The sequence below is a fragment of the Schistocerca piceifrons genome, chromosome 2, assembly GCF_021461385.2.
Source record: "Schistocerca piceifrons isolate TAMUIC-IGC-003096 chromosome 2, iqSchPice1.1, whole genome shotgun sequence".
Lineage (NCBI taxonomy): Eukaryota > Metazoa > Arthropoda > Insecta > Orthoptera > Acrididae > Schistocerca > Schistocerca piceifrons.
This window is the reverse complement of record NC_060139.1, coordinates 649,806,311-649,878,399: the sequence shown is the minus strand read 5'-3', so window position 1 is coordinate 649,878,399 and position 72,089 is coordinate 649,806,311. Positions and strand designations below refer to the sequence as shown.

The window sequence follows — 72,089 nt, the reverse complement described above, 5'->3', positions numbered from 1 at the left end:
ACAAAGGATAAATTGAGCTATTCTGAACTGAAAGATCTTGCCTTGCGTAAAGCCTACTGTAGCTGCTTTGACCTGATAGCGAGACTTGTACACTTGTAGAAGAATGTAGGCCATGTCTACAAATCAAAATACGAGAAAATGATCATCTAATAACCATTAATTAATAGATCTACACATGGCATATCAACTAGCTAGGAAGGTATACAGGTTCCTTTATGATGCAACAACGTTAACAGCCAGCTTACAAACAAAAAATATGTTTTGTTGATGTGTTGGTCCATTGTGTAACAAGGAATCTGTTTCACTTGCAATTTGCTATATTCATGTACACAAAATACTTACATAAATTGCAGGAACCATTAAAGTAGTAGACAGAAACCCACAAGTAAATGGGAATTGATGACTACTAAGATATTTGTGGAAGCTCACTACGTATGTAGAAGAGATTTGCAGATAGTGAACTGTGTCGTTTTTTCATTAATATTGCCTTTATTTTTTATGTTATACGGATTTTCAAGCTGAGGCACTTGTATTGACAAAACTTAACTAAATTGCTACTAAGGGCTGATATGTTGTGGCCTGGCGCCTGTAATAAGAAACCGTCTAAACCAGGGTTTTCCTGACTGATAAAATCAGTGTCGTTGATAAATGCATAAGAAACAACATTTAATTCACACAAGTTTTGTCTAGTTAACTGCCTATGCCGATGCAGTTTGTAAATTGGAGCAGTTGCAAGTTACAGCCAATATATGTTCAGCTATCAAATCCGATACAGAGGTTCTCGCAATGAATTTTCGTAGTTCTTGAATATAAAAGAATGATAATAAACAAAAAGGCAAAGTATTACTGAATATCGGCTATTTCGCAGTTGTCAGATATGCTGAGTAACCGGATTCACCTCTGTCACTGCACGATTTAACAGCAGATTGAATAAACAATCGTAAAACGCAAACGAGACAGCACTGTCGTAACGACTGGGGCTTTGGCAGCTTTAAATGTAATGGATGGGAAGTTTTAGGGGAGTTTACGAAGCGGTAGAGAAAATGTGTCCAATATATAATTATTCGGAAAAACACGGGAAACAAATATTGTCATACAGGCATTTTTCCCAAAAAAAAAAAAAAAGTACGTGCAAACCTCCGCCTCCCCCTAAACCATAACTGTTTATATTTTCTTTTTTAACAGCATACAACTAACTTGCGCGCCTAAACTACATAAACACTTAAACATATAGTTATAGTCATATACCCATTAGTTACTGTGTAAACTAATCTCTTTGCTCGCCCTTGCCAGATGGTCGAGATTGTCGAGATGGTAAATGCAGGTCTGCCAACATTCAGGTGAAAGTTAAATGTTGGTACGCCTGTACGAGTGTCAATTACCATAGCAACGGTCCTTCAGTTGTTAAAGGTACACGATGCGGTGCGTGGAGTGCGTACCTCTCATCAGTGCGGAGCGTGTGTTTTGTGTATTTGGGTGTGAATAAGGAAAGACTTAACACTTACGATGATAATAAGAAATGGGCTTTGTCCGAAATAGTGTTTCATTAAGCCTACTGATATTGGTTGCATGCTTCGTGACACTGACGCTGGAAAATAGGACAGGTGAGTTAAGTTCGCTTTATGCAGTAGTATATGTCGAAGAACTCCCTTATATTTTATTTGAAACTATTGAATGAACTGCTGGATTTCACTATTAATGTAAGCCTTTCCTAAATAAAAGACAAGGCGAAGGGCTTTTTCCCTGAAAAACAGGAATCAAATTAAAAGTCACATTGATCCGCGTAAACAACTTGAAAAATTGAAAACACAAATTTTCTCTGGAGTTCATGCGTTTTGTGAGATACCTCCAATCAGCTCAAAGTTTTTCCCTTCTCGGTTGCTGTTTCTCTGTTGAACTTAAAATACAATGGTGCTTCGGTAATTTCATAATATATATGCAAACTACAGTAAAAGGTTGATGATATTTAAGTTCGCCGCCAAATGTGTTTAAGGCCTAAAATTATTTCAGTTGAGTGGCGAAATATTTTCTTGCTAATCAGTGTGTAATCACCAGTTGCCTTTGAGGTACGTTGTCTGTCATACTCTTTGCTGGATGAACAAGGAAAGATCTTAGTACGTTGAAACCTGCATTAAATAAACTGGAAAAAGACCGAGCGAAGTTTCATCGTACGATACATAGCATAATAATATTACTCCTTCCATTATTTTTGGGGATATTAACAGACAGCTAACTGTTGCTGTTTGTGTACTTCGCGACGTATACAATGCACTTAGCGATGAACGTACTTATGAAACTGCGAGCAGCGTATATAATATACGCTGTTTGGTAACAGTCGAAAAAGAACCAGCAAATGAAACAAGAGGAAGCACTGATAAAGAAAAGAAGCTAAATAGGTCAGCCTCAGAAAATGTGGGAACTACAGTTGTCTTATTTTTCATATTGTTTATGCAGGTGACGACTTCACTAAGGTCGCATGGTGTTGTTATCAATCTGATACTTCCACTATTTTTTTTTTTTTTAAGTAACAAATCCTTTAGTAGTAAAGGCACCGGATTCGAATTCGGAAACTTCTAAATAAATGGCGATTACGGCATAATAGGTGTAAAACAAAGTGTAGGGCTACAGATGAAGAGATGCTGAATGAAACGCGTACGGCTGTCACCCATTCGATGACTACCGTAGTAGAACATTGTGTCAAGCGATCCTTCGCAGAACTCGCAGAAATTCTGGTCGTATGTAAAGGCTGTTGTGGCACCAAAGTTAGTGTCCAGTTCCTATCGAATGAGACAACTAGCGTGGAGTTCGAAAACATCATCATGTGAAATCCAACTCGCGCTTTTCTTACATGACGTACTGAAAGCCTTGGATCAAGGCAATCAGGTAGATGAAATGTGTCTTGATTTCCGAAAAGCATTTGACTCAGTACCACAACTAGGCTTACTGTCAAAAGTTCGATCATATGGGGTATCAAATAAAATTTGTGACAGGATTGAGGACTTTCTCTGGTGTGTGTGTGTGGGGGGGGGGGGGGGGGGGGGCAGGCATATTTTCTTGAATGGAGAGTCATCGTCAGATGTATAACTTACTTGGGTAACACACCCAAAATAAGTTATACTAAAGTGTATTGGGACCCTTGATGTTCATGTTGTGTATTAATGACCTTGCGGAGAATATTAATAGTAAAATCAGCCTTTTTGCAGATGATGCAGTTATCTGTAACGAAATACTATCTGAGAGAAACTGCATAAATATTCAATCAGATCTTGATAAGATTTCAGCGTGTTGCAGAGATTGATAATTTGCTCTAAATGTTCAGAAATGTAAAATTTCGCACTTTACAAAACGAAAAAAACATAGTATCTTATGACAGTATGAATGAGCCACTGTTGGAATTGGCCAACTCGTTCAAATACGTGGGTGTAACTGTAGGGATATGAAATGGAATGATCACATAGGTTCAGTCGTGGGTAAAGCAGGTGGTATAGATCTGTTTATTGGTAAAATACTGTGAAAGTGCTATCAGTCTATAAAAAGATTGCTTAGAAATCACTCGTGCTATTGGTTCTAGAATATTGCTCAAGTGTGTGAGATCCGTATCAGATAGGACCAATGCGGAATATTGGACGTATACAGAGAAGGGCAGCACGAATGGTCACTGGTTTGTTTAATCAGTGGGAGAGTATCATAGAGATATTGAAGGAACTGAACTGGCAGACTCTTGAAGACAGACGTTAACTATCTCGAGAAAGCCCATTAACAAAGTTTCAAGAACCAGCTTTAAATGATTATTCTAGGGCAGGGGTTCCCAACAGAATTTTCTCGAGGACCCCGTCATCGAGCATGATTGGTACCTTGTCATATCACAGTATCAAGTACCTAAAAGAACCAAATGAAGAGTCTTTATATACCTTTTCTATTTTTGGTACTTAGAAAAAACATTGACATATTCATTATTGAAAAAAATATTGATCTTAAAAATTTTTCAATTTAGCCATCATTGTTATTAACTATTTGCTTCTATCTAATTCTAGTTGTGCGCTAGAGTGTGCTAGTGTCAGTTGACTCTAGGTAGACGCTAGACGCAGAAGTGCCAGCCGGGGTGGCCGAGCGATTTTAGGCGCTATAGTCTGGAACCGCCGACCGCTACGGTCGCAGGTTCGAATCCTGCCTCGGGCATGGATGTGTGTGATGTCTTTAGGTTAGTTAGGTTTAAGTAGTTCTAAGTTCTGGGGGGCTAATGACCTCAGATGTTAAGTCCCATAGTGCTAAGAGCAATTTTTTGACGCAGAAGTTGGCTTTCGCTAAAGCTCTGCTCATGCAGGAAGCGGCCAAAACAAAAAAATCTGTTATCATACGAAATATATTTAATATATTTTTCATTCTTATAGCAACTTGCGGACGCCTCTGGCATAGCTCGCGGACCCCTGGGGGTCCGCGTATCACCTGTTGGGAACCACTGCTCTAGGGATATACTACAACTCCCTAAGTATCGCTCACATAGGGATAGTGAGGATAAGCTTACAATAATCAGTGCACGCACAGAGGCCCATTCTTCCCACGCTCCATAGGTGAGAGGAACAGGAAGAAATCCTAATAAGTGGTACAGTGGGACGTACCCTCCGCCATGCACCCCACGGTGGTATGCAGAGTATAGATGTAGATGTAGAACGATTTAGGTTTCCCACGGTTTCCCACCATCGCTGAAGTTAAATGCTGGGACGATTCGTTGAAAGACACGGACGATTTCTTTAACTGTCCTTACCCAGTAGGGGTTCGGGCTCCACCGCTAGTAACACCTTACATCTTACTTCATTGCTAAAATCGAATCCAGACTACCTGACCAGTCCATTCATTTTCTGCAAAAATGAAATCATATCTGCTTCACTCTGACTCTTCATTATAGTGTGTACGATTGTACTAAACGTCGAGCACTTGCAGGCAAATGCAGCAAGGATGTGCGAATGTGGGATCATGTCACGGGTTGTTAATGCGGGATTAAATTCCTGTAGTCTCATAAATACTTGGTATTGACAAGGCACGTAGAAAGTAAATGGATCGATCATTGAAGGTCACTCGTGAATGAAACTGGTGATATCATTTCATTTGAACGAGACTACGGAGTTAAATGTGTCCACAAAACGAGTGTTTATGCAAAACAGACTTCTTAAATAGCACACTATTATAGAGGAATGCGCGAAGCGGGATGTAAAATTGCAATTCAGAAACTCAGAGAAATGCCCCGAATGAATAAAAACTTCGAGAATATGTTGAACGATATGCCAGCAGTAAATGATTGAGATCGTCGAGAGATGGCGTACCATGACCATGACTGATGGGAAGGCCAGAAAATTCAGTTTCACGGCAATGAAGAGCTGTCAAACGAAGCTGATAAGGTCAAGGCAGTGCTGTATTCGTTATCGAAATATCAGCAATTGAGTGAGTATTAATGGGCAGTACTAAGGGTCTTCTAGAAATAGGTTTGCCCTAGTGTGACATTTCAGCTCGTACAGGGTACACTGCATAAACCACGAGACCTGTGTGGAACCAGGATATACACAGTGATGAACGGTCGCGATGGGAGGATATATTTTGGTACCGTATTATCTACATATACATGACTACTCAGCAATTCATTTAGGTGTCCCTCAGAGAGTTTATCTAAACACTTTCAGGCTTCAGACTATTTCTATACCGTTCCACTCTCGAATAGCAAGCAGGAACAACGAACTCTTCAGTTTCCCCGTGCGAGCTCTGATTTCTCTTATTGTATTACGACGATCATTTCAAGTTGTGTAGGTAGGAGTCAACAAAATATTTTCGCATTCGAAGGAGAAAGTTGGTGACTGACATTTCGCGAAACGATCTCGCCACAACGAAAATGGCTTTGTTTTAAAGATTGCGACCCCAACTCGAGTATATATCGGCGACACTCTCTTCACTATTTCGCGATAGTAAAAAACGAGCTGCCCTTCTTTGGATTTTTTCGATGTCCTCCGTCAATCCTATCTGGTAAGGAACCCTTACCGTGCAGCAGTACTCTCGAAGCGGGCGGACTACAGAAGACTAGAAGACTACAGTTTCTTTAGATTGGTTCATCTTCTGTGTGTTCCACCAATAAAACACAGTCCACAGCTCACCTTCCCCTCGACATTTATGTATGTAGAGTCTATGATTCCTCGTCTTTGATACTGCTTTTGTCATGCTTTTCAGTTCTTCATTGAAGTTGACAGTTTAGTATGAAGTTAGCATAGGAAGTTTTTTCAAAATGTTAAGTGTCGTTAGAGTAAAACTTGTGCTATCCGCGGGCTGCACTTCTTGTCATCTCGATGTAAACGATATTATGAACATAAGACGCATATTAATAAGATTTATTACTGCTAATTAAAAATGCTGCTACATTTCTTCGGCTCCTTGTTAGGGGCACGATGTGTCGTTTAGAAAATGCTAATGAATCTTCTGTCTCAACTTTCGTGAAAAAACTACATTTCTCTTCATTAATATTTAATTAATATTCATACTGGTATCTAAAACTCCGCAGTAGGCCATATTATCTTTGTAATATGCAAATACAGGGTGACAATTATTGAACTATATGAAATAAAATCGTCATAACTTCTGAACGGCTTGCGTTAGGACGTTCAAACTAAACGGTTGGCCGCGGGGCATGATGGGAATTAGTATGCGCATGTACATTAGCGACGAAGCTCTCTTTCATTTGAATGTGTGCGCCAATAAGCAAAATTGGCCGATTTAGGGGACTGAGAATCCACAATTTCTTGATGGCACGGTGACTACCGAATGGTACGTGAAGATTTTAGATGTCATCCCCGTTCTCCAAAGTGACGCTGATTTCTAGATGTGGTTCATGCAAGACGAAGTTCGATCTCACTAAAGCAGAAGAGAATTTGATGTCCTGGAGGAACACTTTAGGGTCCGCATTCTGGCTCTGGGGTACCCAGAGACCACTGGCAGGGGCCTCGATTGGCCGCCATATCTCCGGATCTGAACACATGCGACTTCTTTTTGTGCGGCTGTATTAAAGACAAGGCGTACAGCAATAACCCCACAATCATTGCTGAGCTGAAAGCAGCTGTTCAGGAGGTCACCGACAGCACCTATGTTTCGACACTTCAGCGGGTCATGCAGAATTTCGTTACTCGTCTGCGACACACAATCGCCAGTGCTGGCAGGCACCTCGAACATGTCATACCCAAAATCCGAATATCTGTAGTGACGTTTACTTGTTGAATAAAGTGTGTGCACGCCGTAGTTTGTAACTGATTTACGTTTTCTCCCGTGTAGTTCAATAATTATCACACTGTACATCTAATGGATATAACCATTCTCAGATACGAAATGCTAACGGAACAATATCAGAAATGAAAAACAGCGTTACCGTACTGAGTGTCTTTTCTTTTTCTGTCTGTAATTATCCTTACATAGCAGCAAAGAAATGTTCCAATCGATGTGGAACAACCACATTAGGTTCTTCAAGACCTGAGCTTGGTATGTTTGCAATTCTGGTACGAACGGAAATCAAACCACCACGATACACACACATATGCCAAATATTGTAATACTGATTTTTAAGTCTTTTGTTTAGTTCATCGCTGTAGTTCTCCCAGCATTCACCTTCATCGTTTAAGGAATCCATGGGAAACCAAATCCTAATGACCGAATCGGAAGTTCAGCTCCGCCCGGCCAACTGAGAGTCCAGTACCTTAAACACTGCATCATCTCGCAAGATGAAACCTGTAGAAAGCCCCAAATGTTTTATGGTTCTGGCTTAATGAGGCCATCTCGCGGAACGAGGCATAACAGTAAAACCGGCACTGCATACCGAAACATTAAAAAGGGTGTCAAAAGCAGTCCAGAACTAATGTCTGTGTCATGTTGAGTTCTGATGTGGTTTTACTGCTGATACTCGTGAAGAAGTGGACAAATCTGGTATTTCGGAAGAGCTGAAGAAGGAAGATGCAAGAAAGACACGACAGAAAGTACACTGAAGCGCCAAAGAAACTGATACAGGAATGTGTATTCAAGTGCAGAGATATGTAAACAGGCAGAATACGGTGCTGCAGTCGGAAACGCCTATATAAGACAAGTGTCTGGCGCTGTTGTTAGATCGGTTACTGCTGCTGCAATGGCAGATTATCAAGATTTAAGTGAGTTTGAACGTAGTGTTATAGTCGCCGCACGAGCGATGGGGCGCAGAATCTCCGAGGTAGAGATGAAGTGGAAATTTTCCCTGACGACCATTTCACGAGTGTACCGTGATTATCAGGAATCCGGTAAAACATAAAATCTCCGACATCACTGCGGCCGAAAAAGATCCTGCAAGAACGGGACCAACGACGACTGAAGACAATCGTTCAACGTGACAGAAGTGGAACCCTCAAATTGCTGCAGATATTTATTGTTGCGCCATCAACAAGTGTTAGCGTGGGAACCATTCAACGAAACATCATCGATATGGGCTTTCGGAGACGAAGGTCCACTCGTGTACTCTTGATGACTGCACGACACAAAGCCTTACGCCTCGCCTCGCCTGGTCCCATCAACACCATGACTAGAAATATGCTGCCTGATCAGACGAGTCTCGTTCGTTTCAAATCGTATCGAGCGAATGGACGTGTACGGGTATGGAGACAACCTCATGAATCCATGGACCCTACGTGTCAGCAGGGGACTGTTCAAGCTGGTGGAGGCTCTGTAATGGTGTGGGGCGTGTGCAGTTGGAGTGATATGCGATTCCTGATGGTCTAGATATGACCTTGACAGGTGACACGTACGTGAGCATCCTGTCTGATCACCTCCATTCATGTCCAATGTGTATTCCGAAACTTTGGAAATTTGTGGTAGGACCAAACTGCTGATGTCATCAGTCCCTATACTTACACACAAATTATTCTAACTTAAACTAACTTACGCTAAGGACAACACACACACACCCATGCCCGAGGGAGCGCTCGACCGGGGGGGGGGGGGGGGGGGGGGGGAGCCGGGGAGCCGCGAACCGTGACGTGACAAGACACCAAAGACCGCGCGAATAGCCCGCGCGCTGTGTATTCCGACGGACTTGGGCAATTCCAGCAGGGCGACAGTGCGACACCCACACGTCCAGAATTGCTACAGAGTGGCTCCAGGAACACTCTTCTGAGTTTAAACACTTTCGCTGGCTACCAAACTCCCCAGACATGAACATTATTGAGAATATCTGGGATGCCTTGCAACATGCTGCTCAGAAGAGATCTTCACCCCCCATACTCTTACGGATTTATGGACAGCTGTGCAGGATTCATGGTATCAATTCCCTCTAGCACTACTTCAGACTTTAGTCGAGTCCATGCCACGTTGTGCTGCGGCACTTCTGCGTGCTCGCGGGGGCCATACACGATATTAGGCAGGTGTACCAGTTTTTTCGGCTCTTCAGTGTATTTCACAAGGCGAAACGGCTTCCACTAAAAGAAACAGCTGCTAAAATTCAAAAATATAAGCCTGCAGGCATGAAAAACATTAATAAGAGCTGTATGTGGAGCACAGATCTACACCACCTGGTCAAAAATATCAGGATACAATGACGCAAGAGACGACATGCCAATATAAAAGGAGGCAGGGAGTATTGTACTGTCAGCATAGGAGCAGTAACGGCGAATGGGACTGACAGGAGAGTTCTGTGGCTTCGAACATGGACTAGTCATCTGATGTCATCCGAGTAACAAATTCATTAGGATCATTTCAACCATTCTACAGCTGTCCCAAGTTGACTGTTGGTGATGTGAACGTGCAGTGGAAACCCGAAGGAACAACCACAACTAAACCAAGACCGTGCAGACTTACTGTACTGACGGACAGAGACCTTTGATCTTTAAGGCGAGTGGTTGTAGAAAATCGCATGAAATCTGTGGGAGGAATCACTCAGGAGTTCCAGAGTGCTACCAGCAGCCCTGCTGGCACGCTGACTTCATGCAGGGTGTTATAAAGAATGGGGTACGGTGGTCGAGCAGCTGCTCGTAAGCGACACATTACTAAACGACGCTGAGGTCGTGTAAAGAGGGACGCCACTGGACCGTGAATGGCTGGAGACGAGTGACTTGGAGTGACGAATCACGCCATTACCGAGTGGCAAACCGATGGAAGAGTTTCAGTTTGGCGAATGCCTGGAGAACGTTACCTGCCATCATGTGTAGTGCCAACAGTAAACTATGGAGGAGGTGCTGTTAGGATATGGGGATGTTTATTTCGTGTTCCCCTTATTGCGCTTAAGAAAACTCTTAATGTGGGAGAATTTGGAAACATTTTACATCATTGTGTTTTGCGCACACTAGAGTAACAGTCCGAACGATTATTGGTAGTATCATCATGATAATTTACCCTGTCCTAAAGCAGCATTATGAGGCAATGGTTTGTGGACAATAACATCCACGAAATTAACTGGCCTGCCCAGATCCGCGGCCTGAACCCAGTAAGACGTAGACTTCGTTCCAGACCCTAGCGTCCACTCTTACTACCTTTTCTTCTGGCTCTTGAGGAAGAATGAGCTGCCATTCCTCCACAGACATTCGGCCACCTCTTTGAAAGCGTCGCCAGCAGCGTTGAAGCCATCATAAAGGCGAATGGCGGACACATCCCTTATCAGTGCCCAAGCAAACGTGTCCGGATACTTTTGGTCAGGTAGCGTATGTGAGCACGAAACATGGACAGTGCGGAAAACAGTAATGAAACGATTAAAAAGCTTTGAAATGCGACCGTTAAAAGATCGTAAGGTCTGATCAAGTAAGAAGACATCCTTGATCTTACAGTGAGGAAAAAAAAAAACCTGAATTAAGGATACATTGAGGCGAAGAGAGAGAATGGTCGGGCACACAATACGACATGGGTCGTTGCAACAAGTCGTAGCTGAAGATGTGAAGGGAAAGAGTTGCAGCGACAGGTCTAGAAATGAGTATATGAGGTAGATCGTTGACACAGTAGTTATGCTGGTGTGAACACGATAGCTGACAAGCGACGCCGGACGGGGTGGCCGAGCGGCTCTAGGCGCTACAGTCTGGAACCGCGCGACCGCTACGGTCGCAGGTTCGAATCCTGCCTCGGGCATGGATGTGTGTGATGTCCTTAGGTTAGTTCGGTTTAAGTAGTTCTAAGTTCTAGGGGACTGATGACCTCAGAAGTTAAGTCCCATAGTGCTCAGAGCCATTTGATCCATTTTTTGTTTTTTTTTTTGTTTTTTTGTTTTGACAAGCGACATGAATGGAAAACTCTTATTAGACCAGCCGTAGACTTACGACTGTAGCAGTACTATTCGTCCATACACTTGTGCGAAAATTGAGAACTCTTGACGTATTTCAAACATGAATTGTTGAGGTGCCACTTTTAAGCGTTTGTGTGGCTCCCAGTGATTCCCGACTCTTCTCCAATGTGGAAAAACTGTTATAGTTAGCGTTTCGCAAACGGCGAACAGTAGTTGTTACTCAGACACAGTCATGTGACGCATACCTGTGCACTGATTAGTAGTTTCATATAACAGCTGTGCTGCAGGGTCCAGAAATATAAGTCTGCAATATGTTTAGCCGTTTCAGAGATGTTCTCACTTTTATTATTGACGAATCTGGCATTCATTTGCGGATGTACTTTTTCGACAAGGACTTGTATTTCATACCAGTCTGATGTCTTTTGACATATAAATAAGTTTTTGTACTTTAAAATGGCCTAAGATTGAAATTTGGATCGTATAGCAATAAAATAAAAAGTATCACAGTCAAATGGCGGCAGCATCATTCAAAAAATTTATCATGACTGTGGCTCCAGCCAAAATAAAAATTATGAACGTTAAAACATTCCACGGTGCGTTTCAAACGGCAGCATTCACACAGGCTGTAAACAGGGAGTTGTGAGGGAGAAGGGGGAGAAGAGATGAGACTGAATGAACATCAACGTCTTTGTTTCTCAGGACGAAAGTTTTGACCCTGATGACGAGAACGTGGTCCGTCTAGTTACATCTGTTCTAGCCGCGCTCACTCGTGTTACAGTAGTGGACTTCATGCTTTGGCGCCATCTCAGTCTGTATTTTCTTGTTTGCTTTGTTTTCGTGTCACGTTACAAATGTTCCATGACGACTGAGATACTCTTTCCCATGGGGTGTTCTTCCACAAAAGAGACCAGATACATAAAAGGGAAAAATGCTGTGGAATTTAAAATACCTGGACTGGTAACAAGTAATGGAAATTGACGAAACAGTATTGGTTCAAATGGCTCTGAGCACTATGGGACTTAGCTTCTAAGGTCATCAGTCCCCTAGAACGGAGAACTACTTAAACCTAACTAACCTAAGGACATCACACACATCCACGCCCAAGGCAGGATTCGAACCTGCGACCGTAGCGATCGCGCGGTTCCGGTCTGTAGCGCCTAGAACCGCTCGGCCACTGCGGCCGGCGAAACAGTATTTATCAAATAACATTTTCAACGGTGAAAAAGTCAGCTCTGTTAACGAGGAAAATACAGTTGTTTTGACTTAATTAGTACTAAAGAAAAAAATAAAAACACAAAGGAATACGCTTCCTGTGGGTCTGTTGCATTGTAAATATTGTTTGCGTCGCGTGACCTGAGTCAGGGGGTGGACTTGTTTGCAGCAAGACAACTATCCGCAAGGGCGGTGTGGTGATGTCTGGAACAGCGCGGACTGTCATCAGGGCGGCCGTTGTTGTGGCTGTTCTTGATGCGGCAAAAGTGAAAAGCCCGCCGACAATACTGCGACCACACTGCTGTGGCACCATTTCGTTGTTTCAGAGGAGCCCCATTCCTGAGTACACCTTCGCGATCGGCGTGTCCATGTGTGGGGACTCGGGGAACGAACACTGCCAGACTGCTTTCGTCAGTTTCTCATGGGATCAGCAATTGGCGTGATGGCGTCACGTGGCATTGGGTACGCAACACGATGACCTGTGGTTCGCATGGCCGGCTTTTATCACAGCAGGTATTGCATTCTTGGTACTTTAAGGCCGGTGGCTGTGTCTTATATTTGAGTTGTCCGTGATGTTACGTTTCAACAACGCAACACAAGACCCCAAAAAGTTAAAAAAAGGGCAGATCAGTTTGTGTTGGCGTGAAATAAGAGAGGGAGTTTCACACACGAATTGGGGTGTCAGTCATTAAAACAAAGGCGTTTTAAGCTGTAGCAGGACCTTCTCATCAGATTGCAATCACCAACTTCCTCCTCAGAATGTGAAAATATTTTGCTGTCGCCCACCTACATAGGGAGAAATGATCATCATAATAAAATAAGAGAAATCAGAGCTCTTTTCACCGCGCGCTTTTCGAGAGTGGAACGGTAGAGAAGTAGCTTAAAGGTCTTTCGATGATCCCTCTGCCAGGCACTTTATTGTCAATTGTATAGCAATTATGTAGATCGCATTTCTATGTATAGATTTTAAAAAAATAAATGTCATTGTTTTCCAATTGTTTCACTTCCAGCAATGTCACATCAAAAGTTTATTGAGAAAATCCGCTTAGAAGGCTTGATTTGGCCATTAATAAAATTTATCATTTCTAGTTCCGTAAATCTGGTGGTACTTTTCGACTTTTTGCGCGATGGGTGATTTATGATGACTTCACTTTCATCATTTGGTATTGGGCAAAGCGAAGTGTTGTCGTGTTGGTTTTCTGCCTCGTGTCAACATACCACTGGTTGTCAATGATGGCGCTTTTCATTCCGTTACGTTCACAGAAGATCGGTGTCCCACAGGGTTCTTTGGTAAGTGTCACACTTTTCCTCATACCTATCAATGGGCTTCTAACCTCTGTTGGCCTCTGGTTACCCTAGCGTTGTGTATCGACGATTTTTGCATCTGTTTCAGTTCCCACTCGGCAGCATCTGCTGAACGCCAGCTCCAAGGCGCCATCCGACGGGCACCTACGTGGGCCCTCTCCCATGGCTTCCAGTTTTCTTCTTCCAAAACGCCGGTTGTGCGTTTTTGCTGTCGACGCAAAGTACACATTGATCCAGAACTTTATTTAGGCGACCATTTCCTAGATGTTTGTAGCACAGTCCCGTTTCTTGGACCTTACTTTTGATAAAAAGTTGACGTGGCTGCCCCATATTTGCTACCAGATGATTACCTGCGCGTGAAAGCTTAATGCTCTCCGCCTCCTGGTCCACACATCTTGAGGTGCAGACCCTGCTACTCTTCTCCATCTTTAGAGTGCTCTGATTTTGTCCAGGCTAGATTATGGTTGTCAGCTTTATGGCTCAGCGGCTCGTTCCACTGTGGAAGTACTTGACCCTGTTCATCATTGTGGACTGCGTCTGGCTATCGGTGCCGTTCGCACAGTGTTTTAACATTTACCGACTCGATGAGTAGGTTGCAGGCTAGAGACCGATGATGCTCTCGTCATCCCTTGGTCTCTGGTATCCATGACCTCTTTGCCCTTGGCCGTGCCGCCTTTTCCGTTGCCGTCCTATGGGTCCCAGGCCACATGGGCATCTCAGGGAATGAATTGGCTGACCGTTCGGCTAGAGAGACAGATAGTTACCCCTGTTCTCTTTCATGATCCCAGGTGTAGATATGCGTTTACACATCAAATCTCTCTTTGCCAAAAAGTGGAATGACGTCTGGTGCGCTACTGGTCTCAGTAATAAACTCTGCCCAATCAAGGAGATTACTGCAGTTCGGCGCTCTTCCTTGTGCTCCTCCCGGAAGGTGTCCACTGTCTTATGCCGTCTACGCATCGGTCATACTAGGCTCACCCATTGTTTTCTCTTGCATAACGAGCCACCCCCACAATTGTGGATGTGGAGCCAGATTGACGGTATCCCATATGTTGGTGGAATGTCCACTACTTTTGGCCCTTGGTACTAACAAGGGAACCTCCCTATCGCACCCACCTCAGATTTAGTTATAAGCTGACACAGTGGGTAGGCCTTGAAAAACTGAACACAGATCAATCGAGAAAACAGGAAGAAGTTGTGTGGAACTCTGAAAAAATAAGCAAAATATACAAACTGAGTAGTTCATGGGAAGATATGCAACATCAAGGAGACTGGTAACGCAGGAGCGCCGTGGTCTCGTGGTAACGTAAGCAGCAGCGGAGTGAAAGGTCCTTGGTTCAAATCTTCCATCGAGTGAAAAGTGTTGTGACTTAGCACGACAGCCAAGTCACAATGAGAGGAAGCCGAAAGGCACGCGTTAAGCTCACGCAGATTGGCGTGAGGTCTGGAACAGTTAAAAGGAAATGAGAACTTCGAAAATGGACGCAGTTGCTGTAATACTTAACTTTAATCCACAATCGTAGAACATCTCTCGTTACGGTACATGCTTCATAATATTAATTATCAATTGAATACGGCGCCTTGCTAGGTCGTAGCAAATGTAGCTGAAGGCTATGCTAACTATCGTCTCGGCAAATGAGAGCGTATTTGTCAGTGAACCATTGCTATGAACGTCGGCTGTACAACTGGGGCGAGTGCCAGTACGTCTCTCTAGACCTGCCGCGTGGTGGCGCTCGGTCTGCTATCACTGACAGTGGCGACACGCGGGTCCGACGTATACTAACGGACCGCGGCCGATTTAAAGGCTACCACCTAGCAAGTGTGGTGTCTGGCGGTGACACCACAAAAAGTTTAATTTTTTATTTTCAGTTTATGTGACAAACTCTTATGTTTTCATCACTTTTTTGGGAGTGATTATCACATCCACAAGAAAACCTAAATCGGGCAAGGTAGAAGAATCTTTTTACCCATTCGCCAAGTGTACAAGTTAGGTGGGTCGACAATATATTCCTGTCATATGACGCACATGCTGTTACCAGTGTCGTATAGAATATATCAGATGTGTTTTCCTGTGGAGGAATCGGTTGACTTATGACCTTGCGATCAAATGTTTTCGGTTCCCATTGGAGAGGCACGTCCTTTCGTCTACAAATCGCACGGTTTTGCTATGCGGTCGCAAAACACAGACACTAAACTTATTACAGTGAACAGAGACGTCAATGAATGAACGGACAGATAATAACTATGCAAAAATAAAGAAAGTAAAATTATCACTCGAGAGAAAACTTGAACCAAGGACCTCTCGTTCTGCAGCTGCTCACGCTACCACGGGACCACGGCGCTCCTATGTTCACATAGACCGTGAAGTTGCCTATGTGGCCCATGGACTACTTAGTTTGTATATTTTGCTTATTTTTTCACAGTTCCACACAACTTCTTCCTGTTTTCTCAGTTGATCTGTGTTCAGTTTATCAAGGCCTATCCACTGTGCCATCTTATAACTAAATCTGAGGGGGGTGCGATGGGGAGGTTCCCTTGTAAGTATAGTCTTCACGACTCCTTGTCTTTAATATTAGCAGACGATTCATGTATGATTAACTGCGTCCCGTTACCCCTGGAGCAGGAGCAGGGTGTTTGTGGTTGGGGCCTCTCTTCGTGTTTTCTGGGTCTGGGACTCATGACCACTCCCCTGTGCAAAGATCATTCTTTTATCCCTCAGTTTTTCCAGTGTTTAGATTTGACCTACCCTTTTATGCCATCTACGGTGTGTGTCTTAACTTCCTCACTTTATAGTTTAACCTCTCTGGAAGGATCCGCCCACTTTTAGCGGACTCTCCGACTTACGCTAGTAACTTTTGAATCGCGGGACTGATGACCTCGCCGTTTGGTCCCATAACCCCCTCAATCAATCAATACGTGGCGTCCAGTGTGAAGTTTACTTTATACGATAAGGATCTATAGAAATTCGTCCATCGCTGCGCTAAGTGCTTTAACGCCGCACTGAAATAATACTAAGAAGTAGACACAGGTTAAATCTTTAAGAGGATAGTCCAGTAAAAAATAAAACTTTTTGCTTAATTAATCAGTTGGTCTCAAATTTTTACATACAATTTCTGTATATTGCTAAATATAACTACAAGGTTACAACTCGATTCATCCAACCGTTTTTGAGAAATTATTGTTTTATTCTATTTTGAAGAGTTTTTTGAAAATTTTCTTTTATATAAGAAATTTACTTTAATGTGCTTGAAAAATTGAAGACTGTATTTAATAATATAGACTAGCAGTTTTATGTATGCTTTTTTGGATATCTTTTACGATGACCTTAACATTAATTTTCAAAGTTCTGAATCTTTTTATTGAAATAATCTAAACGTTCACGTATCAGTATTTTCTTTTCTAAATATTTTTATTTCAGAATTATACTCAAGACTGTTAGCAGTGACAGTAGGTGTTCTCTCAAAAAATTTCGTCCGAGTTTGGGAATATTTACTATGAATAAATGGTTTTTGAATGTTCAGTTTTACAAATTAGAGATAAATGCACTCAAAGTAACACAACACAATCATCCACCTGTCCTTGCTGTAAAATCCACCTGATCTGTAAGTTGTGCTTTCTGCTCGTTTCTGAGCTTCCTCAGCATCGATGGCTGTCAATCTCGATGCATGTCGTCTTCTTTTTTCAAATCCTAGGCACCGTTTGGCCTTTTGCTTCCAAAATTTGCCTCCATCCCTGTAGTCTAGTTGTTTGCATGTTTCAGTCCATTTTTTGTGTCTGTGTTCGCTGATTATTCGTTTTATCCTCGCGTTAAGCCTGTTTCAGATCGGTTTTAGTGTGGGGTCGTTTGTTCTTTTAATTTATTTGTACACTTTTTTCTCGTATGAGCGCTAGCGCTGCCTGTGGAATGGTGGGTTTCCAGTTTTGTGTTACTTTTTTGGGGATATTTTCTTCAATTGCGCTTTGAATTGTCGATTCTATTTTTCTGGTGACCTTAAGTAGATCCTGGTTGTCTGTGATCTTTACTGGGTCAGCTAGTTAGTTGCGCATTTTTTGCTGGTTTCCCTCCCAGTCTGTTGCTCTGTAGTTTGTAATCATCCGTGTTTCTGGTCTGGGTGGTGGTGGAGGGGCCTCTGTTGTTGTGAACAGTATTGGTAGATGATCGTTTGTTATCATTGGGCCTACTTCGTGTTGTGCCATGGCTTCTTGTAAGCATGGTCTGTAGATAATATGGTCTGGTGTGCTGGTGTGGATTGGTCTGCATATCGTATATATGTCGGTTGATTGATTGGGAGTCTGTTCCACTGTCCTGTCGTCAGCAGATCGAAAAGGAGTTGTCCATTGCTATTTTCCGTGGTGTCTCCTAAATTCCTCTGCCTAGCGTTTGCGCCCATCATTATGATTACCTTTAGGAATGTGTGGAGGTATTGAAAGAGAAGTCCATTGGGAAGCGTTATCTTGGGGAGAGGGGGGGCGGTGTAGAGACACGCCACAGATAGTTTTTCTCTTTCCTCGATTGGTATTTGTATTACTAATGCTTCTAGATCTTGGTGTTTTTGTGGCAAACTTAGTTCTATAGTTGGTATTTTCCTGTCCGTGTATATGGCCACTTCTTCTCTACCGCTATTGTCTGACCTGTGTTTTATGTGGCAGTTATATCCTGGGAATTCTACTTTGTCTTTTTTTTCTTCGACCATGTCTCTGTTACATCCATTACGTGTATTTTATGATGGTGAAGTGTGTAGTTGACAATGGTCTTTTTGTTTTTTAATCCGCTCGCGTTTGCGTATAGGAAGTTCAGTTGTGCGTCTCTTCTGTCGGTTTCTGCCGTGTTCGTTCTGCTTGGGTTTGTGGTGTTTTATTTCTTTTTACTGGTGTGGGTTTGGGTGTTCTTTTCCATTCCTATCGTGATCAAATGGGCTGATTGTTACGTGTATCCCTTTACCTACTTGTGTTACCTTTACTATTCTTCCGTAGATCTTTTTGGAAATTTCTCCTGCTGTCTGTGCTATCTCCCTTTTTTTTTTACTTTTTTTATTTTTTTCTGGAATAGGTTCCACAGAACGGTTGTGGCGTACCTAATGACATCTTCCTTTATCCATCTGTCCTGCTCCTCTTATATACTTCTCCTTCCTCGTCACGTGATCGCAAGCCACCAGGCAACATTCAGTCTGGCGGTGGGCAGTGGTCGTTTTTTAGCTCACCAACGATTTTTTTCACCGATGTATGTTCGCATTATAAGTGGAAGTTAGTTTCCGAACTGCCCTCTTATTACCAATTACCACGAGATGGAGAACAATCGCTCATAATGAAGAATGCAGTTCAATCATCTGATTCTCTACTGAGATAGGACAAAACTGGCGATTCCGTACGGAGATATTTCCGTTGACAAAGGAGAAACTAATGCTATTATAGTCCCTTGTCATTCTCAAATTCTGAAGATTGACAAGAAGGCAAATGGGATATTGCGTGGAGAATTCGGAGCCACACTCGCTCACTGGAGTTTGTATTACATTGTTCACGAATGCCACATTTAAACGTCGCTTTCCAGTCTCCGGTCCAACCAGGGTGCCAGCTTCTTGAATTGATACAGTCTCCAGTCACGAACTGCTGTTATTTATTACTTCTGCAGTCAGTTGAAGGACAAACTGCACCGTTGTGGTACCCATGCTCACAGACTGCTGCCGTTAACAGTGATCTCCATTCACTGACTCCATAGGGAGTCACAGGATGTGGTCAAATTGTAATCATTGCACTTTAATGACATCATTGCAGGAAACCTTCCAGTTTTAAAGTAGTCAAAGCAACAGGCATTAAGAAGAGGAGGCAGTTTAAATCTGGAAAAATTGTTAGCCACCTCGATGATGGCTACTTACATCTTAAAAGAACCAAGGCGTACACCAAATGAAAATGAAAAACGAAAACATCTGTAGACATCATGTGAAGCCACATGCCCACGAGGGATTGATACACGGGCAGATACGAACCCTGTAACACAGCAGAAGTCGAGGAAGGATCGACTAATCCACTTACTCGAATTCGCAAATTGTCGTTCAAGTAGAAGAGTACGTTTTTCGCCAGACAAGTGCATTTGACGAATTTGTGACACTTGTGCAGAGTGAAAGACACTTGTAAGGGGATAGAATGAGTTGGCATTTCCAGGGAGCCCAGGACAGTTCACGTAGTAGACTTCGGAACAGGGTGTTCCAGAAGTAGGATATTCCAGTCCGACTATTACTACCTGCGACGTACTACTGGGACGCACTAATAATAAATGTCAATTTCTGTAATAAGAGCTCTGTCCGCACACTTGTTCATTGATAGACGGCTGTGATGCATAGATTTCTCCCTGAGTTCAGTGCTGCACTTGATCTCCGACTGGCGAGTAGCTTTCCAATTTCTAAGTGTTGTAGAGATGGCGTTATCGATGACGATCAGAGGGAAACCGTATTCATTTACAACGGAAATCAATGTATATACCACCAAAGGAGATGTAACTTAATGGCGCTGTGTAAACGTTATAAAGAATAAATGCAAAGAAAGATCATCCGCTAAAAAAACACAGTCTTAGACGAGGACAGCCTTGTTCGTATTCCAGATGAAGCAGCGAAAAAAAAAATTATGAGTGCAGAAAGATGTGCACAAAAAACATATATTACAATTTCATCAATTGACATTGAAGAACTAGGGCTTCAGTCGAGCCTACGCCAGATCCTACCGATTCTGGAGGAATATTCTTTAAAGAAAAGCAGGTGGCAACAGGCGATCGAATGAGAGAATATTACTGTCTATCAGCGAAAAGGGAAAATCGTGTTTGTCAAGCTGTGAACCATTATTTATGGATGGACGTTCAAAAGTTCGAACAAATAGTTTGAACAGTTGTTTATACGTCACGCCGCTCTTATTAGTTCTTGGGAGGAAACAAACACTATTCGAGCTGCCTGTTTTGCTACCAGCGAAAAGCGTATGATTTTTTTATTTAAACTATTGAAAGCAATGGTTTTGGGTGGAACTTTGCGTCTCTCATGTTGTACTTGGAAATTGCTATTGTCCAGTCAGATAGAATCTTGTTTTTCTGAAACAGAGATTACGGGTCGCAATTTTTATTTTAATCAATTTTTGTGGAAATAAGTTCAGTGTTGCAGCCTTTTCGCTACCTGCAAAGAAAACGAAGAGGAAATTTTGGAAGAGTACGTCTCAAAACTATAAGCTTCAGGACTTATACGACTATTTCAGGATCAATGGCCCGATAAAGAACACATAATGAGAGATATGTGGAAATGCAGTGGAAGGCGCCATCGCCCTAACAACGTCTTTGAGGGATGGAACCGAAGGATAAATACATTAATATCATCCAAATGCTTATTCATTAGTAAAACTCCGAGAAGACGCATAGTACAACGCCCGCCAGTTTGACTGATTAATTTCAAATTTCGATCGGAAAAGAATAAAAGGCCAGCTAATAAGACTGACGAACTGCAAAGGCTTTAAAAAGATTTCAAATTGACGATGACTTACATTCATTTCTGATTTGTGTGACCTACACGCAGAAATTTAAGTGAAGAAGGGAACGTCAAAGCCAGTGGAAATTATGTAGATATTGAAAAGTAGTCCAATGCATGTCATTCGTTGGCAGTCTTGTACGTATGTTTAATGGTAGACGAAATTAGAGTACCTCCTTGTGGTTTTCCTTGGAAACGACACCAAGTCGACAAAATGTCTTCTGCAGTTTGTAAAATATTCGCTGATGAAGACCGACGAGACTATCTCAAAGGCTATGACTCTTCAAGGGATTCTATCTATAGAAATCTGTATGAGTGGACACCAAATACAAAATCGTTGCAGCGGGAACACAGGCAAATTACGTGCAAATACAGCCTTTCATTCTCCCACCGTGTGAAGACGTGTCGTAAACTACACCACACTGTGCTACACTGCTAGACTTTTTAGTGTTCCTGGACCTGTGAAAAGCTGCTGATCCCAGCAAGAGCCCCAGACGCCACAGAATTGTCACTCCGTACAAGTGTTCCAACCCTGCACCCGGCGACGTAGCCACTAGCTGGCGGGAGAGTCGAGCATAGCAGTGCTGAATCTAGCACCGAGGCAGTAAGCTACTAAAAACGTGATACAGAAGATGGAGAGCACTATACGAGGTGTGATAAAAAAGGCAATTTTTGTTTTTCTTACAGTATCTTTATTTGTTTATCAACATTAACTTTGCCCCTTCGAAGTAATCCTCAGTTATTATACACTTGTGTCAGCACTTTTCTCAATCTTGGAAGCACTTCTGGAACTCAATTTTCGTTATGACGTTGAGCTCTTTCAGCGATTCTGTTTTTATAGCATCAATGGTGGCAAAACGACGTCCTTTCATGATTATCTTCAGCCTCCGGAATAGAAAGAAGTCGCAGGGGACTTCTGTGGTGGCTGAGGCAACATAATGGTCTTGTTTTTGCCAAAAGCATTGAGGAGTGAGCGGGAATATTATCATGATGCGATTTGCACAAGTGATTTTGGCGCAATTCTTGTTTTCTTCGGATCTTCACGCAAACGGCGCATAACTTCCAGATAGTATTCATTATTGACCGTACGCCCATAAGGCAGGAACTCGTGACGAACTACCCCATGTTAATGTAAGAAAACAGTGAGAATAACCTTTAAATGTGATCGAACTGTTCGAATTTTTTTCGGTCGTGATTTTCAGGCAGTTGGGACGATTGGGGTCTTGGTTTCGACGTCATTCCCTTTCAACAAATTCGCGGCGATTTACCAGAACCATTCATTTTTTCAAATCTTTCGTATTCTTACTCATAGTTAATTGGCCATAAGCCTCAGTCAACATTTCGACTCCGGTGTTGCATTTCATTCCGTTTTTCAAGCTAAATTTAATGCAAATCCATTGATCTCTCTTCTTCGTAAGACAAAATTTGACGAGCTCTCGAAAACACGCATAACCTTTTCGACTGTCAACAATAGACCAAATATTCAAAACAGCTGAAAATGCAAACGTGCATCAGGAAGATGTGTACCACGAAGATAAAAAGGTTTTGAAAATCGGATTGTAAAGCCCGCGAAATTACAAAATTCCCGTTACTTTTGGTCGCATCTCGTAAAAGTAATATACAGTGGAAGGAGTCAGACACTCCTACTTATTAAATTTTACATTCAGGTATAATAGGAAGTGGAACTACTGGTGAGCAGGGTAGGAGATTCTCGTAAAAGGAGAAAATTTTTGCCATAGGAGGCGATCAAGTTTTGTGTAACAGTGTAAGAAATCACACTCATGACCCACGTTCAGGTCAAGAATTGGCAGGAGACCAGTAACAAACGTAATAAAAAAAAAAAAAGAAAGTGAGTGATAAACGGAAGTGGCTGCATTACTGTTTCTCTGTAACTTACTTGAAACACGAAGTACACTGTGTGGTCAAAAGTATTCGGATATCAGGCTGAAAATGACTTATTACAAGTTCGTGGCATCCTCCATCGGTAATGTTGGAATTCAATATGGTGTTGGCCCACCTTTAGCCTTGAAGACAGCTTCCACTCTCGCAGGCATAATTTCAGTCAGATGCTCGAAAGTTTCTTGGGGAATGGCAGCGCATTCTTCACGGAGTGCTGCACTGAGGAGAGGCATCGATCGTGTTGAAAGATGCAATCGCCATCCCCGAACTGCTCTTCAACGGTGGGAAGTAAGAAGGTGCTTAAAACATCAATGTAGCCCTTGCTGTGATAGTGCCACGCAAAACAACAAGGGATGCAAGCCCCCTCCATGAAAACACGAGCACACCATAACACCATCGCCTCCGAATTTACTGTTGGCACTACACACACTGGTAGATGACGTTCACCGGGCATTCGCCATACCCACTCCCTGCCATCTGATCGCCACATTATGTACCGTGATTCTTCACTCCACACAACGTTTTTCCACTGTTCAATCGTCCAATCTTTACGCCCCTTACGCCAAGTGAGGCATCGTTTGGCCTATTACATATTACTACCCTCTTCAACTGTCGGCAGTCTTTGTCAGTCAACAGAAGAGGTCGGCCTGTGCACTTTTGTGGTGTACGTGTCCCTTCACGTTTCCACTTCAGTATCATATCGGAAACAGTGGGCCTAAGGATGTTTAGGCTGTGTGGAAATCTCGCGTACAGACGTATGACATAAGTGACACCCAATCACCTGACCACGTTCGAAGTCCGTGAGTTCCGCGGACCCCATTCTGCTCTCCCACGATGTCTAATGACTACTGAGGTCTTTGATACAGAGTACCTGGCAGTAGGTGGCAGTACAAGGCACCTAATATAAAAAAAGAACGTATGTTTCTGGGGGTTTGTGGATACTTTTGACCACATAGTGTAGGTGATGCGTTTTGTGCTGTAATGAGCACCATGCCAGAAGATCCATTACTCGCACACTTCGCTCTTGCCCTCATAGAAAATTACATTGAGGGGGAAAATGAATTGTTCTCTCCTTGTATTTGGATAGATAAGTACTCTGGTCTTTGGAGAATGCTGTTATGTAGCTGTGGCAGGTAATTTCTTATCTACGTTCTGATACCTGTGGTGTGTCGTAACTTTACAAACCGCTTTGTTTATGGGACTATGGTACATGAATTGCTTATACAGTAACGATCTACAATTGATGGTAGACTGTAACAGCTCCAGAGTTAGTTTAGTATTCTATCAGCGAGTGGTCACTTGTGCAATAGCTGATCGACAGCGTCAAATTGAGTACCACCAGTCATGCCGTAGGTTCAGAATGTTGCACATTTTGAAAATAAGCGAACGTGCAAGATTTAGGAGTAACCAAATGCTGACAAGCGTTCCCGCTGTCGTTCTGCACTGGAGGTTCAAGGCAGGTTGACGCTGGAGGCGTACATCGAACGATTTCTCAAACGACCAGAAGCAGCACGTCAGAACGAGTCGCGCAAGATATACTTGTGAAGCGTGACAACACATTTGTTTGATGTCTCTCCACAGTCTACACTAGCGTTACCTCTCGCAAACATCGTGCTGAGACTGCGAAAGCGTACAGCGCGTCAGAAACTATCAATGTTAATGATACAGCGTTACGACTCTCAGCATGACAGTAGGTGATTTACTGCCTCTGCCGAAGAGGTTGATCACATACTAAGCATCTTCTTCGAGCCTTAATCAGTGCGTACACAGATACATAGTGAGCGAAACTGCCCAGCAGATTAAAACTGTGTGCAGGACTGACACTCGAGAATGTGATCTGTTGACTTCCGCAGGCAAGTGCTCTACTACCGGCTGAGCAATCCAAACACAACTCATGACTCGGCCTCATAGCTTTACTTCGACCAGTACCTCATCTCATACCTTCCAAACTTCAAAGAAGCGGTCCTGGCTACCTTGCCAGACTAGCACTCTTGGAACAAAGAATATTGCAGCAGCAGGACCTAGCAACGGCCTGGGGCATTGCCTCCAGAATGAATTTTTCACTCTGCACCTGTGTGTGCGCTGATTTGGAACTTTGACAGATTAAAACTGTATGTGGGCCCGGGCAAAGGTTCCAGGTTCGAGTCCAGGTCCGGCACACAGTTTTAATCTTCCATAAAGTTTCAAATCGGCGCACACTCAGGTGCAGAATGAAAATTCATTCTGGAAATACATAGCTGATGATCTGCATTTAGACTTCGTGTATCCTGTTCGGCTTCCATTGAGATCAAATCTCTGTTACATGTACTATTTCACTAGCACGACGTTCGTCTACAAAGACGGCTGTTGCAAAGTCATACGGCTGCTTCATCGATGAAGTATACCTATCGCCATTAGTTTGCGAATGAAGAAGCTGCAGATCGCTTATATAGGTCACCATCTGCACCAGCTGGTTAGCCCTCGGAGTTCCTTCGGCGCAGGTTTCATGTCAGTGCCTCAGTATATTGCTGCTCCGGAGATCTAAACCGTGACATCCCTTAATGACAGACTCCTCGACCGACTGCCTTGGGCAAGCCAGAGCTGCCCATTTGTTGCGATAGACTGCTAACTTGTCGAGGCAGTGGAGCAGAAAAATCGGCACAGTACCTTGCGCCGTTCCGATGTTTGCGGAGATCCGAAGAAATGCGGTCACCAAAAGTTATGATAGGCTTTGGCAATATCTGTTTACAATCACACTAACTCAGTTACTGTGTGTAGTGTTTACGAACAAGTCATCACCATGTTTGTAGCGTCTTCCGCAAACAGTTCAGCAGTAAGTGCACGTACCGGGGAGTGTTGGTCTTCCAGCCAATTTCAAAAGTCTTTCTCATTAACTGTGTCATTGGGTGTAGTAATCAGAGGGCTCCTTAAGATTTAACTACCCGCCTCAATCCTTTTCATAGAATTACACTCGATATTCTCCTAAATCTGTCCCTCTCCTTTTTATAGAATAACGTTTGATCTTTTCCAAAAGTTAGGCAGCTACTCTGCCGAAACCGTCTTCTAGTTATAGGAGACCATATTGTTTCATGCTATTATATTAAGAGTAAGCCTTTAAAATTGCTTATTCTATTTACTATGACATGTAACAACATACATGTATCAATATATATCTTAACTCTGACTCTTGACTGAGATGTTAACATTTATGAATTGTTTCGAAGGATAGTAAACACGTGCGCCTTGAGACTAGTGATGATGTGCTGTTGTGAAGTGCAGTTGTCCGCACTAAATCCCAACAACAAGACAAGTTCCTTCCCTATTTTCGGGTAAATTAGGCATGCTTTCTCAGTTTAGCGTATTTCTTCGTCGTCTTTGATTCGCGATTTTCAAAGCTTAACGCATATAATATGAACGCACATTTCTATGGCCTCACCTCTCTCAAGGGTAAAAGAACTGGTCCAAGAATCTGATTACACCCGACGATAGACCCGAAATGCATCGTGTAATATATTGAAACAAGCACATTTATGACTGAAAAAGTTGGTTATATATTTACTTGGATCGAATGCAGTCGCGTCCGCAACTGGGAGGCATGGATGATAGATGATCACATTTCTTTAGGTGTCCGTTGCTGCTGATGTTTCGTCTCGAGTCCGAGGATTGGTTTGAAAATAGTATAACGATTTTTTAAGTTTAATTTGAAGGAGAGGCTGTGGCCCATATACAAACAGTGTCAGTATAAGTTCACAAGATATTTGTTACTGGACGGATTTAGACGTGGTAGTACGAGCACTCCCGATTTGCAATTTTTCGGACGACCAAATGAGGTTTCTCCCGAAAAATAGCCAAACGTTGCACACATACATCTTACTATCCTGAAAAGAATACAGTGGGATATAGACTGGAGTCTAGAAGGCTTGCGATAATTTAAATAAAACTTGATTCATGTTGTTCTTATGGTCTTCAGTTTAAAACTTAGTTTAATGCAGCTCTCTACGCTATCCTGTCCTGTGCAAGTGTCTTCATCTCTGCATAAGTACTGCAAGCTACATCCACTTGAACGATCTTACTGGATTCATACCTACGCCTTCCTCTACAGTTTCCACCCCCCTCCCCCATGAATTTCCTCCATTAGCAAACTGACAAACTGATGATCGCTTGATCCCTGTCAACCGATACCTTGTTTTAGTCTGGTTATGCCATGAATATACGTTTATATATTCGTGGCATATATATATATATATATATATATATATATATATATATATATATATATATATATAATTCCCCTTTAGGAGAGCGATTGAACTTGAATTCACGATTTTATTTTTGGATGTTTTCCCTTTTCCTTTTCCGGAAACTCTTCATCCTCTCAGAATGTTCTCTCTTCCGTTAGTCTGTCCACTTTGTACCAGGTCATTGCTTTGTTCTTTGCTCTAAAGCCACAATCATGATTTTACTCCAGCACTGGTTGCGGTCGTCGAGATTTACTATGTTGATATCTGTTGCATGTCCCTCTGGACCTCTTTTAGCCACTCCGTGCTGCATTTGCTCTTTGTTATGTTGAGTAGTGTTCTCCATCTTGTAGATATGTGTGTAGAACTTTGCTCAGCGTTTCCTGATTCCTTCGGTTAATGTATTGGTCTTTTGATAGAGTTCGTTCTGAGGTCTCTTCATCCAAATGCCGTTTTTTATTATTGCTCCGTAAATTTTCCTAAGAATTTTTCGTTCCTGTTTTTCTATTTCCCTAATGTTGGAGTGACCGCCGTCGATTACCATTGTTTCAGTTGCGTATGTTGCTTTTAGAAGAATCTGTTTTGTAATGTCTCAATTTTGCGTCTGTCGAAATCCATTTCTTGTTGTAGTAGGCCCCTGTTAATTTATATGCCTTTTGCAGCTTGCTGATCCTTTGTTCATTGGCGATTCTATTTAGTCCTGATGACTGTATAGTTTCGCCAAAATATTTAAAGTGGCTGACTTTGTGATTAGCAGGGACTTGTTTTCTGGCCGTATTTCCATACACCAGTCTTTTTCATACGAAATTTGCAATGCAGTTTTTTGTGCAACTTCATGTAGTTTTCAACTGCCTGAATCGCTTCTGTCCTGTTCTTTGTGATAATCGCAGAATCGTCCGCGAAGGCAAGGCATTTTACTTTAGTGCGGTTTTCTTTTCTATTACCAACTTGGACATTTTTTACATGAGTTTCCCATTATCTGACGATCTTGGCTAGGACAATATTGAAAAGAATCAGGGGTTTTCCGTCCCCCTACCGTACTCCCGTTCTAATTTCAAAGATTTCCGATATCTCACCCATGAATTTCACCTTAGAAGTTGTTCTTGTAAGTTTCTGTTGTATGATTTTCCGGGTATTTCAGTCGATTCCGAATTCTTCCATGGTTTTAAAGAGCGTTTCGCGGTCTATTGAGTCCTGAGCTTTCCTGTGATCGAGGAATGTAATTACTGTATTCCTGCACTTTCTCATTTGTAGTATCGTCTTTAGGCTCCAGATCTGTTCCGCGCATGACCGCCCGTTTCTGAGTCCGGTCTGGTATTCACCAAGTAGTAGATTCGCCTTGGATTCTATTCTATTTAGAAGTGCGTTGGAGAGGATTTTGTATGCCACTGGGAGCAGGGAGATTCCTCTGTAGTTGTTGATGTCGGTCTTATCACTCTTTTTATGTAACGGGTGGATCAGAGAGCATTTCCAGTCTTCTGGTATTTCCTCTGTCACCCATATGTCTGAGAGTAGGTGATGAAGTTTCTGTGTCAGTATGGGATCGTTCAGTTTCCAATCCCATCTTCTCCTGATGCTTTGTTGTTCTTGAGCTGGTTGATTATCGCCGCAATGTCTGCGAGGTCTGGGGCTGTTTTGAGTCCGGGCGTGTGAATACGGGGGTGTGAAGTCAAGTTTTTCCTGCGGTGATTCACAGTTAAGAAGGAAGCAGAAATACTGGGCTAATATTTTGCAGTTGTTTTTTGAGTTCGTTTCTAATTCGATTCACTACTTACTCATTGGTCATCCAATCTACCCGCCCGTCTTCAGCATTCTTCTCTTGCACCACATTTCAAAAGCTTGTATTTTGTCCTTGTCTGTTCTACTTATCGTCTGCGTTTCGCTTCCACATTATGCTGCAATACAGATAAATACTTTCAGAAAGTACTTCTCAGTGCTTTATCTTCAACGTTAGCAAAATTCTCTTTTACAAAAACGCCTTTCTTGCAATTAATTGCCAGCGGGCATTTTATGTCCTCTCAACCATAGCCACCATCAGTTATTTTGCTGTAAAAAAAAGAAAACTAATCAACCATTTCTGGTGCCTCATTTCTTCCTCCAATCCATCAGCCTCGCCTATGTGTATCTTTCAGTATCCTTCGACACGTGGAGACAAAAAAACCTACGCGAGCCAGATCTCTACACGAATCTGTGAGATTAGCACCTCCGAGAGAAACTGTGTAGCGTGAGTGTTGCTTGTCCGCGGCCTCGGAATTGTTGCTGAGAATGAATAAACACCGGATCAAAATTTACTCACCTCAGGAGACTTCAAGGGGGTGATAGATCACATTTTGGAGAACAACTTTTGTTAGTGACAGAATGTTCATTGGCGCTTCCCGGCGATGCAAGGCGTTATTTACTATTGGCTGTCCTTGGGACAACGGGATTTCACCGGACTAGCTGGGTCTGCTAACCAGGTGCGCAGCATACTACCTACGCCGGTAAATTTATAGTGTGGTTTTCGTCAAAAGGATCTTAAGCATGAGTGTCTCTAAGCGGAGAAAGGTTATTTCAGGAACGAATCAGGAACTATAATTTTGCCTGATCTACCGCCTTTCGCAGTAGTCAGATAAGTGGATCATAGGCAACACACGCTGCGTAAGAACGTCGCCGAGTGGCTATGCTCAGGAGCATAACCAGACGACGTCAATGGTGTACTATACGTCTGATATTTGAGATTTCATTTCAGTTCAAGCTCAGAAATACGGGTTGTGGACGACAACTGTTTACTGCGTACCACAGTAATGTAGAGGAAGTCGAAACGAATAATTTGACGTGGACACGCTGTGGTCTACCAAGTCGAGAAACTACTTCAAACTGACCTGAAAAAAATACCTAAGCTACATCTCATGCGCGTCGGGCGTGGTTTTCACTATTCTCTCGCTATTTTCGCACTAATTATTAGTCCTAGGGGAAAATGAGTAAGACTTCTTTATAGAAATTTTAATGTAGTTTAATTTTGTATTGAGATCTGTTTACGCTAGAGGCCGCGTTTTGTCGAGTTACTCAATAAAAACGTACAAAAATAACCTACAAACACGTGTACGCCCTCACATTCATCATCCTCCATACAGGATTTCATGGCACTCTCTCGTACCATATAAAAATGTACTACTTCACGAATTATTTCTCATGTTCAGTGTTTCTTGGTTTTAATTGATTAGGCTGTTACACCGTGGAATTAGTCAGCTCTTTTGTTAACATTATTAATTTAATCTTTTTCGCAAGGGTAATGAAAGAAAAAAGACGTTTGTAAACATTATGCAGAAAGTAATTACCTTAACTGTTCGACCTAAATTGAACCCTTACGAGCACAGTAGTCTCATAGCAAGAAGTGCGTACAAATAATACGATTTAATTGTTTATTTTAAGCTGTTCGAATTCGGAAAACTGTGGGGTTAAATTTATAGAAACGTCAATTTGACAATCTGAAAGCGCATGACTAAGCCGGTGGCGTTGTAGCCCAGCCAGTAAAAAGGAAACCAGGTCAAATGTGGGAAATAATTCGTGGAGTCACATTTTTTCACAAATGTGGGAGGGAGTACCTTGAGCAACATACTAGAAAGCCTGAAATGCCTGACTGGTGGGCGATGAGTCCGGAGGGGGGAATGCGTTTGAAGGTCACTGTTGTACGTTTTTCCTGAATAACTGGAAAAGCGCGGTATCCAGCGTTAAATGTAACCCGGTACAAAATGAAAATACATTTTCTACGGAAAAGGTCCTATTTCTTTTTTCTCTAGGAGTCATAGTTTGGCGAAGAGAGCAAGAGAGTTCCGAAAATTTCGCGCGACGTGCTTGCACTGTGGCTTACGTAGTTTCTTTGGGCCAATCTGAGGTAGTTTCTCGACTTTGTAGACCACATGTGTCCCATGTCAAATTGTTCGTTTCGAATTCCTCTACACTGCTGTGATATTTTGTAAACAATTATCGTATACCCTGTCTAAGATGGTAAACTATTTTCAAACTCCATACATGCATATGGTTCGTAGCGCATAGTTTTGCTGCTTGGGAAACGTTTCTTTCGGCATGTGACATGGGACGCTGTTGCAGCAGCTTTTCCAGAGTCTTCGTTCTGCTCACCAGTGTCACCAGAGAGACATTTCATGTCAGACGAACAACGTCCCTTAGAAGTATCTGGCTCTTTGGATCAGTTCACAAGACTGACTTCAATCACTGGCAGCACCAAATCCCGTTCCTTCGGACGTGTGGGAAAGAACAGACGCCAATTTGATCCAGAAGTCATTATGAGTTAAGACACAATGGAATTACAGACATTGGCTGCGAGCAGACATTGATTGAAATCAATGGGTAAGGGGCACTACATTAGTGGTATGTGGATAAGTTGAGAATTTGGTTGCGACGGGAGGGGTGTTAGGGCAGTCCGTGCATCACTGTGTCCGAATGCCTAAGTGGTCAGAGCTTCTGCCTAGTAAACAGGAGACCTGGGTTCGAATACCGGTACGGCACAAATTTCTAATTTTCCCCATTGACTTCAATCAATGCCCGCTCGCAGCCAGTGTCTGTAATTCCTTTGTGTCTTAATTCCCGTGGGATTTGAAATAGATTGCCATTGAAAAGGCGTGTGACTCATCGCCATTCACTGTCGGCTAAGATATTTCCACGTCCACTCTTGTTACGCCGTGCTACATGGCTGCGTATGGTACACAGTTTGTTACACGTGCGTTGGGCAATCTTCGTTGCTACAGCAGGAAAATCGGCGATTTCCTTCACAGTGGTTAGAGGCACGTCCGAAGATGATAACTCGTTTCAGTCATTCTGTCGTGTCTCCACGTCGATCCATCTTACTGCACTGATTCCATAAAACCGATTGGCACATGCACACCACTTCACTGCCATGGCTTACGTCAGCAGTGAATGTTCACATGACAGGCTGTTATCAGTGCTACTGTATATACAGTGATCCAAAGCGGCCAGTCTCCACTTCTGAGTGGGCGACTAACGTTATGTCCAGCAAACTTACTCTACACTGTGCTTGGTTTACACGGTGTTGATCGTTGTTTCTTGGCGCTATATTTTGGCGGTCGAGGCAAATATGATGCTCCTTCAGCTCTTCCGTTTCCGTACTGTAAGCGCTTAAACTAAACTGCCCTGTAAATTTAGGGCCTCTTAAGGTTTCTACATAGTATCCAGTATTTCGTCACTGAATATATTTCTCGCAGTCTGGGGCAGAGCATTAGTAAATACGAGGGGTGTTAATAAGTAATACAACACATTCTTTTTCTCAGCCAATTTCGGTTGAAAAAATGCAGAATTTGTCGTCCAACATCGTGGAATACTCTCGCTTCAGACGCTATAGTTTCATGGAGTTCGATAGGTGGCGGCATTATGCGTAACCTTCAAAATGGCATCTGTACCAGAGGTGCATTCCAACCACAGAGTTCTCACTGAGTTTCCTGGCGTAAAACCAGAGCATCGCAGATATTCATAGGCGCTTGCAGAAACTCTGCGGAGACCTGGCTGTGAACAAAACCACGGTGAGTCGTTGATCGAGGCGTCTGTCATCATTGCAACAAGGTCGCGCAAACGTATCCTATCACCCGCGTGGTTTATAGTGTATTGGAATCCTGAATAAAACCAACCAAAAAAAAGTTACATTAGTTGTATTGTATGTGAACCGGGGGCCTAGAAACGACGGAGAGGCTCCGTCCCCGCCGCAGCCGCGGTGGTCCACAACCCCACGACGCCTACCACAGTCCACTTCACCCCTCCGCCGCCCCACACCGAACCCAGGGTTAATGTGCGGTTCGGCCCCCGGTGGACGCCCCCAGGGAACGTCTCACACCAGACGAGTGCAACCCCAATGTTTGCGTGGTAGAGTAATGGTGGTGTACGCGTACGTGGAGAACTTGTTTGCGCAGCAATCGCCGACAAAGTGTAGCTGAGGCGGAATAAGGGGAACCAGCCCGCATTCGCCGTGGCAGATGTAAAACCGCCTGAAAACCATCCACAGACTGGCCGGCTCACTGGACCTCGACACAAGTCCGCCGGGATGATTCGCGCCGGGGACCAGGCGCTCCTTCCCGCCCGGAAAGCCGTGCGTTAGACCGCACGGCCAACCGGGCGGGCTACATTAGCTACTGAACGCCCGTCGTAGTTTCATGCACCGACAACGATCTCTCTCACCGTAAGCTTAAACAGGCGTTTGAGAACTTAATTTTCCGTGGCGACATTTTTGGGTGAATGTTTCACGAATTTTTTTGCTACGTCAGATCTGTGTGTGATGTCAAGCTTTCGACGACTTCCTGTGTTGTGATCGTCGGGAATATTGTAGGCCGTGCGGCACTTTATTTAGTTGGTCATGTTATGTCATGGAGACGTCACGAGGTTACGGGACTTCCATATGCTGCCGGAGATATTATCGATATATCTGAAGGAGGAACATTAGTAGCGATGCTGATTTCGTTTGATAGTGAATAACTCAGCTTGTTTCTCACTTGATTTCCAACATTGAGGGCCCGTTTCCTCCGGTGCACCACCAGGGCTATAGCCGCTATCCTGGTTGAAGTAGTTACTGCATGACGACTTCTATCAACACAGTATCCAAGTAGATCGAAGATTTCAGTTTCGTCAAACATAATCCTGTGTTTTTTTATGACACTGTGTTTGGCAACATCAGACTTGTCGAAATCGCGACATGTAGAGTGGTGACTGTGCTGTGTGCTGCACTCTAAAATCGTTCGTATTGACTGATACGATAAAACGGTAAGAGTAGCTGACGGCCTTCAGATAACTCCTAACGAGGCTGACAGAAGTCGTCGAAAACTCAAGCTTACGAACAAATCTGACGCAGCAAGAAATCCGTGAAGCATTTGTTCATGAAAAAACAGAAAGGCCCCGCACTCAGAGGATTCCGTACAAACTTATCTATGTATGTAGATAGTTCATCTATAGGATTCGATGAGTGAGTTGCGAGTATCCGAATATGTGGCATAAATGGCAGTATCTTTTAACTGCATTTACTTAGAAACTTAAATTTTTTACACCACCAACGGCCCTTAGACCTTAGTATTTTATGTAAATTTCAACTTGATACATAAACCTGCCTCTGAGAAAAAGGGTCTTAACAGCCGGACAGCCAGACGGACTAGACAGTGATCCTATAAGGCAGGGGTTCCCAGACAGTGGTATGCGAGGACGTTTCAAGTGATACGCGTACAAGTAAGCAAAACACAGATATAAGTAAAATCATTCTCTTAAGTTGCTTCATTTTTGAAGTAAAACGATAGTGAGAAGACTGATTGACGAAAGTAGCGTCTGTATAATATTGAAGAAACTGGATTTCCCGCAGAATGTTTGTCTCGGACTGAACGCAGGAATCAGCAAGGTCGAATTGTACCCTCCTCACCCCTACCTTCATTAGTCGTCGATGCCGTGGCCGAGAATGATTCCTCTTGTTTTGAAAAAAAATTGTAGAGTTGCAGTTTCTATGGGACCAAACTACTGAGGCCATCGGCTCCTAGGCTTACACACTACTTAATCTAACTTAAACTAACTTACGCTAAGGACAATAAGCACATCCATGCCCGAGGGAGGACTCGAACCTCCGACGGGGCGAGCCGCGCGAACCGTGGCAAGGCCCCCCCAGACCGCGCGTCTAACCCGGCCGGCCTCTTGTTTTGACGTTGGCGATATTTTGGTCGGGTCTTGTCTCATATCCTACTCTTACATACATCTTTTGTGAAACACGATGACTAGCTCCCATGGTAGATTTGGTTCGAGACATTATTACAGATTTAGACGTACTCCAGAAAGGCTCTGAAAAGCAATTTCTCAAAGTTTACACCAAATGTGATGAATAAGAAATGAATTTTCAGGAAAAGCACCGGAAGAACCAATCACAAAAGAAACTTTCATTGACATGACTAGCGACAATTGAACGGTTCAACGGAAAAAAGAAAACTCTCCTTTCTTTTTTTGGGAGGGCGGTGGAGGTGGGGGGGGGGGGGGACAAAAACAGAACTACCCTTCTCTTTTCAAACAAGCAGTCCGAATTTCGGTGCCATTTCTTACCGCTTGCATGTGTGAAAGTGGATTTTCTGAGTTGTTGTAGATTAAAGATAAAAACATAAAGAGACTTAGTACTGAAGAAGACTTGCGAATTACACTACTGACCATTAAAATTGCTACACCAAGAAGAAATGCAGATGATAAACGGGTTTTCATTGGACAAATATATTATACTAGAACTGGCACGTGATTACATTTTCACGCAGTTTGGGTGCATAGATCCTGAGAAATCAGTACTCAGAACAACCACCTCTGGCCGTAATAACGGCTTTGATACGCCTGGGCATTGAGTCAAACAGAGCTTGGATGGCGTGTACAGGTACAGCTGCCCATGCAGCTTCAACACGATACCACAGTTCATCAAGAGTAGTGATTGGCGTATTGTGACGAGCCAGTTGCTTGGCCACCATTGAGCAGAAGTTTTCAATTTTTGAGAGATCTGGAGAATGTGCTGGCCAGGGCAGCAGTCGAACATTTTCTGTATCCAACATGCGGTCATGCGTTATCCTGCTGAATTGTAGGGTTTCGCAGGGATCGAATGAAGGGTAGAGCCACGGGTCGTAACACATCTGAAATATAACGTCCACTGTTCAAAGTACCGTCAATGCGAACTATAGGTGACCGAGACATGTAACCGATGGCACCCCATACCATCACGCCGGGTGATACGCCAGTATGGCGATGACGAATACACGCTTCCAATGTGCGTTCACCGCGATGTCGCCAAACACGGATGCGACCATCATGATGCTGTAAACAGAACCTGGATTCATCAGAAAAAATGACGTTTTGCCATTTGTGCACCCAGGTTCATCGTTGAGTACACCATCGTCAAGGGTAACCGCAGCCATGGTCTCCGAGCTGATAGTCCATGCTGCTGCAAACGTTGTCGAACTGTTCGTGCAGGTGGTTGTTGTCTTGCAAACGTCCCCACCTGTTGACCTAGGGATCGAGACGTGGCTGCACGATCCGTTACAGCCATGCGGATAAGGTGCCTGTCGTGTCGACTGTTAGTGATACGAGGCCGTTGGGATCCAGCACAGCGTTCCGTATTATCCTCCTGAACCCACCGATTCCGTATTCTGCTAACAGTCATTGGATCTCGACCAACGCGAGCAGCAATGTCGCGATACGATAAACCGCAATCGCGATAGGTTACAATCCGACCTTTATCAAAGTCGGAAACGTGATGGTACGCATTTCTCCTCCTTACACGAGGCATCACAACAACATTTCACCAGGCAACGCCGGTCAACTGCTGTTTGTGTATGACAAATCGTTTGGAAACTTTCTTCATGTCAGCACGTAGGTGTTGCCACCGGCGCCTACCTTGTGTGAATGCTCTGAAAAGCTAATCATTGCATATCACAAGATCTTCTTGCTGTCGGTTAAATTTCGCGTCTGTAGCACGTCATCTTCGTGGTGTAGCAATTTTAATGGCCAGTAGTGTATGTTGAACCCTATCGAGCCAGACTTTGAAGCTCTGATTACAGATAAAGAGCAACATGTATCCAACTGAAACGTGTAGAAGTGTAGATGTTCTTTCATGAGAATCTAAATTTGAATTAATTACTGATTCTGAAACCTGATTTACCGTCCAAGTTTGACTTGATGATGAATTTTTTGTTTTGTTTTTTGGACTTTTGGACTCTTAAGTTACTATACTCCTTGTTCAGCTTATGACTCTCTTTCCATAGTAGTTGATCAGCACAAGGCGAGCCGCGCGGGATTAGCCGAGCGGTATAAGGCGCTGCAGTCATGGACTGTGCGGCTGGTCCCGACGGAGGTTCGAGTCCTCCCTCGGGCATGAGTGTGTGTGTTTGTCCTTAGGATAATTTAGGTTAAGTAGTGTGTAAGCTTAGGGACAGATGAGGAGGAGGAGGAGATTAGTGGTTAACGTCCCGTCGACAACGAGGTCATTAGAGACGGAGCGCAAGCTCGGGTGAGGGAAGGATGGAGAAGGAAATCGGCCGTGCCCTTTCAAAGGAACCATCCCGGCATTTGCCTGAAGCGATATAGGGAAATCACGGAAAACCTAAATCAGGATGGCCGGAGACGGGATTGAACCGTCGTCCTCCCGAATGCGAGTCCAGTGTGCTAACCACTGCACTACCCCGCTCGGTGGGGACAGATGAGCTTAGCAGTTAAGTCCCATAAGGTTTCACACACATCTGAACTTTTTTTTGTTTTTTTGTTTTGTTTTTTTGCACTTGGCGAAAACCACATGTGTATTGTCAGCACTAAGCAAGATGGTGAAAGTCTTTCCCCTGTACCATTCCTCACCCTAGCGGCAGTCGTCGCTCAACTTCACACACACACACACACACACACACACCTCCCCCAAGGGTTCGTTTAAAAGTGAAGAAGCTATAGTGGTACGCAGGGACAAAAGGTTTGGGAACCGCCACTGTAATGACTGTTTTACCGATTGAGGCACGGAACCCTAAAAACAGCGTTTTTGTAGTCGACTCAGAGAATGCGACGAGACCAATGCTCATCTTGGCTGTCTGTGTGCCTTGTTGTAGTCAAAGAAGGAAATAGGCCAGTTGTGAGACTGTATGCAACATCTGAGGCAATTACTGGACGATACTTGATCTTAGGTACACGTGACCCACCACTTGGTAGTAGCGGAATCGTGTTCTCGGTAACGGAAGAAGCCATCCGAATAGTAGCTGGGAGGAGGGAATGCCGTAAAGTAGCTGAAGTGGACCGTCGGCGAGCGCCGTGGGCGGCGACCAGGCGGAGACACGCCGTGCTCCACTTGTCGCAATGAAGGTGGACGGCGCTGCGGAAGTGGCCACGGCGGCAGCGCTTCTCCGCCGATGTAACTGCGCAGCCGTCTCCCACTTACTCATCCTCAGCGGATGAATGTACGGCTCAGAAGGCTGTGCCTCTCCGTTGCGTTCGCGCCATCTCTATCTTTAGCCGTGGCGTAGTGATCCTGGCTCTTAAAATGCGAACTTTTGAAGCTGTTGGAAAAATTAGAGGGAGCTAAAAAAATTACAAAAATCGAATCATTACACTTTTCCCTTCAGGGTGCAGCACTTCAAAGTAGATAGTTCGAAAATTACGTCTTTATACGGCGTTTGTTGTTGTGGTCGTCAGTCCGAAGATTAATTCGATGCTCCTTTCCACGCTAGTCTGTCGTGTGCAAGGATCTTCGTCTCTAAAAAGGGTGTTGCAATTTACATCAGTCTGAATGTGCTTACTGTATTCATCTTTTGGTCTCCTTCCACAATGTTTATCTCCGACATTTCCCTCCATTAACAAATCGGCGATTGTTTGAACCTTGAGGGTTGTCCTATAAACCGAGCCTTTGTTTTAGTCAAGTTGTGCCACTATTTTTTGTTTTTTGTTTTGTTTTACCAGTTCAATATCTGCTTAAAAGTTACTTGATCTACCCATTTAATTTTCAGCATTCTTCTGTACTCCCGTCAAAACTGCTTGTCGACCACGTTTATTTTTTATTTATTTTTTTCCGCCATCATTCTTCTGACTGGCTGAATTCCTCACCTGTGCCAACCTTTTCATCTAAGTCCTCAATTATTTGTAGGATGTATTCCAGTCTCTTATTCTGCAATTTTTACCCTCTGCAGCTCCTTCTAATACCGTGGAAGTTATTCCCTGATGTCTTAACTTATGTCCTACCATTCTGTCCCTTCTACTTGTCAGTATTTTCCATACATTCCTCTCTGATTCTGTGGAGAAACTCCACATTCCTTATCTTGTCAGTCCACCTAGTTTTCAACATTCTTCCGTAGCACCACATCTCAAATGCTTAGATTCTTTCTTTGTTTTCGGGTTTGCCACAGTCCATGTTTCACCACCATACAATGCTACGCTCCAAACATACATTCTCAGAAATTTCTTCGTCAAATTAAGGCCAATGATTAATACTAGTAGACTTCCATTGGCCAGGAATGTCCTTTTTGCCAGTGCTAGTCTGCTTTCTATGCCCTCATTGCTCCGTCCGTCATGGGTTATTTTGCTGCCTAGGTAGTGGAATCCCTTAATTTCGCTATACTTCGTGATCCCCAAATCTGATGTTAAGTTTCACCCTGTTCTCATTTCCGCTACTTCTCATTATTTCTGCCTTTCTTAGATTTACTCTCGATCCATATTCTCATCTCATTAGACTGTTTATTCCATTCAACCATTTCTGTAACTCTTCTTCACCTTCACTGAGGATGGCAATGTCATCGGCGAATCGTTGATATCCTGTCTGCCAGAATTTTAATATCACTTTGAAACTTTCCATTATTTCCCTCATTTCTTCTTCGATGAATATACGGCGTTTATAAAATTTATAGAATTTTCCGACAATATTGATAGGAATACACTCTGCGAGATCATGAAGCAGTCAAGTAAAATATCTAGGAAGTAAAAAGTTATCTACAATTTGTGCAGGAACCTCACTGTCTAGTCAGGTGGATATGAAAGACGAAGGAAGAGAGACTAATTTTGGTTCAGACTTTGCGTCGTGCAGTCATCAAGGGTACACGACTGGGCCTTCGGCTCCGAAAGCCCATGTCGATGATGTTTCGTTGAATGGTTCGCACGCTGACCCTTGTTGATGGCCCAGCATTGAAATCTGCAGCAATTTGCGATAGGGTTGCAGTTCTGTCACGCTGAACGATTCTCCTCAGTCGTCTTTGGTCCCATTCTTGCAGGATCTTTTTCCGGCCGCAGCAATGTCGGAGATTTGTTGTTTTACCGGATTCCTGATATTCAAAGTACACTCGTGAAATGATCGTACGGAAAAATCGCCGCTTCTTCGCTACATCGGAGATGCTGTGTCCCATCGGTCGTGTGCCGACTGTAACACCACCAAGTCTTGAGAACCTGTCATTGTAGCAGCAGTAACCAATCAATTGGGCCAGACACTTGTTGTCTTACATAGGAGTTGCCGACCGCAGCGCAGTACTCTGCCTGTTTACATAGATCTATATTTGAGTACGCATGTCTATACCAGTTTCTTTGGCGCTTCAGTGTAATTGTTAAGAAAAAAATTCGTCGCGGTGCGCCGCTTCATAGTTAATTAGCACTCAAGTTATCTAACCGGCAGTTGCGCACTCAGGTTCAAGCGGCCCGCTAGGTACAGTTAGTCTCAATCGTAAGCATAGCGTAGATGATAGCGCACGAGACTGCTCAGCTTGTGGATCAGGTTCGATCCTTACTATCGTCCCATGTACAGTTTTGTATCGCTCTCTTGTTCTGTTTTAGGAAACCAAACGAAGAACACGTTAGGCGACACCGTCTCTGGCGGGCCACTTGAACTTGCGTGCGCAACTGCCTGATTGGCTAACTTCGATGCTAATCAACTCGGAAACGGCGAAGATACCGAACTTTTTCCTTAACAATCATTTCTCAGCACGACATACCCTGCAACACCCTTACAAACTTTTCAGACTATTTCTGATCATCCTAATTTGAAATAAATTACTGACTGGCTTATGTTAAGTCAGTTAAATTAGTTCGCACGTTTTCCGTTCGCCTTTTTCTCCCATCGACGCAGGGTCGACGTGGTTAATTTCGAATTTGGGTTAGTTTTAGGGCTGGCCATAAGCTCTTTCTGTCGCCAGTCTGTTATCCCCTGGGACACAATATGTGTACCTCAACTGTCTTGCATACCATTCTAGTGTTCACCTAGACTGATGTGGGAAACCGCCTTAAAACCAAGTCATGGCTGGCTGACACTACCGTTCAATAGTTTTATGGACTACATAAATGACGTAGTAAATGGCAAAATTAACGGTAGCATTGGTAGGGAAAGAAAGAAACGTGAACGTGTAAGAGAGAAACTTGAGCCGACGATTCCTCCTTTTTTTTCGGCCAGCCGGGGTGGCGGAGGGGTTCTAGGCGCTACAGTCTGGAACCGCGCGACCGCTACAGTCGCAGGTTCGAATCCTGCCTCGGGCATGGATGTGTGTGATGTCCTTAGGTTACTTAGGTTTAAGTAGTTCTAAGTTCTAGGGGACTGATGACCTCAGAAGTTAAGTCTCATAGTGCTCAGAGCCATTTGAACCATTTTTTTGTTTGTGTCGCGCATAATTAGAAACGCACATCATTCTGTGTTAATCCGTTTTGTTCAAATGGTTCAAATGGCTCTGAGCACTATGGGACTTAACTGTTGAGGTCATCAGTCCCCTAGAACTTAGAACTACTTAAACCTAACTAACCTAAGGACATCACACACATCCATGCCCGAGGCAGGATTCGAACCTGCGACCGTAGCGGTCGCGCGGTTCCAGAATGTAGCGCCTAGAACCGCTCGGCCACATCTTCCGGCTAATCCGTTTTGTATTTTATGTCCTTACAGAATATAAACTGTATTTTACAAGTAGTAAATATTAGTTGATCGCGTAATTTCTACGCTTTTATGTAACCACAGCAATTACTTTTGATGCAAGTACTCTGTCGAGTACAAATAAGGAGATTGTTATTTCTTCTCAACAGAACATTCTTCATCATGATCAAAGCCAAGAGCTTCCTGTTATTATTGATAAATGCGACAGTTGCTTATGAATGACAGAGATATGTTTTATATGAGTTCAACGAAGTATTGAAACAATGTTTAATATATTTTTGTTTTGCGGTTTTTTGTGTTAACGTTTCGTTGAGGAAATTGCGTATTATAGCGCTATGTGATAAATCTGTATTGTTTTTACTACGATATCTCTCTATTTCACGTTACAAATCAGCAATTTTAGGATAAAACCTGAGTTAAACATTCACAGTTTAAATTTTGTTGTAAATACAGTTTAAGTAACAGGAAGGAGGATAGAACAAAAATGTTACTAAGGTTACGCGGCCTTTGATATTTCCTCATTCAGTTTCGAGATGGCTTACCTTTTCCGATTTATAAGGGAACCTGGTAAGACGTTGATGACATATGTAAAGAGAGCGATCGGCATGAGGTGATGCCCGACTACCGTAGTCTTCGCTTAGTTATGGTGGTTTTAAAACTCTTGATACATCCATTTCATTCAGCTACACTCAGGAGGTACATATAAGGCACAACACTCGCATATCCGGAAGGAAAGGAACCTTTGTGCTCAGTGGAATAAAACCCTTTCCGAGTCTGTGGCTAAACCTACTCCTTGGGGAGTCCCAGTGAACAGTGCCATACGCCTTTACCTTATTCACTTGTTAACAGTAGGCAGTTTTAATTAACAAATATTTAAACATAATTTTGATTAAAAACAACATGTGTCTAGTTTAGTTACTAATCACGTAAAAGTACTAGGGAAAGCAAATAGAAAACTTAATTTTGTTGGAAGGGTTCTGGGAAAACGTAATAGATCCGCAAATGAAATCGCATAATAGACGCTAGTGCGACAAATTCTAGAGTATTGTGCCAATGTTTGGAGTTTTTGTTCAGGAGGCATGACAAGACACATCTAATGAATAAATTTAGAGACTCGCTGTGTGGATCGTATCAGGTCGGTGTAGCCGATACTGAAGTGTAATACAAATTCTCGGGGAACTGAAATGGGTATCGTAGGAAGGAATATGACATAGTTCTTGCGAAACTCGGTTTAGAGCTCTTTATTCGAAGATGAGTGTGCGATTATTATGCTGCCGCCAGTTTCTAGTTCGCAAAGGTAACGCGAGATTACGGTGCGTGCGTAGGGATACAGACAGTCATTTTTTCCCCTCGCCATTCCGTGAATGGAATAGGAAAGGAAATCGATAGTACTGGTAGCATGTGTCCTCCGCCAAGTTCTTAAAATTACTGCATAATATATTTGTAGCTGTAGTTGATAGTAAAAAAAATAAATAACAAATAAACCCTCGAACCACTAGTGTTCCTCCCTTTAGCAACCAGAAATTGTCTGCGACTGCTGCGTGGCATGTGGAGCATCCGTTCGGCCGGCCGTAAGCAGCAAGCAGCGGAAACGGCAGTTGGCGCAAACGACGGGAATGTACGCCCCGGGACCGCGGGCAGCAGAAGTGTCCTCGGCGGCTTCGTTAACGCAGCTCGCGTGGCCACACACTCAAGCCGTCCTCACACCTGCCCTGTTTCTCCCCGTGAAGTATGCCTAACGCGGTTGGTGCACCCACTGAAATGAACTGAAACATCACACAGAACGTGTTCCTCAACATAATTTGCGAACTTAGGGTTGTCCAGTGTCAACTGTCGGCTATATCTGTCGCGCAAATCTCACAGTTTATATACAAAAACGGAAGCGCGTAAAATACCTTCTTTAGCTCTGTTAGAGCGGAGAAATCTACGTAGATTGTGGGCACGTAGATGAACTGAACATCAAACTTTTACACGAATTAAAAAAAAAAGCTTTAACATTCCTTTGCAGTCATTACCTCCGTTTTACAGCATTTAACTGTTTTAGATACGCAGCAAAACGCCTCGAGTCTCCAATATTTATTCCGATGAGTGTTACTTTGAACATTATACAAACACTGGTCCTTTCTCACTCCGTGTATTAATACGCACATTTGCGCCCTTGTCCACATGCTAGCTCTGTCTGTAGTATACAGAGTACTGAATTGCGAAAGATCAGTGTTGTAGCCAAGTCTTTCAATTCATTGGCCCGTGTTCTCTGGCATGTTCACCTGAACGGAGAGCGCTCTTATTTATACATAATACTGAAAATTCCACAACTTACTTCTATTAATTTAATAAGGAAGTCCAGGATATTTTCGAAAACCTGGAGATCAATAAAAAAAGTATTTGCAGAAAGCAGGATGCAAACTGGTATCCGTTTGTATCCCAATCCACACCTCTCTTCACTACAGTGCAGTTGACAGGTGTTACGTGAGTCAACTATTTTGTGGATGCTTTAACAGCCGATATGTTATTACCTGGTGTTAAATTATAAGAACATAGTATAAAAAACGTTTTTTTACTAATCTTCAAAGCGCTGGTGCCCTGAAACCGCATGCTTTCATAGGACGCAAGTCATATTACGAAAATCTTCAATGCAAAAAGCTTTTAACCGTAAATATATCCTTCCTGTCAATTTATTATAAGAAATAGCACCAAAGATCCTCACTCTGCCGTTGGGCTGAAGCAGCATTTATTCATAGCACGTAAATTATAGTGTAAAGATCGTCAAATATGGGCTTCGACTCCGTAGACGTAATCCAGTACGGTATCTTCTAAGTTCTGCTTGTGACGTAGAATACTACCTTTCATCTTCACCTACTCTACATTTAAAGCTTCATCTATACTCCGTGAACCACTGTGGACTGTGCGGCTGAGGGTACGTCCCACTGTACCAGTTATTAGGGCTTTCCTCCGTTCCATTCACGTATGGAGCGCGAGAAAGTTATTGTTTAAATACCTCTGCGCGTGCTGTAATTTTCTTTTCCTCACGATTCCTATGGGAGTGATATGTCGGGGTTTGAAGTGTATTCCTAGAGTCATCATTTAAAGGCAATTCTTGAAATTTGTTAGTAGACTTTCTCGTGTTAGTTTCCGTCAGTCTTGAAGATTCTTGCTACATCCCAACGATACTCCCCCGCGAGTAAAAAAAAACGTGTGACCATTCGTGCTGCCCTTCTCAGCATACATTCAATATCCCGTACTAGTTTCACACACTTGAGCAATATTCTACGTTGGGTCGCATGAGTGATTTGTAAGCAAGACCCTTCGTAGTCTGATTGCATTTCCCTAGTACGAGTATTCCACCAATAAACCGAAGTCTGCGACCCGCTTGCCCACGCCTGAGCCTATGTGGTTGTTCCACTTCATGTCCCTGCGAAATGTTACACCTAACTATTTGTATGAGATTGCAAAAATGCGTGTGTGAATTCCTAAGGGACCAAACTGCTGAGGTTATCGGTCTTACACACTACCTTAACTAACTTACGCTAAGAACAACACACACTCCCATGCCCGAGGGAGGACTCGAACCTCCGGCGGGAGGGGCCGCGCTATCTGTGACATGGCGCCTCAAACCGCGTGGCCACTCGGTGCGGCACTGAGACTGCAGATTCCAGCTGTGACTCACTAATAATATGTTTATAACATACTATGCTATCTTCCTTTTGTGAAGAGCACAATTTTACATTTTTGAACATTTAAAGTAAGTTTCCAATCATTGCACCACTTTGAAATCTTATAAAGATTAGATTGAATATTTGTACAGCTTTATTTCGCTGTAGATAACTACATTATCCGCAAAAAGTCTTAGGTCACTATTGATATTATCCGCAAGGTCATTGACATACAAGATGAACAGCAAGGGACCCAACGTACTTACCGGGGATACACCAGAAGTTACTTCTACATCTGTCGATGATTCTCCACCCATGATAACATGCTTTTCAGAAATCAAGAAATACTGCATCTCCATGACGTCCTTGATCCGTGGCTTTCAGGGTGTCACGTGAGAAAAGTGCGAGTTGGATTTCACATGACGTATGTTTTCGAAATCCAAGCTGGTTGGTATGGAGGAGGTTGTTCCGTTCGAGATACCTCATTATGTTTGAGCGTCGAATATGTTGTAAGATTGTACAACAAATGGATGTCAAGGATATTGGATGATAGCTTTGTGGATCATTTCTGTTAACTTTCTTGTAGACTGGCGAGACCTGTGCTTTCTTCAACCAATGGTCATTTTTTTCACTCGAGGGATCTACTAAAGATTATAGTTAGAAGAGGGCTAACTCAGCCGAGGATTGAGTATAGAATCTGATAGGGATTCCATCGGACCCCTCATTGGGCACGTTGGGCTCCATTCGTCGTGAGACAGAGCATCGGGTCAGCTATGTGTGCTATGTTAACTGTTACCTTTAACATCATATAAAGCAGTGATACTCTTTCACAGTGTCTATTAAAACGCACATTTATTCTCTTACCAACATTGCAACATTGTTGACCTGACTGTAATACATACTACCCAGAATTCCGAAAGAATCAGCCAGTCACATAGGTAGCAATATTACAGTTCATTTGTCTTTATTCCCTGGAACATTCACAAAATCGACAAACTCACTCCTGAACAGATAGCGCTTTTTGTTATACATGACATGGAATCCAGAACATACTTCTATTAATCTTTATGAAAACGTGAAGGTGAATAAAAATATTTGCAGAAAGCGTGGCACAAACCGGAGATTTTCACTTCGCAGTCCGCTCCTGTATCCACTACATGGTATAGCACGGCTGTCCAACCGGCAGCCTGCGGGCAGATTGGGCACGCGGTTTGACTTCAATCCTCCTCGCGACTGAAATTAGTGCGACAGAAAGCGAGACGCTCGCGTAGCATTCTGTCCGGACAAATCGCAACTGTTGAAATTGAAAGTAATTTACAATTAATTAGCTGCAGTTGGTTGCTTTCATTGGCGCTTAATTTTCCAGTATGACATTTCAAGATGTCTTGCAGCCCATTTTCAGATGTTACATTTGTTTAGATGTTGTGAAAATTGTTTCTTTACTAACGGCGTTTTGGATAAAAAAAGGAAGCTTTTAAGACGGCTATCGTAAAAGGTCGTAAGTAAAGAAACAATGTTGATGACGAGTAAATAAAAATAAACATCTGAAAATGGCGTGGACATAAAATTTATGTACTCTCAGAGACGAATACTTTAGGCATAACTTGCTGGCGTGGCTTGTCGGGAAAGACGTGCCTTTCATATCTGTGTTTTACCCCGTAAACATTGTCACGGACGGTGTAATTTTGGCTTTATACGCTAGGAGAGCTGATGTGTTACGTGACGAGGCCGCCCGGAAGCTTAAGTTAGTAACTGAAACTGATCCGCAGGTCACCAAATGTTGCCCATGCCTGCTATACAGGGTAGGCCAAAAGACACGATCGGAACTGTTTAATTTTCTTATACTGAAACAAGAAGCAACAATAAGGGCAACCAGGAATATGAAACGGTTCCCTAGCTCTAGAAGAAATTGTATTTAACAGAAAAAGATGCACGCAACAATGGAATAACACAGAAACGAATGCTCTTACATTCACCTCACTATTTCAAACTCACTCTGTATCCTGACCATAATTATCGGCGCAGAGTTGGATTCGCTGTCATGTGCGTCTGCTTGTCCAGCGGAGCACTTCGGGAGTGAGGTAGTCATTTCTTTCAGCTCTTCAACGTAAGATATATGAATTGCGGAAAGATTGTCCTTTAAGAAGGACCATAGCCAATTGCCGCACGTTGTTAAGTTCGAGGTTTTGGCCAACCCTCCACGTCCAGTCCATAACAGAAGCTGGTTGTTCAACCAGTCTCGAACAGGAATCCAGTTGTGTGCGGGGACACGATCCTGTTGCATAACTACGTCGTTCAGTAGCTAACTTTGTCGAGTTCAGTTAACAGCCAGTGAGATGACATCTCCAGGTACGATGCTGCTATACAGATCCATCGAGGAAATGCGGCCCGATGAGATCACTGGTAACACTGATCCTTAGTACAACATGAGGAGGGTGTTGAGATAATTTCTTGACAATAGTGATGATTGTATTTCGCCCAAACATAAACATTTCGGCCGGCCGCGGTGGCCAAGCGGTTCTAGGCGCTTCAGTCCGGAACCTCGCGACTGCTACGGTCGCAGGTTCGAATCCTGCCTCGGGCATGGATGTATGTGATGTTCTTAGGTTAGTTAGGTTTCAGTAGTTCTAAGTTCTAGGGGACTGATGACCTCAGATGTTAAGTCCCATAGTGCTCAGAGCCATTTGAACCATTTTATAAACATTTCGAGACAGATAAGCTACACAGCACATTCATTTGTCGTTATAACCTTACGACGAGCCTCCAATGTTGGAAAAGCTGTGAGTATCTGTTCGCACGAATCACGTCGCGTATTGATATCGTGATCACTTAACTCATTGATGTTGCCGTGTCGAAATGAATAACCTTCTTTCTTCGTCCAACGAGTCGTAGACGTGCTTGCAATGCTCATCTCCGCCGACCGCTTCTTTCTCGATTTTGCTGGCGACCTTAGCAATGATTTAAGCGTTCGGTGACTGCCTTGTCGTTGTCATACTTCTTGAGTCTTCCACTGCTCGGTGCATTTGACATAGACCCAGTTGTAAAGACCTTTCTTTCCAGTTTCCGAAGATAAGCCTCCGTTGGGGCTTCTTTCTTGAAACGATTAAAAAAAAATTTCCCGTAATTTCATCATATGTGTCACCCGTCCATTCCTTTTCGTGTACCCATATGCTAAGAAGATGACTTTCTTCAGTTGTGAATCTGCTTGTATCTGCCGTTATAACTCAAATGTTTACAACAGTATCACCTTGGTAGCAAACCTAAATGTAATCACATCCCGTAGCATTCGCTTCCATGGTCGTAATTTGAGTTACCTCTACCAGACGACAGATTATTACGGGCAGGGAACTTTATTTTTAATCTAGAATACATTTCAAGATCCATGTAACCGCGAAACAATATGTTAAATTAATTCAATACTTTCCGAGCGTGACTTTTGGCCCACCCTATAAATATTTTTGATGCTCTTACGTCCTGAAGGCTTTAACTGCCGTTGTATCATTACTGTTTAGTGACAACTAATCATATAAAAAACGACGCGTTTTCGAGAGGTTTTCAATATGCTTGTGCTTTGACACAGCAGGTGTTCATAGTACGTAAGCATAGTATAAAAACCATCAAATGTGGGCTTCAAAGGCAACGATATACGAGAGCTGTTCGGAAAGTAAGGTTCGATCGGTCGCGAAATGAAAACCACAGTGAAAATCAAAACTTTTTATTCGCAACAGTTAGCCACACCTTCCAGCAACCTCTCTAAATGTCGCCGCTCCGAGTTAAGACATTTGTCGTGGCGTTGTACAAACTTTCCAGTACCCTCGTCGCAGAAAGCAGCCGCCTGTGCTTTCCGCCAATTCTCTACGCTGGTCTGCCTTTCGTAGTTTGTGCCGAAATGTTGTCTTCATAGCCAGCGGTTCATGTGAGCAGAAATGGACAACGGAGGGAGCCAGTTAAGCTCTCTACTGTGGATGATCAAACACTTCCCATCGTGCAGGAGAGTCTTCATTGCCCATGCAAAATGCGGCTGAAAATAGTCTTGAAGAAAGAAACACATGACATATATGTTATGTGGGCTGCATAGCTTCAGGCGAAATCTCTCACCATATCCACATATCTGACGGGAGACACTGTTGTTTTAGGAATTTCAACGTGATCGCTTTGCTCTCTGAACTGAAACGAAGGACGCGAAGCGATCGACAGGCACACCAAAGACACTGCCCAACAAATCTGTGCAAAGTTCCATCGGATTTTCGCAGTGGTTTCCATTCCGTGCCTAATCAGACCGTACTTTCCGAATACGCCTCGTAATTCGATATGGCGTTTCCTAAATTTTGCATGTGACGAAAAAGTCTTCTTGAATCTAATTGGCCACGTTCCTCTCCACGAAGCAAAAATCTTACGCGTATGATTCTGACCTCCAGGCAAGGGAACGTGTCGCAACGTGAATTTCCACCTTCTGACGCCACAAAACTCGATACACTCCATGTCCACGTTCGCTTTTACGTTCCGTGAGAGGGCGACTTTAGCCATTCCTCATATCTGTCGTGGTCCGCTGCGACCATTCTGTCTTTAACCGTACAGGATTCAGTTCATAAATGACTTCCACGTTGCTGATAAACAACAGCGTATAACGTTGCACGAATTCATTCTGTACATGAGATACCACAAGGTTGTGCGCCTGCTTGTAACAGATAGACACTTGCCAAGTCGGGCAGTCCTTTTGAAACTAAATACTTTCCAGTTCTCCGCATAAGTTAAAACCCACACGCACGTTTCTGCCGTTGCTTGTGTAGAATATATAGTACTGTGAAACAGGATGGATGTATATCATTTACTAATTGTTGTAACAAAGTGTGTGTGCTTCCTGAAGTTAATTTAGTATATCAAAATATTAAGAACCCATGGGCCGTCGATCACGTAAAATTACTATAGAATCTAAAATTCTACAGCGTCTGTATTATATGTTGATTCATTCCTAGTTTGTGATACAATTTTCCACAGTGGATGGAAGATGTAGTGACCAGCTAGAAGTCCAGCTGAGCAGCATGAAATGTGATTTCATGACAGAACGACGGGCGCCTCATTCGCAGGGCATTCTACTCGGAGCATTAGCATGAGACTGGAACTCAGCTACATGTACGTCATTGTCTGCTTTCACGATTCCATAGCGCCTGCTACGCGGAAGAATGCGTGCAAACATGCCTTTGTGTCGGATTCGCTTGACCTCGAGCGCTGAACGCCCCAGGCCACAATGGATGCTCGCCCGGGCACGGCACGCGGGTTGCCAGCACGACGTTTTCCTGTTAAGTACCGCTTTGCATTGACGTGACACTCACACGAGGCGATATTGCGGCGAGCCCACGTTCCTCTCTGATTTATGGGACTCTGTGCTTAGCATTGCGATTTGCGCATCTACGTTATTATACTTCAAAAATACGGGGCAATTCGAAATGAATACAACGGGTGTAAACGGTTATAACTATTTAATACACTGCGATGTATCTATAAGAATTACAGAAAGTTAAGAAAGTACATACTTTGAGTATTCTGCTGCTGGTCACACGTGTATCATCTAAGACTTTTCAGGCCATACATTCTGAAGCATACCAGTAACCTTCGATTTTTTAAAGAATCGAACTCCCATCCACAAAACTGCTTGAGCCTTCTGATTACCAATGAGTGTATGTCTTCTTTCATTGTCAAATAATGAGTGAGTATAGTCTGAGGGGCCGGTGGTAGTGCGGCAGCGTAGGATTGAAGCATAAGCATCGCTATGAATTACAGTTGCAGACAGTCGTCATGGGTGTCGACACGATGAGCAAAGCTTTCCTCATAAAGCTGTTTTATCAAAGTAACAGCAATATTGGTGCTGCTCTTCTCGAGTATTGGCGCATTAAAGGAATCCCGCACTAGGGTTGAAGGTGCGATTCGGAAGTTCGAATTAACTGGCGATTTGGTAATTGCACCTGCGGGACGCCGACGGCCAATTGCGCCAAAATTGTTGAAGAAGTTACTGTTGTCATGGTTGAGAATGAACAGGACACTAACATACGTTGAAGGTCGTAAGTGAGCATTGCGAGGGAGGTAACCAGTATCCCGCCTGAGACGTTCTGGGAAGCAGTAGAGCAATCTTTAGTGCGATTTCAGGCTGTCGTGGGAACAGATGGTCGTCATGTTGAGCAATTACTGTAACCTGGTCAATAAACATGGTATGCGGTTAACAAATGTTACCCTATCAAGGGGAAATTAAAATGTGTTTCTTTCAGTGGTTTACTTACTATTTCTCTTCCGCATGTTCTAACTAATCTTTCCACCAAGTTTCATTGTCCTGCGATCACTGGCTTTTCATGCAAGGCTCTCTCAAGCAGCGAACGTTTAATTGTAACGATCCACAACTGATGTGGAGCTATCGACAAGGGCACATTATTATTGCGCATTTTGAGATCTGGGATTGTTTTCGATAAAGAAGGCACACACACACACACACAAGGTCTTTCACATAACCCTGTAAAATTGAGTCGGTGTATTTTAGGTCTGGTGGTTATCAGCAGAATACAGTGTCGCCACACCCAGTACGACCGGTCCAATGGTCTGAAAGACGTCGTTTTAAAAATGTGCGAAACTCTGTACCACAAGTGGGAGGTTCCTCCATCTTGCAGGAGATGTAATCCGTGGAATCGTTATCAAGCTGTGGCATCGGTCACTGCTCAAGCATGATCAGGTAAATGTTTATTGAAACACATAGCTCAGTGAAGAAAAATGGACCGTCCTATTTTTGTGCCTTCATCGCATAGAAGACGTTTACTTTCGGTGAGTGAGACACGCTGATGTTAACTTACTACACACGAAGCTTTTCTGTACCCCATGTTCGAATATCGTGCCAGTTAAGCTTGCACTTGTGAGGAAGGGTTCCTTGTAGCTAAAAATGAGACGGTCCTTCCTCCGTGGCTTCCAGCATTGACGTATGCACAGACTTAGTCATTGTGCTCGCACAGTGATAAATATTTTCAACTTTCTTTCAGATTCTCTGTAACACTTAAAATGTATTGTTATGCGCATTTAATAGTTATAGCCGTCTGTAATTGCTGTATTCGTTTTGAATTGCCCTTATTGTCTATGGTTTCTGCTGTGGACAGCGAAAAGTCTGTCGGTTACTGGGTCGGATACGGTTTTGGTCCGAACAGGTATTTGCATGCGGAGTGAGGATGGTGTAACGAACAGTATATATCTTAAGTGGCGCACTTGGTCACGTAACTGTTGCCCGCAGTTAAATATGTCTTGCGTGCTAAACCTCTCTTGCTCGCCATACTGTCTGCACCCTTCGACAGCGCTCTGGTTGCTTGCTGTGCCCCAAGGTCATGACCTAGTGCCTGTATGCCGCTATCTTCCTGCTCAAGCCATCCACATTAACGTGTTTTTTTTCCAGGTTTGTACATTATTTCATACTCATATTCGCTGAGTTTCAATGCCCACCTCGTCAGTCTACTGGATGGGTCCTACAAACCTAGTAACCACTTCAAAGCAGCATGGTCCATCACTACCTTGAATTTCCTACCGTACAGGTAACACCGAAAGTATGTTACCCTGTACACCAAGCTAAGTGTCTCTCTGTCTGTCTGTCTCTCCGATATCGAGGAATTCCCGTAATTTCTTAATGCTCTGTTCAACTATCTTGATGCAAAAGCAGTAATATGTTCCTGATCACCCACTTCATGACTTAAAACATACCCAAAAGAATGATTCGATGAGTCACACAATGATATGAACTCCTTTTGAAAGTCTGGAAACACCAACACCTGACATGGTGTTAAAATCTTTTTTAATTAAACTAATTCTCAATGATATTCTTCTGACCATACAAATGTAACACCCTTTTTCAACAGTTTCTTAAGTGGTCTTGCAATATCTGCAAACCCCTTCACAAACTTCCTACAATAATCTGTGATGCCCAGAAAGGATTTGCAACTACTTGGTTGTTCCTGATACCAGAAAATCTTACACTACTTGCACTAGCCTAGGATCAGTTCTTACACCATCCTTGCTAATGATATGGCCCAAATAGCTAACTTCCGCCAGTGCAAAATGACATTTTTCCATGGTGAGTATGAAATGGATTGCTCGTAATCTCTTGCCTACTTCCCTCAGATCCAGTGAACACCTGAATGTTACCAGTGCATTTTTCAATCCAAAAGGATCCTTCTATATTGGCAGTGTCTTCAAGGTGCATAAAACGCCATTTTCGGTCTGTCCTCTGAAGCCACTTCTAACTGACAGTGCCCACTCCGTAATTCCATTGTCGAGAAGCAGTGGCTTTGTCCTGGGTTATCATCTCTGTGACGTTCAGAATTGGGGAGACATTTGTCGTAGTCTTACTATTCAGCTGGCGACGATCGCGACAAAAGCAATACCTCTTCGAGCCATCCATAAACTTCTTGGGCACGACCATAATTTCTGACCCTCCCCTCGCCCCTTGGACCATTACTCTCTTCTATTATCCCATTAGCCAATTGTTAGTCACAAAGTCCTCCAAAAGTGACTGTGGTATTCTGTACTGCCCAAAAAAAGTGAAGGGACACAGTGGTTAGCACAATGGAGTCGCATTCAGGAGGCCGCGTCCAGCCATCCAGATTTAAGTTTTCCATTATTTCCCTAAATCGCTCCAGGTAAATGTCGATGGTCTCTTTCGAAGGGCACGGCCTGTTTCCTTTCCCATCCTTCCAACACGTCAAGCTTGTACTCCATCTATAATGACTTAAGTGATGACAGGACGTTAAATCAGAATCTTCTTTCTACACCACTGTTGTGCTCCTTTTCAGAATCCTGTGTTGTATTGCTGGTGTAGCGGGCACCTTATGGAAAAAGATTCTGAAATTTTAGCAACAGGTCCTCCATGTGTGTCCTTTTTCTACTCTTTAGCCGGCCGCTGTGGCCGAGCGGTTCTAGGCGCTTCAGTCCGGAACCGCGCTGCTGATACGGTCGTAGGTTCGAATCCTGCCTCGGGCATGGCTGTGTGTGATGTCCTTAGGTTAGTTAGGTTTAAGTAGTTCTAAGTTCTAGGGGACTGATGACCTCAGAAGTTAAGTCCCGTAGTGCTCAGAGCCATTTGAACCAATAACAGCACAAGTTCAATGAATAACTTTCATGACGTTATAATGAGTCACAGAGAGTAAAAAATTGTAGGGGAAGGCAGGGGATTGTAATATGTGCAGTCAATAATTGGAAGGCGTTGGGTATGAGTACTATTCTGACTCAGAGAGATGGTATAAAACCAATCAGAAGAATTTTAACAAAGCAGAAATATCATCGTCCATACGACCATCTAGCACATTCTCTTGTCATTCTTATAGCGACCGCCCCATATGCACGGAGCTAGTGAACACACACTTTTCTCATAGCCCTGTGCACCCTCTAACATGCTCGCCCACTTCTCAGACCAGCACCAACTGAACTTGCATGGAACAAGTCCCTTTGTGACAAAACATGCCCGCAGCTCGTGGTCTAAGGGCTTGCTTTGGTGCCTCTTGATCACACGGTCCCGGTTTCGATTCCCGGCCGGGTTGAGGATTTTATCTGCCTGGGGACTGGGTATTTATGTTGTCCTCATCATTTCATCGTCATCATCATTTGTGAGAGTGACTAGATTGGATTGTGAAAAGAAAATGGACTTTGTAAAAATTGGGACTTTGTACAGGCGCTGATGACCGCGCAGTTGAGCGCCCCACACCATCACCACCATCTGTGACAAAACATGAACCTATTGTAGAACACACATGATGGCATCTGGCACCTCTGTGATCGTCTCATACACGAATACAAGACAGAATTTTACCTAAGATTGTATATAAAATATAGATTAATTGTATATATGGTTCTCGGGCGAGACGTCCGATGTCATAGTGAAAACTCCACAATATTTCGTCAGCGCAACTGGCCGACGTCTTCAGGTGCGACGAACACACTGCTAAGGCAGGTTTTTTTTTTTTTTACTTTATTGTTATTTTAAAGCCTGTACAACAGGCAGGCTGTCAGCAGCACACGACGCCGCTCTTCAGCCATAGAATATACAAGCAGCAAAAACAGTGAGAAGACACAAGTTACAGAACGGTGGGCAATAAAACAGGAGACACATAGAGACAAACACGGAGCCGTTCACACTCGTCGATAATCCACACTGCTAACTGATGAGATGACGCACGAACACTGAAGATGATGATGGCACTGGTGAACGAGGGAGTGTGACGGTGAACACTGAACACTAAACACGACGGCACACACGAAACACTGATGGCGGTGATCTCCGGCGCGCGAATGTCCACGTAGCGTGTGCGAGTCCGGGGACCTGCCAAGAGGGGAACAGGGGTGAGGTGGGGGAGAGGGGAGAAAAAGGATGCCAATGGCTGAGGAGACGGAGCAGGAGGAGAGGGACAGGGGAGGGGAGGCCCAGGGGAGGAGGGGGGAGAAAAGGAGGAGGGAGGGAAAAGGGAGAGAAGGGAGGGAGGGTGCCCAGAGGAGCAACCACAGGAGGAGGGCGGGAGGATCAAAGTTGGTAGGAGGGGCAGATGGAGGGGAGGAGGGGCATCATCAGGGAGGGGGAGCTGGCGGAAGCCACCTTGGGAGAGGGTAAGGAGGGTGGAGAGATGGAGACCGGGTGGGACGTGGGAATACAGGCGCAGCAGCGGGCGGGGGTGGGAGAGGATCGGGGAGCCGAGCGGGTGAGGAGGATTGAGTTTGCGGGAGGTGTACAGGATCCGCATCCTTTCAAGGAAAAGGAGGAAATGGGGGAAGGGGATGAGATCGTACAGGATCCGCGTGGGGGAGGGGAGACGGATGCGATAGGCGAGGCGGAGAGCATGACGTTCAAGGATTTGGAGGGATTTATAAAAGGTAGGGGGGACGGAGATCCAAGCCGGATGGGCATAACAAAGGATAGCTTGCCTTGGCTTGGATTGTCCGGAGGTGGGGAGTCCAGGTGAGGCGACGGTCGAGGGTGACGCCAAGGTACTTAAGGGTGGGAGTGAGGGTGATAGGACGGCCATAGATGGTGAGATAGAAATCAAGGAGGCGAAAGGAAGGGGTGGTTTTGCCTACAATGATCGCCTGGGTTTTGGAGGGATTGACCTTGAGCAACCACTGGTTGCACCAAGCGATTAACCGGTCAAGATGGGATTGGAGAAGGTGTTGGGAGCGCTGTAGGGTGGGGGCAAGGACAAGGAAGGCGGTGTCATCGGCAAACTGGAGAAGGTGGACGGGGGCTGACGGCGGCGGCATGTCCGCCGTGTACAAAAGGTACAGAAGGGGGGAGAGGACGGAGCCTTGGGGCACACCGGCAGAGGGGAAAAAGGTGTAGGAATCTGTGTTATGGACGGTGACATAGGAAGGACGGCGGGAGAGAAAGGAGCTGATCAGACGGACGTAGTTAATGGGAAGGGCGAAGGTTTGGATCTTGAAGAGGAGACCGGAATGCCATACGCGATCATAGGCACGTTCGAGGTCCAGGGAGAGGAAGATTGCGGAGCGACGGGAATTAAGCTGTTCGGAAAGGAGATGAGTGAGGTGAAGAAGAAGGTCGTCGGAAGAGAAGGACGGCCGAAAGCCACACTGGGTAATGGGAAGGAGGTGGTGCAGGCGGAGATGCTGGTGGATGCATCAGGTGAGGTTAGATTCCAGGACCTTGCTGAAGACCGAGGTAAGGCTGATGGGACGGTAGGATGAGACGGCGGACGGCGGTTTGCCAGGTTTAAGGAACATGAGGATATGGGAGGTTTTCCACAGGTCAGGATAGTAACCGGTGGACAGGACTACATTGTAGAGCCTGGCCAGGGTGGAGAGGAAAGAGACAGGAGCTTCACGAAGGTGACGGTAGGTGACACAGTCGTGACCAGGAGCGGTGTTGCGTTTTGTGCGGAGTGTATCAATGAGATCCTGTGTAGTGATAGGGGCATTGAGTTCCGTGTGTGTAATGTTGTCCAAGTACTGGAAACCAGGAGCGAGGGGAGGGACAGAGGTGTCAGTTCGATCGCGGATAGCCGGGAAGAGGGAGTAATCGAACTGGGGATCATCGGGGATGGAAAATACATCGGAGAGGTAGGAGGCAAAGTGGTTGGCCTTACTAAGGGTGTCAGGGAAGGGGTGATCATCATGGAGAAGAGGATAGTAGGGGGAGGGTTTAGTTCCGGTAAGGCGACGGAAGGCTGACCAGAACTTGGACGAGTTGATTGGTAGGGTAGCATTTAAACGGGTGCATGTCTGTCGCCAGTCCCGGCGTTTCTTAGCCGCGAGCAAATTACGAATGTGTCGTTGGTGTTGCCGGTGGTGTCGTAGTGTGTCCGGGTCATGCGTGTGGAGGAAGGCACGGTAGAGACGGCGGGATTCACGGAGGAGGAGGACGGCCTGTGGGGGTAAGGTAGGATGGTGGGTGTGGATGGCGACAGTAGGGAAGTGGGCGTCCACGGCCTCAGACAAGGTCTGCTGGAGAAAGGAGGCAGCGTGGGTGACAGCATCGGGGTGGTGGTAGGTGAAAGGGTGGCTATCGACCTGGGTGGAGAGGGTATCCCGGTAGGCATTCCAGTTGGCACGGGAATAGTCATGGACGTACTTAGGGGGAGGGTCATTATGAGGGTCGGGTCGGGGGCGACGTCCGTCTGAAATGGTGATGAGGACAGGGAGATGGTCACTACCAATAGGCTCCAGGACATCCACCGTTATGCGACCAAGGAGGTTGGGGGAGGAGAGAATAACATCGGGAGTGGAGTTGGATTCGGGACGGGTGTGCTGGGGGATGGGGATGAGGTCGCCTTGAAGGGTGGAGAGGAACCAATGCCACCGCCGTAACTGGGCAGCGGAACGACTATGGATGTTGAGTTCGGCGGCGATCACGTAGCAGGAGAAGGTGCGGTCAGTGTGGGAGAGGAAGTCGAAGGGAAGAGGAGCGTTGGGGCAGACATAGATGGTGGCGCAGGTAACGGTAAGGCCGGGGAAGAAGAGACTAAGGATCAGGTGTTCGGTGGGGTCGGGAAGGAGAGGTTGGAGCCGAACGGGGATCTGGCGGCGGTGACCAATAGCAACTCCACCACGCGCAATTGGGAGGGGATTATCGGAGCAGTGGAGGAGATAGGGCGAAGTGTGGATGGTGTGGTGGGGTTGGAGGAAGGTTTCATTAAGGAGGAAGGAATCCACGCGGTAGGTGGCAAGGGTGTGCAGGAAGAGGTTCTTGTTGGCGGGAAGGGAGCGGATGTTGTTGAAAAGGATACGTTGCTGTCGCGCCATGACAGGGATTTAGACGAGGGTGTCAAGGCGGGAGAAGGTGAAATGGGCCTGGTTGTTGGAGGAGGTGGCGTACATCTTGAGTTGGAAAATGGAACGGGCGGCGAGTGAGATCTGCTGGAGGGTGTGGGGGCACTGAAAGGGATTGACATTCTGGAGGACGATGGTGAGGAATCGGATGATGTCCTCAGCGGTGGGGGGGGGGGGGACGAAGGGAATTTCCAGGAGGGGTGGGGGCGTCCAGAGGACGGACAGGGACGGTGAGTTCAGGAGTGGTCGGAGGGGGTCGGGCTTTACACTTTTGGGAGTAGGTGGGATGGGGAAGTTGGCAGGTATTACAGGAAGGAGGGGATTGGAGGTTAGGGCATTGCCTGAGGAAGTGCGCTTGCCTACAATGCGGGCAGGTGGGGGCCTTGCGGCACTCAGCTGTGGGGTGCGCGTTATAGCGCAGACACCTCTGGCAGCGCAGGGATTGAGGAGGGGAACGGGAGGGGTCGACCCTGTAACGCTGGTTGAAGAGGAGGGCACCCTCCTTCAGGAGACGGTCAATGGAGGGGGCGTCCTCAGAGAAGACCCGCATAAGGCGGGTGGGGCCGGCCGAGTTGAAAATGCGGCGGACCGCCCGCACCTCCAGCATGGGATGCGCCTTGAGCTCCGCCAACACCTCCTCCTCCGTGATCGACGGACTGAGCCGAGTAATCACGGTGGTGAGGGTCGGCGGGCGATGCGGGGGTTGGGGTTGGCGGGTAGGAGATGGGGAAGGAGCAGGGGTGAGGGAGGCATTGGGGCCAAAACGGGTGATGGTGAGGCGGGAGAGGATGTCAGTATGGAGGGTGGGGCTGGGGGAGGAGATGAGAACGGAATCCCGTCTGGGAGTGAGGAGAGAGATAGGTGCACCAGGGAAGTGTTGGCGGAGGAGGAGGGAGAGATTCCGGGCCTCAAGAAGGGAAGGATCGGGACGGGAGAGGAGGTATTTGTAGAAAGAGGGGGGGGAGGAGGCGGAGGGAGCAGGGCCAGGTGGGGAGACATCCTAGGCACCCTGGGGGGGGGGGGGAAGGAGGACGGGGCGGGGCCTTTTTGGGGGCGGAGGAGGTGATGGTGCCACTAGGGCGCTTAACGGCGGGTGGTGGCAAGAGGGACGGGAGCTATAGGGAGGTGGTGGGAAGGGACAGGTCCCGGCGTGGACACAGCAGTCAGCGCCGGAGACGGTGACGGTGACGGCGACGGCGAGAGCTGGGCATGGACAGTGGCCCGACGGGCCACCACCCTAGCCGGAGCTGCAGTGACAGGCTGGGGGAGTGGGGGGAAAGGATCAGAGTGAGAGGAGCGGGAGGAAGAAGCTGGAGAGGGGGCGACAAAGAGCGAGGGCGAAGGGAGAGTGAGAAGAGGTGGGATGGAAGGAGGGGGGTGGGACTGGGCACACCACGTTATAGTGGTGGAGGCGGCGGAAGGGGAAGTGTATACTATGGCGGTGGTGGTGGTGGTGGCGGTGGCGGTGGGGGTGGACATGACGTCAGGGAGAAACAATAACGCACAGAACGAAAAGGAAAGGACACAAACAGGGGACAGACGAAGACAAAGACGGAGGAGGACGAGGACGGAGGAAGACGAAGACGAAGACGGCCAAAGACCAGGGTCGGACGCCGACGGCGGCGGCGAGCACCGGGTGGCGGCGACCAGGCGGCGGCGGCGAACAGACGGACGGACGGACAGCAGGCAGCAGCGGTAGCAGCGGTGACGGACAGCGAGCAGGCAGGCGGACGGACGGACGGACGGACGAACGAACAGCTACAGCAGTAAGCGGCGGGCAGACAGACAGACAGACGGACACAATCTTCGAAGACGGAGATTCCAACCTGAGAGTAGCCCAGGCTTTGCAATCTGACTCCTTCGAATGAGGGGATCCAATCCTCTGATCCTAAGGCAGGTTTTTTTTTTTTTTTACTTTATTGTTATTTTAAAACCTGTACAACTCAGGTAGGCTGGCAGCGGCACACTACGCCGCTTTTCAGCCATAGCGTTTTACAAGAGTATAAAAAATGGTGAATGACAATGAACAAAGTGACGGGCAAAAGAGAGAGGTCACAGAGACACAAAAAACACGGAGTCGTTCACATGTGACGATAACAACACTGAAAACACGTTGGCACGGCGCACAAAACACTGATGAGTCCGACGGCACAAGTGAACGTAGGAGTGGGACGGCGGACACCAAAAACACTATACGACGTCACACACACGAGACACAGAAGGCGACGATCTCCGGCGCGCAAATGTTCACGATGCGTGTGCGAGTCCGGGGACCTGCCAAGAGAGGAGGAGGAGGAAGGGGAGTGGGAGAGCGAGCCTTAAGGCAGGACCAGGGCTCCCCATTTATGCCAGTTTTAGGCAGGAAGTGCGCATGCGTGGAGGCGCCAAATTCGATGGCCAATAGCGACGATATCAACTGATAGCTGGAAGGACAGTAAAGCCAGCTACAGGATGAAGAACCAAATACTTCGGCGCACGCGCGGAGGCTGCCGCCGCTGCTCTGCGCTGCCATCGGCAGCCCCAGCGACCTCTGTCGGAAGCCGCAAGCAGTACAGCGCGTCCACGTAGGCGCCTTGATTATCCTCCCGTTGTCGAATATTTATGTTGCTGGCGAATCGTCGTCCGTCTTATGACCAAAAGTATTCCTCTCTGCTCGAAGCGACTTCAATATGGCCAGTGCTGGATCCCATGCTGAACTAAGCTGAAAGCCCGTGTCTCTGTTTACAAGATTCGTCGAGCTACGTATTTCCACTGCTTCCTTAATAACACTGTCCCAGTACGAACTCGTCGATGCGAAAATTTTTGTATGTAGGTAATTCATAGAATGGCCTGTACTGAGACAATGCTCGGCCACTGCAGACTTTTCTGGTTGCTCCAGACGAGTGTAGCGTCGATGTTCAGTGCATCTCTCTTCTACAGTGCGACAAGTTTGTCCGATGTACGACATGCCGCAGCTACAAGGAATCTCGTAAACACCGGGTCTTCTTAGGCCAAGGCTGTCCTTAGATGAGCCCAAGTGAGCTCTGAGTTTTGCCGGCGGACGAAAAACACATTTAACTTTATGCCTCTTCAATAGTCTTCCTATTTTTGAAGAGACACCGCCGATGTAAGGCAAGATGACCATTCCCCTTTGTTCTTCGCCTTCTTCCACTTCCTCACGTTGAGTAGCCCGCTTTGGTTGTAAGGCACGGCGAATCTCCCGTTCGGAGTATCCATTTTGTTGGAAAATGGTACACAGATGGAGTAGCTAATTGGATAAGCTGTCTGAGTCTGATATGGCTCGTGCTCTGTGGACCAACGTCCTCAGTACGCCACTTCGTTGCGAAGGATGGTGACAGCTGGTGGCCTGTAAGTATAAGTCCGTGTGTGTTGGTTTACGGTACACTGAGTGACCTAACGTGCCATCTTCTTTTCTCCGTACCAACACGTCCAGGAATGGAAGTTCGCCGTTTTTCTCCATCTCCATCGTGAACTTGATGTTGGGATGAAGCGAGTTAAGATGCTCAAGAAAAACATTCAGCGACGCAATGCCGTGAGGCCAGATAACAAAGGTGTCGTCCACATATCGCCAAAAACACGTAGGTTTCAAATCCGACGTCTGGAGCGCTCTCTCCTCGAAGTCTTCCATGAAAAGATTAGCCACAATGGGTGACAGGGGACTACCCATTGCGACGCCGTCAGTCTGTTCAAAGTATTGTCCATTAAATAAAAAGTATGTCGAGGTGAGCACATGTTGGAATAACTCTAAAAGTTCCCCATCCAGCTTCTCGCTAATGAGCAACAACGATTCCTGCAATGGTACACGAGTAAAAAGTGAGACTACGTCAAAACTCACGAGTATATCTGATGGTGCGAGTCGTAAGTTCTTGAGCCGACGAATAAAGCCTTGTGAGTTACGGATATGATGCTCACACTTTCCTACTAAAGGGCTCAATTGCGTCGGGAAAGCCTCAAGCAACATATAGATTAATTGTTCAGTTCAGTGACTACATAGGTATGTAACCCTGTTATATTCACATACAACCTGTATAAGCTGTCTCTAATCCTATGCTTGGCTTTGACACCACCATGTTTTACTAGCCACGGCCCTACTGGAAGAGTTATGCCCTTGTTCCCCTCGGACCTTTTAACTGACTTAACTGGCCAGCTACAGAGGGACATACAATTTAAAACAGAGCCTGAAAAATGGTACAGCTTGTCATTTTGCGCAACAGCAAATCAGTGAGTGATGTGAAAGGAGCTACAAGTGATGGAAAAATCCCTTTCTGGCTGGGAATCGGCTCCTTAACACTGGATTCTTATCCTGACACTTTCCCTTCGAGCCACTCTACAATCTCTATAGCACGCTAGTTCAATCAAGCTGAAACTCTGCTGTAGGGGTCTCGTTTTAACCTTTCACAAGTGGATGCGGTATAGCTCTACTACACGTTTGTTGCATGGTGTTTGTCTGACAGCTATTGTGATATCATAAACAAGTAAGAGGTTTTTATGTCAACAGTGCATCATGTTATAACGTTTCCAGAAAGTTATCAATAGATGAAACCATTGCAAAACGCCGCAGCTAAACTGTAAACCTCTGTGGAACGTGATGTCATGATTTGATAATGAGCAGGTTCAGTTTTACATGTGAATGATTAACAATTGATATACCAAGGCCTCTAAATGATGAAACCGATGTTCCGATCTGCAATGTGCGGGATCAGTCTCCAGTTCTTTCGTGGTCGGATACATATCTGCCCAACATATTTTAAGGGTTATGGTTTTTATTTATTTTCTATTATGATTCCAAATGTTCAAATGTGTGTGAATTCCTAATGGACCAAACTGCTGAGGTCATCGGTCCATAGACTTACAATCTACTTAAAGTAACTTATGCTAAGAGCAACACACATACCCATGCCCGAGGGAGGACTTGAACCTCCGGCGGGAGGGGCAGCGCAGTCCGTCACATGGCGCCTCAAACCGCGTGGCCACTCCGCGCGGCTATTATGATTCCTCTTACTACCATGGTGAATAGGGGCTACACGCTACCAGTAGTCAACCCATTATCCCGGCCACGAGCTTGCTCTGCAGACTTTACCTTTATATTACAACACACACTGAGGTGATACCTCCTGATGTCATGTTGGACCTGCTTATGCCAGGTGTAATGCAACAACTCGACATGGTATGGACTCGACTAGTAGTGGAAAATCCCCTGCAGAAATATTGAGCCGTGCTATCTCTATAGCCATAGTGTTGCTGTTGCAGGATGTTGTGCACGAAGTGAATTCTCGATTACACCCCACAAATGTTCGATGGGATTCATTTCGGGCCATCTGCATGGCCAAACCATTCGCTCAAATTGTCCAGTATGTTCGCCAAACCTATTGCGAATAGTTGTAGCCCAGTGATGTGACATCGTTGTCTGCGATCATGGAGTCCATGAATGGCTGCAAATGGTCTCCAAGTAGCCGAACATAACCATTTCCTGTCAATGATCGGTTCAGTTGGACCAGGAGGACCCAGTCTATTCCATGTAATCACAGCCCACATCATTATGGAGCCACCACCAGCTTGCACATTGCCGTTTGACAAATTGTGTGGTTCCGTGGGGTCTGTGCCATCCTACCATCAGCTCTTTGCAACTAAAATCGGGACTCATCTGACCAATTCAAGGTTTTCCATTCGTCAAACGTCCAACTGATATGGTCACGAGCCCAGCAGAGGCGTTGCAGCGGTGTCGTGCTGTTAGCAAAGGCACTCGCGTCGGTCTTCTGCTGCCGTAGCCTAATTTCGCCGCACTTTCCTAACGGATACGTCCGTCGTTCGTCTCACATTGATTTCTGCAGTTATTTCACGCAGTGTCGCTTGTCTGTTATAACTAACAACTCTAAGAAAACAGCATGGTGAGACGTAAAGCCTGAAATTTGGAACCCTCACCACACTATTTACACTCTGTATCGCGGATCACTGAAATCCCTAACGATTTCCGAAATGGAATGTCCCATGCGGCTAGCTCCAACTACCATTCCTCGTTCAAAGTCTGTTAATTCCCGTCGTGCGACCACAATCACGTCGGACACCTTTTCATATGAATCACCTGAAGACAACTGACAGCTCCACTTTTTTTTTTCTTTATTGTATTTCAATTCCCCATCGGGGCGGGCTGGCAGCAGCATATGCGCTGCTCTTCAGCCGAAAGACATAGAACAAACAATAGAAGACATTTAAAAATAACAAAGGAGAGAATATGGTGAACATAGATATAAAAAAGTGGGAGCATCATGGAAGGCAATAGACAAAAAAACGGGGTGACTGTAAAATGGAGATAAAAAACTGTGAAAACTGTTTAAAAGTAGCACACACAAAAAGCCACACACTGCGACAATTAAAAGAACACAAGGCACAATATGACTGGAGCAGAAAAGTTATCGACGGATGGCGTAGCACATAACAAACACTGACAGCTAACCTCAAGGCAGTACACAATTAAAATCACACCTCTTGACGCACAGGAGAAACAGCACTAAACACAACACTGATGTGACACACTGACGATGAGCAAAACAGAGGATCTGCCAAGCGCAAGGAGATGAGGGAGACTGGAAGAAGGGAGGGAGGGGAAGAGATGGGGGAGATGAGCGGGGGGCGCGCTGAAGAGGGCCAAGTAGGGAGGGATGTGGGAAGGAAAGAGGCAAGTATGGGGTGCAGGGTCTCAGGGGAGGGGGGGGGGAGGAGGAAAATCCGCTCTGGGAGAAGGAGGGAAGAGGAAAAAAGGGGGCCCTGGGGAGGGGGGGGGGGAACAAGGCCAGGTTTTAGTTGGAAGGAAGGGTAGATGTTACGGCGAAGTTCGTCATCCGGGAGGGGGATACAGCTCCACCAATGCACTACCCTTATGTACCTTGTGTGCGCGATACTACCGCCATCTGTATATGTGCATTTCGCTATCCGATGACTTTTGTCACCTCAGAGTATGCCGATGAGACGGCGAAAATATATTGAAACAGAGCGGGGTTAATGGCAAAAAAGTTGGTACACGTATAAAAGGAGATGGGAAAACGAGTATCCACGCTAAAGGAGGTCTCCTTGGTGACGCAGGCGAAGGCTGCTCTATGCGTCGTTAGTGCCGCTGTACTTGCGGTAGTATTCTAGGTAATGTTCTCACCCGCCTTCGGGCGAGAAGTCTGTTAATTGCAGGTTAGAAATGTCATTGCATCCGTAGGCTACAGCAGAAATTTAAAGAGTAGGCCAACAGCTTGCTGCGCGGAGACAGGGGACAGTCGTCTCGGGGCTTATGAAGCTTTCGTTTACTTCGGTAATGATTGCGAGCGAGGGCTGCACTAAGTCTGTAATTGCCAGCCGCTGGCACACCTTTTACCCACTTTCTACGGTCACCGATATTCTCAACACATTTCTCCCATCGTTGCACACGTTTCAATATATCCTTCGCGGAGAAGTCCGTTCGCTGCCCCTTGTAATTTTCTGTCGGGTTCTTAGGCACCCAGCGAGCACTAACTTTACGAAATTTGTACGTGTCATGAACAGTATCGTACACTGCATTATAGGAAGTGTTGAACTGAAGCGATAAAGTTCGCAGTTGCATATGCCGGTCGTTCAAATGTGCTGCCTCTGTGGCTCCGACATTCTGCGGGGTTGTAGCTGTTAGCAGCCACCCGGAGCGCAGCGAATCCCTAAAGTTCATATCGCCCTTTTGGAAGAATGCACACTACCCAGCAAGATTGCTACGGTCCGTACAATCGTCCACATCCACACCACGCATGTCCCTGTGAATTTCACTCTGCTTATGCCCTTTAAGTTGACGACAGTAACATGCACGCCATGTATGTTACGTAGGTCAGGCTTCTCTCTCTCTAGAGATGCACTGGAAAACAAAATACCATCTGTGGCGCAAACTTCGAACTATATCGACGTGAAATTTCAACATTCCAACTGCAAGATCAGGGGAGAAAAATTATGGTGCGTTTCTTTCCGATCTTCCTTCGTATTTAAATTACTGCCAAAGTGAAAAGTTAGGCTTTCATCTAACTAAAGCCTATCAACTAACATGAGTACACGACAGAATTCTTTACAACCTAGTGCCCACCAAGACTGCATCACAATAGAGCCGTAAATTCCATTTGTAATGACACAGACGTTTTAAGTTCACATTTTCATATTTGTTAATGACAGCCATTCATACCTTTGCAGATGACACACTGTATGCCGAAGTACAGTAACAAACAAAAAACTTACGCAATGACTTTAAAATGAAAGAGGTACTACCGAAACTAGCTTGGGGAATCACATAGACTAAAAGTGTTTAACATCAAAGCGAAAGCACAATCCTGTATTGTTTCGGGCCTACACTAGCCAACCAAAGGAGTTAAAGCTATAATGATTGCAGAGTGAATGTGTTAACACAAAGTGTTGCGAGGTGAGTAAAACAGCTATGTTTTACTAAAGGATCATTTTTGTATCATCCATTTGATCGTCCATTTTACACATGCAGTGTCACAGGCGTTCATATACTTACCAGTTGTACTATTTAAAATATTGACATCCAGATTTCGTAGTTCAATATGTTAAAATATTATTCCAGTCCAAGTTCCTTTTGACTTCCTTTTACATAAAAAAATTGTGTTCATGTGGTTGAATAACTTGAAGAATTGATGCCGTATCTCCGTAGTGAATCACGGGTTCATTATGGTGCAAGCCCTGGTAATTACGGGTCAACCACTGTGCTGTTCATTGTATTTTTAAGCATTTGACACCTTGGAATCATTTTCGTGGTGCCACGTTTTTAGAGAGCATTGTAATAATTAGTCCTTCTTTTCCAAGTCTAATGAAACCGATGTCCTTGACAATGTATTTTCCATTCTCGCCATGGAACCCCTGTCCACCAAGAATCAAGTTAACACAAGGAAGTACCATCATGAAATGATTTAGAATTAATTTTTAAACAACTCTTCGTATTAGTCCCGTTAATACGGAATGACTTATTAGCCGATCATGAAGTATTATTGCATACACAGCAGTGCCTGATGGGAAATTATCATTTGCTTAATTTCAGTACGTACGTCAACAGGTTCTGATTTAACTGTTTTGTTCTGAACAGTCGATTATGACAATGAGTGCTGTTTTCTTAAATTCTCTGGGACTCAACATACTACATCTATCTTTATTGCCTTCGTAAAGCGAATTTCTAAATCTTGCATATATGTCATAGTAGATGGTAAATGTTCTGCTCACAACACTTGTAAATTATCATGTAGGTAGCATTCAAAATTAAGATGTACTGTAGAATCTGTTATTTACAATTGTCGAATTCACTAGAATGGTTTTTGGATTTTCTTTCCAGTCACTTTGTATTGCCAGTCTTGTATAAGGCGGAGTTTCAAGGTGAACTGGTATCTTATTCATCAACGTTTGTCTGGCTGAGTTGGGCAGTAGTGGATACCCACGACCGAAAACTTGTGGGCATTTGGATTTCACTGTTAATTATTTGTAACAATTTTAAACATTCCTCATCCCCTACCGATGTCATAGTTTCCAACTACCTTGTCAAGGATGGTTTTATTGGTTTCCTCCATTCATGTAGGGTGTATGATTTCTTGTCTGTTGCACTTCATATAGGGATAAGTTCGTGTTTGACGTTTACCAAAGTACTTTCCATATCCTCGAAATGAACCATTAACAAATTCAGCAGGATCCAGGTGCTAAGTCATCTCTATTCAATTACCACTCTACCTTCTGATTTGTCAACAATCTGTCCTGCATTTTCTAAGCGATTCTGATGGAATTTCCATGCAGAAATATGTTTGAAGTGTTTGTAGGCTTGTGACATCACTGGTGCGATCGGTCTCGATATCATCCAATTCATGTCTAATTTCTTGAAATAAAAATATGAGTATGTTACTTGATAGGTTAGATGTTTTCGTTTCAGATTCGTCACTTTGTACAAAATTCATTTCCAACTATATGAAACTTTCGCTTGGAAGAGTTACAGTGTTCTGATGTTGAACGACTATTCGTACCTCCTTGTTGTTATTAAACATTGTCAAAGCAAAGGAATTTTGCAAGATATACTCATACCAAGTAATTTACTCGTCATATTCTAAAATAAATTTACTTCAAGTGACATCATTTTTGCTGTGTGGCTTCAAATCTAAAGCGTCAAGGAAGTCATAGTTAGCATGTCTTAACATGTTGACCTTCTGTCGACAATTGCCGCTCTGATAGCTGTGTAAATGCTCTTTTGATGTTGGAGGGTGACCGAAAGGAAGTAAAATGAGAAGTAGAGGTGCGAAAACTAAAAGACAGCGTGAAAAGGTAGTTTAGTAGGTACTAACACCTTATGTGTTTTACGAATGATCATTTTCTGTTAAACTTGTAAAGTCGGTGCACTGATGTGTTTCTTGTGGGGGAAAGATTGCATAAATGCACGTTGTTACACTTTGATTCGGCTTTACTACCTGTAGTTTTGACTTGAAGAGACGTATTTCGTTTTAGGTACTTCAACCAACGTCCACATTTAAGTAATTTTGAGTAACCTCGTAACCACAAAGAAGGCAGATTTAATTGTAGAAGCATCACAGTATTCCGTCTGGTGAAAGCATAAAATAAAGTATAGAGGATACCAAATAAAGTGAAACATGATCACAGACTCATTTATATGGAAATTAAAAAAAAACTGAATTAAGCGTTTTCAAGTCATAGTACGTGAAAATATGGTGGGGTCAAGACCTACTTTGTTCAGTCAATTGGTGCAAAACATATTAAGTGCAATGTAAAAATTAAAATGGCGCCGTTATGTGTTGGGAAATGATTTCAGTCATGACTAATTCTGGAACATAAGCCGTCGAGATTTATGACATTGGGTTAGGAAGTGAAACGTCTTTTTCGCTTCCTGTAAAATTATGACCTGTGCACGCAATACGATATAAACCAATGCTCTTCAAATAAAGGCATGCCATTCTATGCTGCTTCAGCTCTATGATGTCAGAGTTTATCAGCTGTAGTGACTGGTTAGTGGCGGCGTGCCAGTCTGTCTGCAGTCGATGACCAGATGTTTTCATTGGGGGAGACACCTGAAGAACGTGTTACGTGATGGTCAGGGTAACTGCCGAATACTCTCTTTATCGAGATAGGTCAGGGCAACACGGGTATCATGTAGTCTTGCGTTATCTTGTTGAAAGATAATGTCACCGAGGCCTGAAAGATAGGGGACAGCCTCCGAACTTAACCCATCAGAACTGTAATGGCTGCCGTCCAAATTACCAGCCATGTGAAGTAACGGTGCCGTGTTGCGTAGACAGTGTTATCGCATACCGTTACGCCAGATGACGACGACAAATGCAGTCTGGCAACGTTCGTTCCCCTATAGTCTGTCCAAAATTACTTTAGAATTGACAGCGTGGACGGAAGTTGTAGTTGGGGAAACCCAGGTGGCAGGCCCGGGCCACTTTCCGCGAATAACAAGCTGCCTGCAGCTACAGAAAATCCCCGAATTTGGCAAACCACCCCACACAATACATCCTGCTTGTAGTGGGCTTCAGTTGCAGCCAGCTTGCTGTCTTGCGTGATCATTGCGCCCAATGACTTTCTGTATGTTTGTTTTTACAGTTGTGGGAGTTACTCTTTTATTCGGTATTACTATTATTCGTTGTTTCCATTATTTGTTGTTTATGTTATTCGTTGTTTTGGTGATACTTAGTGTGATACTGAACGATGTCAGCAGGAAGTTCGTCGAAAGTTATAAGTGGAAAAGTTCGACGTCGTTCGCTTGGCTAGGGGACTGTCATTCGAGGGCGGTCAAGAGAAATGGTTTGTGCCTTACCTGCCTACTTTGGGAATGAGAATCTTAATGGTGGCCCGCTGCTCTTAGTTACGAAAGTGATCGACAGAACTGCTGCAGCTTTGAATATAAACAAAAACACTGTTGTGATTATTGGGAAGGAAATGTTCGACAAAAAAGGAAAGCTTAAAACCCATCGGAACTTAGTTCTCCTGGAAAGAACGTTGTGCGGATAAGCGTATTAACGATATCGATTTGTTTGCAGAGAATGCGATTCGTTGTCACACAGGTATTTATGATTATTGTCGCAGGAAGGAACATCCGACGCTCAGGAAGTTACTGGTCACACTTGAAGAATCAGAAATTTTTGAAGGCAGTAGCACATCCTTGTCCATAATGTTACTCAACGTAGGATTTCACTGTGGGCATTTCTGTGGCCGACTCTGGAGATGGAATATATACCTCCTTGGCGATGCCAATTTTTAAGGAATATCTGCAGCATAAATATCGACAAAGTGGGCCAGTTGTGGCCACGTTGTCAAGCACGGCTGGACAGACGGCACAGCTAAAGGAACAAAGGAATGCCTCCTGGCAGGAGGGGGAGGGGCAGATGTATTCTTCTTTATGCAGGCTCCTCGCTATGTTTTCTGACAAACAGTTTTTTGTTTGGAAAACAGGAGATTATTCAGAAAAAAATGAACCACGTTACATTTACAAAGTGGTTCGAAGATTCGATAATAGCAGATCTTGAAAAACCATCAACAATTGTTCTAAATAATGTTCCTTGCCATTCAGTTGTTGTTGACAATGCAAAACGAAAGGAGAAAATGACTGATCGCCTTCAGCGTAATAACGTCGATGTAAGTGACGACCTTAGAAAGGTGGAGCTTGTGGGGAAAACGTCTCCATAAGCCACAGGTCCCCCTATCCGAAATCGACGAACTGTCAAAAGAACATGGGCATACAGTCGTTAGACTACCACTGCCATTTCAATCCAATGGAGTTAATATGGGCCCAAATTAAAGGTTACGTTCCCAGGAATAATAATAATAATAAATTTGCCCTCTCTGTAGTCGAAGCACTCACAACAAAAGCTGTCAGGAACGTCACCGCTGAAGAGTGGAAGAAAGCCGCCAATCAAGTCAAACAAGACATCAAACACTCTCCTGCTTCGATGGGGTCGAGCTTTGTCTCGCATGAACCACATCTTGTCGATAGCACGGTCACTTTGTATAATGGGGATGAAATCATCTCCCAAAACCTTCACATCCCGTTCGGTGGTCACCGTACCATTAAGGAATATCGCACCTATTGTTCTGTGACTGGACATTGCACACAACACAGTAACCCATTGAGGGTGAAGAGACCTCTCGATCGCGAAATGCGGATTCTCAGTCCCCCAAATGTGCCAATTTTGCTTGCTGACGAACCCATCCGAATGAAAGTGGGCTTCGTCGTTAAACCAAACCATATTCACATCAAAATTCCTATCATGCTCCGCAGCCAAACGTGCAGCTTGAACATCCTAACGCAAATCGTTCAGAAGTTATGACCAATAACTGTCACCCTGTTCTCAAGTACAACAGTGTAACGAAAATTCGCCAGTGGTC

At 44.6% G+C, this 72,089-nt stretch overlaps 1 non-coding gene across 1 annotated transcript; it reads right to left on the bottom strand.

Annotated features, from left to right (window-relative positions):
* Positions 1–37,499: 37,499 nt before the first annotated feature.
* Positions 37,500–37,572, bottom strand: Trnaa-cgc. The gene has a single exon. It is a non-coding gene; the product is annotated as a tRNA-Ala (tRNA).
* Positions 37,573–72,089: the final 34,517 nt, after the last annotated feature.